This window comes from Thermobia domestica, chromosome 6 (assembly GCF_964235325.1).
Source record: "Thermobia domestica chromosome 6, izTheDome1.hap1.1, whole genome shotgun sequence".
NCBI classification, from domain to species: domain Eukaryota; kingdom Metazoa; phylum Arthropoda; class Insecta; order Zygentoma; family Lepismatidae; genus Thermobia; species Thermobia domestica.
In genome coordinates, this window is record NC_137459.1 from 42,616,940 (window position 1) to 42,689,028 (window position 72,089).

A 72,089-nucleotide genomic window follows, 5' to 3' on the forward strand; every position below is an offset into this window, starting at 1 on the left:
AACATATTCGTGACCTACAGAGCCTACCGGTTTTCTACATACCCATATCGACTCTGGTAGTCACCGGTCAAGAAAGTAGGGAGTCAACAATGCATTGGATGGTCATGCCCTTTAAACTTAAATTTTCCGATTTTTTGAAATAAATTATACTTGTTAGTTATAGAGGTAGGTGAAGAAAGAATACATTGTTAATGTATGTACTTCCGTTAATTCAGGTTATGCAACTGTACTATTTAATGTTGAAATATGAATAGTGTATCAAGTTCACTTGCTTGCATTTTGTCCTGGCTTTGGTTGTAATTCTTTTGCCTTGTTATTATTGTTTACCAACTTGTTTCATTTCAATGTAATTATATTCTATTATTATGCACTTCTTACACTTACGCAAATATGTAAAATGCACATTATAAAATAAACTGTTCAAGCAGCAATCATTTTTGTACCCTCATAAAAGCAAACAATATCTAGTAAACAATTTACCCAGAATGTTAGTTTCTTAGTAGCTCAAATTGTTTAATTCTAGAGACAAGCCAGTACGTCATAGCCTTACTTTAATTAGACGAAATTACCACACATTACGAAATTACCACACATATCTATATTCACATTTAAATATTATTTTAACATATTTTTAAGTAGCAGCTCTGCATAATACCAAACTTCCACATATTGTCACCCATATAGAGCTCCATTCTGTAACAGCCTTCGCAAAAGTTGCAGAGAGTAACCCAATACAAAACATGTAAAAATCAGCTATAACTGTTATGCCGATTATTACAAGCTAAAACGCAAGATTTGCCTTACGATGGCAAACCATTATGAAATGTGGCCCATAAACGCTTTTAATTTTTTTTGTGAGAAATTGAATGAAAACATTAGTTTTATGTTACATAGTCATACTCTGTAGGTAAGGAACACACATGGTTAATGAGAGTGATTGATGATGCGATAATTACTGCATTGAAGTTCAAGAGGAGTGGGATAACCACGAGAAAACACATTAACATAATATTGCAATGTTCTGATTAGTAGAGTGTAAATAATGCATACGGAATTTCAACCCTTCACTTTTTATTATAAAATGAATTGTCTTTTAAAAATTTTGCAAAATTCCTCTGTCTTTTATAAAAAACAATGTTTTCACTGTACAGTAAGTTTAATATTCCTCAGCACATAACGTGGCCTCAGAATAAAGGATAATTGCCTTAGCCCGCAACTGCCTCAGACATGGATCGGTAACACTCCGTAGCTCATGGTAGCCCCGGGAGTAGGTATTAGAGGATATACCTTTCGTTGAGAGCAGCCTCAGGAGTTGGTATTAGAAGGATTCTCCTAGACCATGGTGGCCTCGGAAGAAGGTTTTGGTAGTTGAGCGATCAGCATTGAGCTGGTAACTTCCTAGTCTCGTCGCCTTCTTTTATAGCAATGTTCTTGGAGGGAGGACCCATGGAGGGGTAGTCGGCTTTCTTCGTAGTGTTCCGAATCCTCTTCGTTTCTTCCTGGAGGTGTAGTCGGCTTTCTTCGTAGTGTTCCGAATCCTCTTCGTTTCTTCGTGGAGGTGTAGTATTCTGCTATTTTTTTTTGTTTATGATTGTAAAATCAAGTGTTTGTAATGAGAACATCTGGCTTGCAGTACGTGTGGGTATATGGATCCTTACAATATCGTCTACCGCAAGCTCAGATGCATAATAGGCCCTGTTGATCACACTCCGTTCTGATTGGCCACGAGACAAGACGTGCCTTAACCCCTTTTAAGCTATTTACTTCTTATATATATATATTTTCTTATTTCTACAAGTCTAGAGGCACAGCAGAACACGTTACGTATGGCTTCACACCTTTCTACGTCGAGACGTAGGGGGTAATGACGTAATAACTTTTTAAAAAAAAACTATTTTTGTTAGGTCTATTTTCATTATTTTTGGCGGGTTTAATTTGCTACCTATAAGATTAAAATTTTGTACAAACATTCAGAGTACCGATTAGTAGTTTTCAGTTTTTTTTAGATCTCTGAGTTAAAACAGGGGGGTCTACAAGGACAAAAAGGCAAAAAAAGTATTTTTAACAAAAAATCCCTTTTTCGCGATTCCCTCGCCTCAGATAAATGATGGAGATATGTGAATGGTGCCGTTTGAAAATCTATTCTATTCTGAAGAAAATGATGTACGAACCATGATCCTAGGATAATTTGGGATGTCTCAGGAAATTTTTATATTACAGTCACGTCTTTTGGAGTAATCTGGGTTATTGTAAGGCTCATTACTATTTTTTTCCGCTCTTACTATTCAAAATAGAAACTTGTAATATTTACACACATTTAGTACACTCCTTGCTATTTTCCAGTTGATTTTGAGATCTTTGTGTTAAAATAGGAGGAACCCAGAGGGGCTCAAATTTGGATTTTTTTTTTCAGAAAATCTCAATTTCCCTCCTCAGGTACATAAAAGAGAAATGTAAATAGTACCGTTTGAAAGGCTATTCTATTTAAAGAGAATGAGGTACAAACCATGATCCTAGGATAAATAGGGATAATGCTGTAGCTGCTTGACTGGAAGTCTATATGCCTTAATCACGTAGTATGACGTCATAGGGATTAATCTTCTTCTGATTTTGGCAGATGTACCATAATCCATCCTAGGGGTAAATCCACTTTACGCTAGGGGTAAATCCACTTTACGCTAGGGGTAAATCCACTGTCAGCTAATGGGAATCAACTCGTCCGTTTCGGAATCAATTCGGTATCAGCCGTTCACCTCCGGTGCTTGGGGTCCCTGGTTCGATCCCAGCTCGCGCCGTGTGGACTTTGTGGTGGACAAACACCGTGCTCGTGAGTTTTCTCGGGGTTCTCCCGTTTCCTCCCACTTTCTTCATTCCACCATTTTCACTCATCTCTCACCGTCTCCTTTAGCCTAACCGGCATAACCGTGGGACGTAAAACTTAAAGATTTCATTTCATTTTCAAACCGGAAGTGGCAGAAATCATCAGTTTCAGGTTTCAACTTTGATTATCATATAACAAACCGGTAATAGATAGCGGCAACAGGTTTCTTGGAATCGATTCGAAAATGAAATGATTTTTTTTAAATTCAACTTCTCTCGATTATGCCCTTTAAGTTAATAGAGACGATGATAAAGGCAATTGAATGCAGTGGAAGAATTGATGGAATGACAATGTGGGTGTACTCCAAGAAAACCCACGAATACGATGTTGTCCACCACTAGCTTACTTGGCCGAACCAGGTACCCCACGCACCAGACTCAAGCGCTCTACCACTGAGTCCCCTAGAAATCAATTCAGATTTTTAAGCAATTAAGGAATTTCTAAATGAAAGTGCGAACCTAAAGTTTTCCGTTTAAAGACAATACGATAACAAATATTGCAGCTCTTAACCCAAAGTTGTTAAAAACAAATCCTTTGCCTCCGGAGCGTCATTTCAGACTTTGCTTGAGGGGGGCAGGACCACCAGCAACATAAGATTTACATGTGTTTTACTAGTATATTAGTAGACAATCGGTTAAAGTATATGTATTACTCAAACTCTTGGGAGGGGCTATGGCTTCCTCCTGACCCCCAAATGACGCCCCTGCTTTGCCACATCTCTCGGGTCCGCCTTCCCGTCTCTTGTAGATGAATGAGATATACAGGAATTCGACACAGAGTGGCGAATATTAAGTAACACTGGTGTTAGTGTAATTACTGATGCATCACCAAAGGAATTTTGGCTTTCAGTAGGAAGTTTTAAGAAAAGGGAAATGGATCACAAATGTTTCCCAGACTTTCGACTTTCATGATACAACTTTTGTGCCTGCCACATTCGTTGGCTCGTGTAGAAAGTATTTTTCTTTCTTTTTTTTTCGAATTAATACAATGAAGACAAAGGAAAGAAATCGACTTAGTACGGGCACTATGGTGGGATTGTTGTATTCTAAGAAACTTATGAAGAAATACTCATGCTATGATGTCCCTATTTCGAAAACTTTGATGTAGAAGATGAATAACAAAATATACAATGATGTATTATCGGATGATGATTAAATTGCCCCATTCCTTGATGTGTATAATTTGTACAACCTATAATACGTTTGTGTATTTGTGTGTATATACAGATTCTAGTATTGTATCGATGCATAACACAAACAGCCATATAAACATAAATTCTTATATATATATATATATATATATATATATATATATATATATATATATACAAACACACATACATATATATATATATATATATATATATATATATATATATATATATATATATATATTTAAACATTGGCCTTTCAATGCTACAAAAGAAATCTTTTCACTTGTTTGGTTTCAATAGTGTCTATTAAACAGGCCTACTGTGTTGAAGAATTAAAACTGAGGTAAGTAGGCTATAAAACTCATCACAAATATTCAGTTGCCAAAGGCACCGATCTTGGAAGGACCAGGGGTCTCCGGACCCCCCAAAGCACATATGGGGCCTCCTATTGTATTTATGAATATACAATATTTGGCATAATTTGAATACAATTTGCCTTAAAATCCTCATATATATACCTTCTGCATCTGAATGGGCCCCCAAATTTACAACGAAATCGGCGCCCTTGTCAGTAGCGTGGCTAGTTTTTTTTCTTTAATAATGGGAATTACTTGTGGGGACAAGTAAAATTTTCAGGAGTCCACCCGTGTTTCACACACGTAGATTTCAAATAATAATAATAATTGAAGCTAACACACTATATATAGGCCTACACACCAGGAAGTTCCGAGATATGAATATATTATTATTTCTACCTCTATCTCCCCTTTCCACATCGAATTTCCGTGTATACAAGAATCACAACACACACAAACTGTTTATTATACCTGTACTGCGTTTTTCAATATTTTAGTTAGAAACATGACTAGTACTGAAGAACTACTAGCCTGGAAGTTTCTAAGTAGGAGCCAGATCTCCTATACCTCTGTCACTGCAGATTTTTTTTTTTTTTCTAATGCGGATTTTTACTGATATTTTCACCATATCTGCAGATATTTTTCCTTCCTGATCTGGCAACTTTGTGCTCAAAATCCCACAGAATTGAAATATCACTAATGGCCGTTGTATTTCATCTACCTCTCAAATTATAATTTTGTAGAAAGTGCTTTTTATTTTACTGCCCCGCTGAAATTCACTTTCAATGTATTATCAGCTAACAGATGTCACTCATTCTACTTTGAGATCCCATAATATCTTTTACAAGAGCATCATCTGTTACCTTTAATTTTCAACATTATTTTATAGGTGTTCTATTGTGTCCGCAGCTTAAAGCAAATGCTGGTAGGTGACGCCTGCAGCGCATTGGTTCATATAGGCTAATGTAAAATCATTAACATAGGGAAACTTTTTTTTTTTTTTTTATTGCTTACACTATTATTGTGTTCACGTAATCTGGAACAATTGTTCACAATTAATTAGAACGTAGAATTATACAAATGAAATCTCTTATAATTATTTGCTAGCTACCTGCCCGATCAAAGACTACACTTTCTATGGGTAGGTGGGTAGGTATTGAACCATAGAGATTATTGAGAATGGTCTATAGGATGGAAAGCATAAAGTTTAGGATCATAAAGAGTTGTTATCTTTATGTATTTTTATTATTTGGTTTCAGCAAAGTAAGTACCTGTGTACCACACATGTAAAATGGAACGTTGAAATATTTAGTGTCAGTTTCAGTGTACTTGTAATTAGTGCCTGTATTATGTTTGGCTGTACAACTTCTCAGTAGTACCCGTTGGGGATATAGTATACATGAAGCTGCATCAGTTCCCGAAGGAGCAGGACGCTCATACTTTTAGAGATTATTCATTGACTATGTACGTACTTACAAAGTGGGTAACAAAGCGACTTTTATTTACTTATCGACTGATACGAAAATAAAAAAGAACGTATTGCTGACAGATGACGAGAAGAGCCCTGAAACAGGGTAGCGGGGAAAGGTCAACGACACGGTCAAGTCCATTTTCGGTTTTTGAGGTGTGGTCTATACTTAGATGTCGTCTGCTACTCCGGGTAAAGTTATATGTGTGCTATTCCGTGGTGTCATTTGAAACCCCGTGCGAAAAGTGCGCGAGCCCATACCTACGTCATACTACTTCTGCTAGGGTTCATCTCGTCATCTGTCCACTGTACCTATACTTCATATCTGCATGTGTAATGCCCTTGTACTTTATCTATGACTATGTGTGTGTGTGGAGGGGGGGGGGGGAATTTAACGCATATCGCATGTCTTGTGCACATGGATACTTCTCACTACTGCAGTACGTAGAAAATTTATGGTATTTCAGAAGTGGTAATAGAACACAGAAGAAACGCAGATCAGGAGGTTCTCATGTATTCTATTACCCAATAATGTCTTGAATATTATGAAAGTAACTATACCGTAACATCAAGTTCGAAGTGGGATTACCACAGATTTGGCACATACGGTAAGACCATTGGAGGGAAGGAAAATAGAATTGTCCACATTAATTTAGATTTTCATGTTTTAAACTTGCTTCAGTATTTTTAAAGCATTGTTTATGTTCTTATTAGTTTGTAGGTAGCATTATCGGGTAGTCTGTAACTCTTTAGTTGTGTAATGAAAACGGGCTATTTGACTAAAACAATGCAAGAGTTGACAAACTATATGATCGTACAGGTCAAGTTTTAGCACATCACTCGAAATAATTGTTGACAAATTACAACTCTTTCGCTAATTTCCTTCCAATTGTTCCCCCAAAAGATTTGCGCTAGGCTATCTGACAATATCCCATTTAGCATAAATAAAATTCAATGGGGCCACAGGAAGTTATTGGTTAAAAAATTACAAGTTGTGGCTTAAGTTTAGAATTGCCCCTCCAGTCTGAAGGTGCCCTTGGACTTTGCAACATACAAAAAACAGTGCTCAAAGTATTAAAAATTTTTACATTTCACTTGACTTCAGTACTCCGTGGGCTTCACAAAAATTTAAAAGGTTTTCTTCATTATTCTTGCGCATCCGTTACATCTGTTCGCCATATTTTACAAGCACCATGGTGCTGAAACCTTCCGTGAATGCTTCCGCATCCGGCAAATAGTACTATCTTCCACATATCTTTTCTCGCATTAAACATAACTATCCTGCCGAACTTACATTCCTAAACATCAAATAAAAACTTCAAATTATCATTTCTTACCTCATTTCCCTTGTAAATTTTCCTGATTTTTATAAAAAGCGGAGGGGTAACTCTAAACTTAACCCCAATTTGTGTATTAAATACGGATACCGGATATATGGCACAAAAACGGCATTACTGCTGTATCGCCGGACCACAGGAAAATCGAAAAAAAGGGGAATATTACTAAGTTTCTCCTCCAAAATACTAAAATACTAATCTAGCACATTTGGAAGTGATTACTGCTTGAAATACAGTGTGGACATGCCATAAAAACTAGTGCATAAAACACGAACCAACTTGTGCTAGGTGGCCACTAAAAAGCACGAATGGTATCCTACCGATTTAGGGCACAAGCGCAGCAGGGAGACCCGAGCGGCAGTTAGGAGGTTCTTTCGTAGGGAGCAGGCGTGTAAGCGGCGGTGGGTATACGCCTAAAAGACGATAGTGGAAAAACACAATATATCATAAAATACATGGCTTATGTGTTGCACAGCTTTGGGAGATGAAATACTGACTTCCATCAAAGATGTACTAAATAAGTTAGACTAGATTAATTTTGGTTAGATGTTCCCCTTCTTTTCTGTAGTTTCAATTCGTTTCTGCACTTACGACAAACTGTTCGCCTGCTTAGTGGAGTATGCCTTTCACATAATTTCAACAACTGACACTCCTTATTTTTGTACGACTCGAAAAACTCAATCACAATATGTAACAATCTTGTCATTTACGCACCATTTCCACATTGCCTTTTCCATAAATAGTAACAAGTCTGGCTCTCCGCGAAATACTTTATTCCCCTTCCACAACTAATCTTCTCACCTGACTTTTACCCAGTGTTCCTGACAAACCGAAATAAATTCTCCAATTCATCTGGTAAATTTTCTAGAATTGGTCCGGCGATACAGCAGTTAACCCATGAAAGGTACAGTGCAAAAAAAAAAAAAAAACTACCTATGCTAGGTGTCACTAAAAGCATCAATGCTATCCGACCGAGTCAGGGCAGGGCGAAACTGGTGGGCACGTGCGTTAGTGCGGGGATGCGTCCGAAGGGAGTAGGCGCGTAAGCGAGGGTAGTGAATACAAGTTGGTCTTGGCAACTTTACGAGTTACAATAGCACTTGTCATGGTTTCATACTAATAATATTCCTTTCGTAAATATAAAATACAGTTTTCGTACACTGTACGGACGTACACCACCGGTGAAACATAATATCTAATAGAGCCATCTTTCATAGGACTCACTTGTTTTATTCGTCGTAAAGCACGTTTGTGCACAAGTGACCCTGCACTTGTAAATTTAAAATACAGCTGCATTACTTTGTATTTAATTCTGTCGCCTACAGAAATTTGTTCCTTATAAATGTCTATTCATGCAGAGTGTTGAATTTTACGTATAAATTTTCCAAAATGTGCTGTGCCAAAACTTAAGCAGCACCATGTATATATATTTATTTCACTAAAGTGTTTAATAGAGACTTCAAATAACATAGCGTATTCCGCTCACCAATGTCTGCCATTTGCTAGTCTTCACTCTCCCTAGCAGTCATTACGAAACAATTCTTTAATGCAAGGGGGCCAACGGAAGTGCAAAGTCAATAGCATGTTAGTTTTCGGGGCACAAGTTATTACTAAGGGGTAAAATCTCTTTCCTTCGTGCGCTGATACTTGTAACATACATGTGGAAAGTACGAGGTCCAATTCTAAGTTAGACGTTAAAACAACCTCTGAAGTATTGAGAAATAAATTTTCCCAGCGGGTAAAATTTATCACTTCATGAAAGGTATTATTTAAAAATCAACTGCATCAGGAAACAGTACCCGTCACTGCACCTTAGACGTCCTAGCCGTTTCTTACTCGATATCGCTCATGGTGTGGCTTTCTTTGATCCAGGAAACGAATCATCTCGTGAAGTTATATCTAGCAAAAGTGATATTGCTAAGGGTAGAGAACCGTTAATGCATCAGGATAATATATCTGTACAGAAACAGTGCAGTAGTCATTATATCTTGATACCCGCATTTATGACCTGTGACAGTATGGTAGGCGAAAAAATAAGAATCTAACAATGTGATAATTTCTCTTAATTAACAAATTTGCACTCATTATGTGATGGCCAGCAGGTTGTTTGCGATTTCTTTATCTTTACACTTTTTTTATCCATTATCATACACGCTGAAACTAGTTCAGCATACATAATACAGTATATATATATATATATGTATATTCACAAAAGAGTAAATCGACATACTTGCTCATCAACAGGTCTCCGGGACTATTAGCATTAGGCCGAGCCAAAACTGGAAAGGAAAGAAAAAAATTAAATAAAAGGCGCGTTCCACCACACTAAACTTCCTAGCTCCAATTTCCTGAACTAAATCATTTTGTGCTGCAGTTATAAATATCGATTTCTCTCTCTCTCTCTCTGTCTCTCGGAAACTATAAATGAGAGATGTCCGTCCATTATTATTATTATTATTATTATTATTTTAAAGCAAAGTCTTGAACATGGCAATATTCAATACTGGTGTTGTGGCTCTTAGCTGGCCACCCCCTGCTGTGTCTCTTTATCTCTATATGGAATATGAAATTAGCATACATGGGTGTGTATTCATTTAACCTTTCAATTTTGTAGGATCTTTACGTGCAAGTTCAAGCAGAAAACTTCTTAAAAGAAAATTATTCATTGAAAAAATCTATATGTTTCGTTGTTGGTAATAAATATGGTTTAGAAAACACTAGTAGCTCATCATATATTTTCATAGTGATGCCATTCGACGTTTTCGTCATTTATCGATATAACGTAATCTATATTATAAAAGAGAACGCACAAATCCTTTGTTAGCTCATCACGCTAATACGGCTGAACCAATTTCTTTTATTTTTGGGGGGTTATTAGGATTTGGACCCTAGATGGTTTTTATCATATCACTTTAATTTTTAATTACCAGTGTCTTGAGATAATTGACCATTCAAGTGTCCATACGTACAAATCCTTTGTTATTAGTTCATCATAGGTAAAAATAAACGTATTTATATGCAACCCGCATGACCGTGTCACTCGGCGGGTTAACATAAATGACAGGCGCTATAATGTTAACATTTACTGCAATTTGAAAGCGAAAAAGTAAAAATTATCTAAGTAACAAAGTTTATTGCGTTCCGGGGTGACCGCAGCGAAGCGGGGTGAACGCTGCTATCACTCGGCGGGTTAACATAAATGACAGGCGCTATAATGTTAACATTTAATGCAATTTGAAAGCGAAAAAGTAAAAATTATCTAAGTAACAAAGTTTATTGCGTTCCGGGGTGACCGCAGCGAAGCGGGGTGAACGCTGCTAGTAGTCACTAAAGGCTCAACCCATGATTTGAACCACCAACATAAAGCAGGAGAATTTATTCTATGTGCGTGTTGAACTTGCGATAATATTTCATACAATATATCTATCTTTTTTCTCACATTTGTTTTTGCTTTGTGGTGGACAGACACCGTTTCCTCCTACTTTCCTCATTGCACCATTTCACTCATTTTCACTATCATCGTCTCCTTTCGTGTACACGGCGGCCCTGGGACGTAAAACTGAAAGATTTTATTTCATTTTTACATTTGTTTTTATTCATTCAGTAGCAACTTTCCCGTTTTAATACTGTCAGCATTTCTCACAGCTCCATACTGTGCAAGTCATAAAAAAAAGCATGCCCTTACAGCATTTTAAAACTTACACTGGTAGATAATACTACCTTCCTTAGTGATAACATTTCTTAAAACATGTTATATTATAAACTATTCTACTCAGGACCTATCAGCAGTTAAATAATAATAATGTGCATTTCTCAGAGTTAAGGAAAGAATGCATGTCATTACTATTTTACAGCAAAAAAGAAATTGATCTATCTCATTTTACTTAATGGCCACCGAAAAACATGCTTCTACACACATCTGCACAGAATTCTCGGTGAAAATTTATGTATTTCGGATCCCACTTTAAACCGCAAATCCCTATCTTCTCCTCCCGGTATAGCTTCAGTGGCGAAAAAGGACGTTACATCAAATGAAAACCGCCCAAACCTAACTGTAATATGTGCAGTATGATATGTAAGGGACAATGGGTAAGTGACGTAGCTATTACTTATTGTACATAGGACAGGATTGAGAAAAAAAAAGGTAAAATAAATAAATAAATAAATAAATAAATAAATGAAACAGCCCAGCAAGGTTTTTAGGGCAAAATTGGGTTGAGTTGATTTGATTTTGTGTTTAACGTCCCGGTTAGCAGTGAGGCTATATGAGACGTGGACCTACTGATTAACGTGGAATCCGAACCACATGAGCTCGCACCGGGAATCGGACTCAGATCTCCACGCCAAGGGTGCTTACGCTAACCGCTTAGCCATTGGGCAAAATTGGATTTTATTAAATTTTGTATGCACATTTAAAGGCGTAGTTGTACTTAAAATACCATTTATTTATTCATGTTTTGTTATACACATGAATTTATGGAATTCCTTTGTCACACAAAGGGAATCTGTGAAGCCCCATTCGCATTTCTGTTCTGCCATTTACCTCTTTACAGATACCAACAGTTTGACTACGTTCAGATAAATACGACTTTATCCAATTGTATGCCACACCTCTGATGCCGTAAGAATACAATTTTGCTAGCATAATACGATGGTCTGTAGAATCAAACGCCTTAGATAAATGAACGAAAATACCAATTACATGCTTTCTTTTATTTATATCCATCACTATATCAGAAATGAATATGCTCGTAGAATAGAAATAAAATCCCATATTACATTCAGGATTCAAATACTTGAGCCAGCCGTGTTGACTGAACATTCCTTTAGTTTCTCTCAAAACACGCCAGGCAACTACTGGGATAGTACCTCAAGGCCAACATTATCCAAGTGTAGTGTTCAGTAAATAGAAATATACCTTCAGTGATTACCTGTTTTAAATGAAGAGTTTTCGATTTGTAATTTATTGACACATGGAGAAAGACTTTTTTTTTTATTTATTTGTACTAGTACAAGAACATCCACTACAAAGCCAAACGGAATGTAGTTGCTTTTTGTCTCAGATTACAATTGAACATCATTACAGCGAATTTGATCGAGCGCGGACAAAATTTGTTATGCATGATTACTAAATATATTTTTCTTTCAATGATATTCTCTTCTTGAGATCTTGTAGTGGTAAGTACAAAATCTAAGGTAATTCTGAAACTATAGGCATGTCTAAGAAACGCGATCGAAAAAGGTAATTACAAGGATGAATTAAAAAAAAAATGTTATAAGCAGCAGCATTGGAAAAACAAGTATTGTGAATGTAATATTGCTTCCCGAGAGTGGAGACAGATGGCGATAGTTGTCTGCCAGTAGTTGTGTGGGTAGGTATTGTGAGTTCGCAGACGCGTCAGAGTGAGTGAAGTGGCAAGACTTAGAAAGCTGGTTTCGCTTGGTGTTGTGATCCGCGATTCGTTTCTTGTGGGCAAAGAATGTGTCGCTACCAGTTAATCAGATCGTGGAAGTGTACGGTGAAGAAGCAATGAACAGACAACATCTGGCGAAATGGTGTCGTGTGTTTCAAGCAGGCAGAAAAGAGGTGGAAAACCGCAATAAGGCAGTGAGCGGTTTTCCAAGCTCTGCAAAAATGGATATCAACATGGCGCGCATGGAAGAAATTATTCAAAATGGTCGAAGTGTAACTGTTCATGCAAATGCGTCAGAGCTGGGGTTAAGCTATGGTACTGTGCACCATATCGTGTCAGATGTGTTGCGCTATACTAAGGTGTATGCCAGCTGGGTTATACGTACATTATCCCAGGAGCAGAAAGACACACGAATGACGTGCAGATTCACATTTCTGGAGCGATACCAGACTGACGGGCACAACTTCCTTGATCATATCATTACTGGCGACGAAACCTGGCTTCATCATTTCGTCTCAACAAGCAAACGGCTTAATATGGAGTGGAAACACACTGAACCACCAACGAGAAATAAATTTAAGATCACTCCCTTTGCCGATAAAGTTACGGCAACCATATTCTGGGATTCATACGGTGGGATCCTGATCAAGTATCTGGAGCGTGGCCATTCCGTAACTGCCGATTGTTATTGTGCAACATTGACCAGGTTACGTGAAGCTTTCTGACGAAAACGCTTTCGCATGGTGAGCGAAGGTGTCATCCTTCTGCATAACAATGCCAGGCCCCATACTGCTCGCCAAACTCAAGCACTGCCACGACAGTTCAAGTGGAAAATACGGAGCACCCCCCCCACACACACACACACTAAGTTATAGCCCGGCATTGAAGGAGCACCTCTGGAACAAGGTTCGCTTCAGACTGTGGTGTAAAAACAGCTGTTGAGAACTGGCTGAATGGGCAGGGACGTGACTTCTACCAAACCGGGTTAGAAAAGTTGGTCCTGAGTTCTGATAAATGCCTGAATCTATTTGTTGATTATGTGGGAAAGTGGTGGACACATATGCCGCTTTTTTTTTTCCGTTTGTAATTCCTCTCTCCTGTTAATACATTTTTTCCTCAGCTTTACAACTATTTTTTTATTCATCCTGGTATAATCGCATTAAGATTATCGTTTCAACCCAAGTTTTCAAGTATATTTTTGGAAGTTTTTGTTGTTTCATCATGGTTTCACCCCTCTTCCCCCTTAAAAAGCTCAGAGTAGTTTTGAATTAGAGAAAACTCCAACAACCCTGGCACAGCATCACAGGTTCGACCCCAGGACATATGGGCTTTCGGTGGACAACGTTGTCGGTGTTTTTTGTGAGCGAATTCATTTCATTTGACTTTGTCATTTATTGTTCATCTTCATATCCTTTAGGATTAAAGATTTAATTTCATTTAATGAGTTAACAAAGTGGAATTATTTATTTACATCTACTGTGACGATCCTTCTTGTTAAAAGTATGTTCCAATATTTACTGTTTATTTATGTATTTCAGGAGACAATTACCCGGACGTTCGACAACAGAAGGTGCCTAGTTAGTATGAATACCTCGTTTGCAGAAGAATTTAGTTTCCACTTGAAGAATTTATTATCCGAACTGAAAACAAAGCCTACATATCAACAGGATCAGATCTTCCATTGCTATGGATAAAAGTCAGCGCGCTCTACATTCTGAATTTCCAGCTTTTAGGATATAGAGGCAAAAATCTTTCCAGACAACTGTGGGATCTTAATACAAAGGTAAGTATGTGTTTGACGTTTTGAAAATCTTTAATACCATTTATTTCATTAGCTTTTTGTTGTCACCGTCTTGAATTTCAGATAATTCCACAAATGGTCAATTCTGATATTCTAAACAGCAGAAGCTAAGAGCCTGCAGAAGCTAAGAGAAAATGTAAAGACGGCTCCAATGGCTAATGAATATATTACATCCTTACCCTGTCACACTCGCGCGGTAGAAAGAATGGTGAAGTTGAGGACAGAAGCGGCATCAACGGTATGTGGGCAAGAAGCACGACATAGATTTGTCCTATTAACACTACAATCAAGAAAAAACATGCCAGAATGTAATACAAAAAAGAAAAGAAAAACAGTTTGAGGTAAAAGAGTAACAATATGACTTGCACTACCATATGCAACATTAGTATATACGGGTGGGCGGAACTCGAACTACAGCCACCTCCTCATGGTGAGTTCTGGGTCATTTCAATCATTAACGTTTGGAAATAAGCAAATAGCTGCAGATGTAAAACACAATCTTTCTTATCTAATTAACGATCCATATGAATCACAAACAATGCTACTTAATTTTAAAAAATGAAAAAGTAGGGACACATTTGTCCATATTTTAAGCCACAGGCGGCACCTGAATGACTTAACTCATCAAGCTGAATTTTTTTTTTCACGTAAAATATTGACCTTTTACAGAAACAAAACCAGATAGGATAACCATATTTCATAAAACTAGATATTTTACATTTTTAAAAATAATATTTATTTTTTAACAAAATTTTAAAACTTTTGGCCATTGGTGGCACCTAAAGATATTGACCAATCGACTTGCAACTTTTTATACGTTATATGGAGGCCATTTCGCAAAAAAATATCACTAAGGGTAAGCTGATTTCAAAAAAAGTGGAAATTCGATGCACCCTACTATCCATGGCTTTGGATTGATTATTAAACTCGATGCTTGAATATAGAATATTAAATTGAAATATTACGTTTTACTTAATTTTTTTTTTTTTTTTTTTTTTTTTTTTTTTTTTTTTTTTAAGAATACTTTTCAGAACAATGAAATATATCTACACCTTCATAAGTCTTAATGATTTTATTGTATGTAGCACAAATTCTCCATATAGGTGATATATGCAGTGCATTTTTACGTGCCTTCCTGCAATCGAACAGGCCACTATTTCTCTTGCTTGTTTTGAGGGTTGAAACCTGGATCATTATTTTTGCAATTATGTTTATACAGTCTAGTTTGTTGTGCAAAAATCTGTAAGAAAGGACGTCGTTCAACGTCCGTCTTTGTTCAAATGTCTGAAGTAAAGTTATCAAGTAAATTAATATGCGGTTTGTATTTTGGGAAAAGTTCTGTCCTCTTGTATGTGAGAAAACGTATGGATTTGCTTTGTATCTGTTCTACTCTTTGACTGTGTGTTTTCACAGAAGTGTTCCAAATAAGTGAGCCATTTTCAAGTTTGGATTTTACTTAAAAAAAAAAATAAATAAAATAAATAAATAAATAAAAATAAAAATAAAGCGCTTTTAAAGTGTTACCATTTGTAAATTCTTTGGTTATTCTGATAAGGATTGGTTGTTCTTGTTTCGATATGCATCCTTGGTGATATTTACCACATGATGCGAAAAGGTTAATTTGTTGTCCAATATCACACCTAGATCTTTAATTGTATTTAATTTTTCTAAGCTTGTTCCATTAATCTTATAAGTAAAGTCATACGTTTTTTCACGTCTACTGTATGTCATGCTTTTACACTTATTAATATTTATTTCAAGTCTATTGGTAGTACACCATTTTAGTATATTAGTTAGATCCTTTGCAAGAGTAGACAGTCATCTATAGATTTCCCATTTACGAATATTTTTAAATCATCTGCAAAGAGTAATTTATGAGAGTTATGGATATAAAATGGCAGATCATTAGTAAATAATAAAAGCAAAAGGGATCCAAGATTAGATCCTTGAGGGACTCCGGAATTTACACGAAAACTTTTAGTTTTATATTCTTTATACAGAATGGATTGTCTACGTTCAGGGAAGTTCAATTAAAAAAAAAATATATCATAGTGGGACTAAAATTGAAAGTGACAAGTTTCTGAATTAGTATGTCATGATCCACAGCATCAAATGCTTGATTAAAATCGGTATATTTATTAAATCTACCTGTCCATTATTATCCAAGGATGAAGTTATGAAATCTGAAATGATGGTGAGATTAGTTATCGTGAATCTCTTCTGTAGGAAGCCATGTTGATATATTGAAATTGAAGATTTAACATGATGCATAAATGACACTTTCAAGTACCTCTGTAATTGTTGGTAATATAGCTACTGGACAGTTTTCTATGCTATTTGTATTGCCGGGTTTCGAGACCAGGCATATTATTGACTCTTTCCATATGTTCGGAAAAACATTTGTCCTTATTTAGATTTTAAATAGGTATACAGCGGATATTTCAAAATATTACTACAACCCTTCATAATATAAGGTGGAATATTATGAGACCCAATTGTTTTATTTGGATTCAGTTTATTACATTCTCAATGTCCCTTGTACTAACCTTCATGATATGTAATAAGTTCTGATATTCCCCATGTAGGTATTTTTTCTCATGTGAGTCAATACTATTTTTAGTTAATGAGGAGGATTTATTGTAAATGGACTGAAAGTGTTGAGCAAAAGCTTTCGCAATTTCATCATTTTTAATCAAACTCCGTCCGTCATAGACCATAGACTCAAAAGAAAGATATCGGACTTTATTTTTAATGTAGGTTCAGAAGTAAAAAAAATGAAATGAAATCTTTGAGTTTTACGTCCCACGGTTATGCCGGTTAGGCTAAAGGAGACGGTGAATATGAGAAATGAATGAAATGGTGGAATGAAGAAAGTGGGAGGAAACGGGAGAACCCCGAGAAAACCCACGCACACGGTGTTTGTCCAGCACAAGGTTCACTTGGCGGGAGCAGGGTTTGAACCCGGGACCCCATGCACTAGAGGTGAACGCTCTACCACTGAGCCACCGCGGCCCCCAGGTTCAGAAGTGTTGTGGGTCTTCGGTTATATTATTTTCAGCATTAGAGATAAAATAAATATGCGATATTGCTATTTCACGCTTCTCAACGTAGCCTGCAGTACTCGTTATAATGATATTGGTGATTAGTCGTTCCCCTCCCCTTAATTCATTTTATGTGATGTTGCCATTTAAGTTTTACTTTTTGTATTATACTTTTAGTAAATCACTCTTTTTTGCGTCCGCCTTTTCATGGGAATGCATTTCTCAAATATATCATAGATTAGTTTATAGAATTTTTCTACTTCTTTATTTGGATCTGTATATTCGTTTTGATATTATTAGTCTGTTTTCGCTAACTCATTGTAAAGATTTTCATAATTTCCTTTCTTAAAATTAAAACCAAATACGCTTCTTTTGTTTTTTATTCTAGATGATTTAAGATGCGGAAACCTTGTACAAAGAGACGGGTGGTAAATATTTTCTTTAACTAATGGGTGTGGTTCTCTTGTTACTGTTACATTTGAAAGATTACTTATTACTAAATCTAATGTTCTCGCTAAAATATTTGTAACATTATTGAGTGATTCCATGTCATGATATGACATAAAATGATAGAGACTTTGGGATTTATAAGTTGAGTAGAAAATCAAAAGTTGTACCAGTTATTTCAGGCAAATTCATATCACCCACAAGGAGAATACTACTACCTATTGTACAGTTAATTTCGATAAAATGAAAAAAAAAAAAAAAAAAAGAAAGAAAGAAAAAAAAGAAAAAAAACATATAAGAAAGGATCTGAGTTTGGTTCAAAATACACCAACACAAATATAAAGCGGTTTGAAATTGACCATTGTTTTCACTAGAATGCCTTCTGGGATCTGGTCAGGAACAGCTACTTGACTTACTTCCAGGTTCTGAGCTGCCAGCAACACCCCTCTCCTCTCTTGTTTTACCACTTCTATTATAGTCCCTATCTTTACGATACACTAGGTATCTGTTATCAAAATACTCTGAATCAAAATAATCACAAGATAACCAGATCTCTGTTATTGCTACGATATTATAATTGTTCAACGAAATGTAATAATAATAATAATAATAATAATAATGGAACGGATGTATTCTTAAAGCGAAAATCTTGTATGTATAGTCATAAAGCTTAAGTTGTGTTTCTTCTGTATATGAAGATGTATTTACGCATTTGTAATGCGTGCTTTTTTTTCTCTCTTAAATTTTAGACCTGAAAGTAGGGTGCGTAGTATACACAGAATATTTCCGACAGCTATATGAAACTACTCATGTTTTCACTAAGCCACTACATGTAACACAAATTTCCCTACAACATTGTACAAATATAGAAGTAGTAAGAAGGTATGAATAGTACGAATATAGAAATCACAATTAGACTTTCATGTGCCTAATTTGTGTGTCCTGTGAGCAAATTCACAACAATTATTCACTTGTACGTCTTCTGCGAAAATTACCATTTTTTTTTTTTTTTTTTTTTCACTTTTAACCTAAATTAGCGTAATTGAACAATAAATAAAGTCAAAACCTAGCAAATAAAAATACATCAAGAATCTGTTTTGGACTAGCGTCGTACAACTAACACAATAAAAAACAACACGCCATTCTCAAAATTCGTTATATGCAGTTCACAATTACGAAAAGCTGTTGGAAATACTTGTAGGCACATCACTCTTCATTACCACTGCTACTGTTGCTAGAATCATAACTGGTACAGTTGATATCTTCATAAACCATATAGTATTCACTTCCACATGCACTGAAATTAAGCGTAATTTATAAACTGTATTTTCTCCCTTATATTAAGCACTATTGACGTTTAAGGGAAATGTAACAGTGAGAATATAATGAATAATTACAGTTCAGAAAACTACATCTTCAAGTGTACAAGGCAATCCGCCGGCGCGTAATAATATCAATTGTTAAATTATAAATATACATTGGGACAGAAAGAGAGGGCTCTTTTTCCAGGAATTCTAAAAACCCTGTTCACCCCTCTGGACCTTCCCCTATTAGTCTTCGCGACACGTGGTAGAGATTTATGATCCCTTCTGGCTAAAATCCAATGTTGTCTCGATTCCTTTTCCTTCTTTCGTTTTTCCTAGTTGAAATACTTTTTTAAAAAAAATTGTTGTTGTTAACTGAAAATAGGAAGGAAAGCTTTCTCCTTATTTTGCCGGACTTTTAACTACACAAGTGGATCGGAGGTACGGCAACACTGAGAGCAGTGACAGCTTACCCGCTCGCGAGGACTAACCGAGGGTTGTGGGGGTGAAAAGAAGCAGTGGTTGGGGAAAGAGTCCTTTAAAGCTGTCCCGATGTATATCACCAAAGGAAATATTGGTGAACGTGCTCTCGAACCGATTACACTCTTCCAAAATTCTTAAATTATGACTCATTTTATATAATAAGGTTCTCTTTTTTCCACCGACTCAGCCTTTCATCATTCATTTTGTGGGAACATCATATTGGTGGTATTGTTAGCTATATAGATTTTTTTTCTGTTTCCTGTAAGAGTAGAAAGCACATTGCAGAAATTTTAATTTTATGATATTTCAATAAAAGGGCGTAATGTACGTGGATGAATATGGTGATTTTTATGTTAGAGATTTTTTGAGTCAGGTTTTATACAATTTTTTGCCGTTAAATTAGTATACTGCGTCTTGTATGCCATGTATCTTTTTCCCTCCTATCTAAAACAGAATACACGCTTAAATACGGTATTGGTTTCTTTCAAACACTTCTACACTGTCGCTCAAAAGCGATCTCACGTTAATAAACTTTCATGTTTGTAACTACTTAAGGTGTTGCTTTCCTCGCCTACTGGCGATCCCGCTGTGGATGTTTAAATCTCTACTCTGCCTTCTCCAGTCCATTTAAATTTTGAAAGTGCACAAAATCACCACTAAAAACTAAAAACAGACAGTAAGTACAAACGTAAGAGAGAGGAGAGCTGAGCTACCTCGAGGCGCTCACACATCAAACTCACTACCGTATACAATAGAATAAAATAAAACAGAACAATTCTTATTGTCATTAAAAATAGAATCTTGAAATGAAATGAAATTTTTGAGTTTTACGTCCCACGGTTATGCCGGTTAGGCTAAAGGAGACGGTGATGATGAGCAATGAATGAAATGGTGGAATGAAGAAAGTGGGAGGAAACGGGAGAACCCCGAGAAAACCCACGCACACGGTGTTTGTCCACCACAAAGTTCACTTGGCGGGAGCAGGGTTTGAACCCGAGACCCCTAGCGCCAGAGGTGAACGCTCTACCACTGAGCCACCGCGGCCCCTAAAAGAATCTTGCAATAGACATTGTCAATAGTATACAAAATCAGATTATTGGTTATAATATACTCTTTTCTTCAAATTCATTAATATTATAAATAGAATCATTTACAAGAAATGCTTTATACTAGTTTTCGAAGTCGACATTACACTTCCGTCAAACAGATACTGGTAATACATTATATAGTTTCATACCAGTATATATATATATCTAACTTTTCTGGGTTGTATTTACCCTAACATGTGGGGTATTTAAAAACATCTTTACGTCCTGTATTATATGGGTGAACATTATTGCGATAACAAATACCATCCTTATTTTCTCTAACGTGCATAAGGCATCTAAAAAAGAAGGAACTGCCATGATCTGCATTTCCTTAAAGAATGATCTACATGTTACAATAACTGGAAACCTTTTATTGTTTTTACATCTTTCTTCTATCATTTGAAGACAATTTGAGCACCCGATGAATTACCCATCAGTAATATACCGTATTGTAAATGACAATGAAGAAAGCATAATATGTTGTAAGAAGCAGGGTTTCAGAAACTGTTGTCCTTAGTTTGCATATTAAAAACAATGTTCTAGATAGTCTTTTACACAGATTTTCTTACGTACATTCCAGTTTAGCTTTGGATCTCGATAGATTCCCAGAAGTTCTACAGAATGGCATGCATCTACATCAGTCACGTGATTATCAAGATAAAAATGAATGGTTTCTGTCTTAGTTTCATTGAGATAAAATTTGTTATTCTTTAACCATGTTGATGGCATTTCTAATGTTTCGTTATTTTTAACTCCCATTAAGGTCTTACCTGTATTTAGAAGTCTTGTGTCGTCAGCATATAAAACAGATTTACAAAGTAGAAAACTTGGGAAGTCATTTATATAGATAAGGAAAAGTAAAACTCCTAACACACTTCCCTGAGGTACCCCTGATGTTACATTCAAAAACTTGACCGTTCATTTGCAATACTAAGATAGGACTTCATTAATGACAACTCAGTTTCCCTAACACCGTAATAATATCATTTTGCAACCAACAAATCGTGTTACACTGAATCGATAGCTTCACACAGATCTGGCAGGGTTGCACACATATATAAATTACTTTCAAAATTGTCTAATATGTGTGTTACTATATTTTGCACATCGCTAGTCGTGGAAAACCACGGCCTGATTCCAAATTGCAAAATGTTGAACAGTATTCTTTCAAAGATAGTTTGGTAATTGATTTTTAATCCATTGATCAAAAACTTTGGATATAATTGGCACTAAGGATATAGGATGATAGTTACTGGGCTTATTAACTAATGTTTCAAGGGAAGAACTGAGACATTTGGAGTTCTGACCAATTGGTGGCGGGGGGAGAGGGAGATTATGTAAATCTGGGGCTGTTCCGGCTAAACTGGGAAATCTGGGAGCCCTATATAGTCATCCTGCAAAACCAAATGCTTCTTGAAACGGTCTTCCAAATTTTTACATCTATCCTTTGTAGAAAGTGTAACATTGGCTAGAAAAGCAGTAGTCGACAATGGGAGTGACCTCACCATCCGAAGGAAAGCAACTTCTGTCCGCGACTGCTTCATTTTTGGAAATAAGAAGCCAGATGGCATGAGTTCTGGGTAATATGGCGGATGGGAAATTAACTGGCAATAAGGCTTTACAGAACATTAAGTGTTTCCTGGACATTGTGGGCGGGATCATTATAAACTAACAGGCGGACATCTTTACTGAGTATGCCGCAGCGCTTCACCTTCAGAGCATTACGCACTTTTTGCAGCAGACTCCTGTAATATTACCCATTCCATGCTATAACCGTATGCTAGGTAAGCAGTAACTTACGCCCAGAAAACTGAAAAAAAAAAAAGTTTCTTGGCAGAAGCCTGTACATGGGGCTTGTTGGGTAGGGGTTAGTGAAAATGCTTTCACTTTATTCATAACTTTAGTCTCTGGGTGATGGTGATATACCCAACATTTGTCCACGGACACAAGACTATCATAAAAGTCGTTCCCATTGGGCACACAGACGGTCAGCACTTAAGATGCGCAATTAACTGGCGGCTGCTTTTCAAGAGGGGTGAGCACATTTGTCACTTTCACTCATTCCAGACGTCATATCTTCAAACCTCTTGTATACGGAATCAAGAATTACCTATTAGCATCTTGGGGCATGTTCATGTTTACTACGTAAGTTTCGTACATGTAACACAACTCTTTCAATATGAGGGCAAAAGTTATTGATTACATTAAATTATCAAATTTGAGACCGCGGTAGCTCAGTGGTAGAGCATTGACCTTTGATGTGTGAGGATTCCTGGTTCGATCCGAACTCGTACCAATTAGGCTTTATGCTGCATAAACACCGTGTGCATGGCTTTTCTTGTGGTTCTTCCACTTCCTTCATTCCACCGATCATTTATTTTCATAATCACAGTCTCCCTTAGCCCATAAGCATAATCGCGGGACGTAAAAGTTATTTTTAAATTACAAATTGTGAGTATGTTATTTAACTTCTCCCACTTTCGTCAAAGTGTTCCATTGGTCGACTGTCCAACTTCCGTTAGAAAACGACGCTATGTTTACATACAAATCCAGTTGATTCGATTAGCGTGGGAGGCCCGGGCTCGATCCTTGGCGGGAGCTCATGTGGTTGGGATCCCACGTTAAATTGTAAGTCCACGTCTCATATAGCCTCGCGTTATCAAACCAGTTGGCCTGACAGTGTTCTCTTTTATGCGGCGTCAAATAACAAGTATGCAATTGCAGTTTGATTGGAAATTTAACATCGTAGCTACTATCCATGCATGGGTAGTTCAAAGCCATGGGTCACCTATGTTGAGATTTTTGAAAATTCTAATTGTTTTTCACTCTTTCAATAAGGATAATATAACATACGTGGTATCTGTATTTTGTGATTTAACTAGATCTAGTTAAATTTTGCAAACTCTGTAGTGTGGAATTAATTTCATTTAATTTCATTGGAACAATTATAAGTGATTTTTTTTTTTTCTGTAGAAATTATTTAAAACACGAGAAGTCAGTTTCTCAGCAAAGATCACCTATGCGTATGGTTGAAAGATTACCGACTTTTGTGCCAGAGTAAGCGGAACTCTGTACAAAATTATATCCGTGTCTTGTCTAAAGAGCGTTCTGTGTTTGTCTAACGTCAATTCTTCCATCGTTATTAACTTGTTCGTGTCACGGTCCGCCTCTCCGTAAGTCTACAGGAAACAATCGCAGGACGTTGAAACAAAAGACTTAATTTTATTTCTAAGCAAGGCATGTGTATGGGTAGGTAGGTGACTTTCACTGGATAACATTGCACGAACTATTAAGGTGGCATAATAACTTTGTGAATGAAATTTAACCCTAGAAAGTCCGTGCTGGCATCTGCTACGTGAAGGACCAAGGGGGAAGGGTTAAATTTGCCCGCGCTGGTTTTAAGTAGCTTTTAGAGTATATTTGTTCAATTTGAGTTAACGTGCTGAATTAAATTTTAAAAAAGAAGCATTTCAAGAAATTGAACTTTTTATTTAAAAAAAGGGCAAAATACAGTGCGTAAAACTGCTTATATATTATACCAAATTTCTTATAATACCATGCAGAAAAATAGTATTATAGGTAATACTCGACAAGTTCTATAAAAGCCTAAGTGTATATATAAAGGAGAAGAATAACATTTTATAAAAGTAGTACAAGTTTTAGATATATAAAAGAAATGAAAGGAATTTTTGGGATAACAAAGATGAGTAGCACCTATGACCAAGGGAAGGTCAAATCGGCCCGCACAACATGAATTATTTATTGAAAAAAAATAAAATAAAAAAAAAAAAGAAGTATATTCCAGATGAAAAAAAAAAACGAAAATGATCCTTTCATCGTAAGGAACAATAACTAAAAAACAGAGAATCCTACCTGAATACATACTAATCCATATAAACTAAATAAATAAATAAAAAAGAAAAAAAAACTGGTGGGCAAAATTGACCACTTTTGGTTTTACTAGGGTTAATAATCCAAGCGATTACGTTGCAAGTGACAATTTGATTAAATCAAGTTATTAAATCGTATCACTGCTTTGCCTTCTTCTTTCCAACCGTAGACTACTATAGAGTTCACTTTTTTTTTTCTTTCTTTCTTTTAGTGCCTTCTGAGTTCCTATGTAGTAAGAACAAATTGGTTTGATAGGAAATGGTCGTGTATTAGCACAGACAACTTTCATGTATTTACTATTTAGCGTATAGTGTTTCGAGTTCTACATTTGGATTGTCGACTCAATACTTTTTGTTTTTCTTACTATTGCATGATATCAGCTTCTATTTCCAATAAATTTTAGCTTTGAAACATTGTTATCGTAAGTATTTGCCATCACTGGTAGACACGTTACCATAAGATTGCATGCATTGCAGCATTAACTAACCCTTTCGTATTGACATAAGAGTTAACCACTTTAATACCGTCAATTTTAATCGCCTCTTTTATACCCTATCGGTATACGTTTTGGAACGTCGTTCAGAATTTTTTTTTTTTCAGTGTCTAACTAGCATATTATTCTGACTATCCTAATATTTATGACACCTTCTTATTAGTTTTTGGTTCCATGCAGTTAATTTTCCCATTGTTCGTTGTATGTTTCGAGGGTCACCGGTCGTTTCTTGTTGCCCCTTCATAATATTTACGTTTCTGCTCCATATACTTCACACGAATCACTCGGTCTTTCTCCTGACTCGCAAACTAAGCTTTCCCTGGCTCAAAGATCACACTCAAGGCTTTTTAACAGCCATTATGTTATTACTTCATAACTGTCTCAGAATTCCAACGTTTTGCACGGATCTAATTACTGGTACTTACTTCAACATTGAAGATATCAGAGGTAATTCGTGCTCTCTCATGCATATAGCCTTGGTGGAAACTTCTAGGAACTTAAGAAGGCGTGTTACAGCTCACGAATTTAGCAAAGCAATTAACGTTTGAAACAAATTAACATTTATTTTTTATTTCTTTATTTTATTTTACTTTTTGAAAGAGGTCTTTCAGGCTGTATATTTGAATGTCTATACGCCTGCTAAAACTAAAACTGATGAAAGCTGTCAGTATAGTCAGATGGCCGCGGAATTCGAGCCCAGGACTTACTGATTGCGGGGAAACAGTGCTAAACTCATTCAATTCTCATTTAAATTTAAGATCTTTGCTAATAGTATTACCTATGGACTGAATATTAGCTACTGGTTCTACTTCCTTCCTTCCAGTTTCTATAATTATAATTGCCACAGCTCCATTTGTCGTCCTTAATTTGATTTCTCATTTAAAAAATCACAAGGATAGTATATATAGTACGTGATCTACAGAACTTACTTGATCTTGGCTCAAATTTGGCAGGGAGTAGACCTCCCTTTGCTTAATATGTATGTGAAATATTTTCTTATGTAGATCTTTAGTTCCCGAGTTATTGACTATCGAAGATGGTTTTTCACGGTCATATTTTCGAAAAGTAACTATATATAGTTAGAAAAAACGCATGGAACGGATCTGTGAAACGTTAACTTGAGATTAAAAATTCAACGAGAAAGTTCACAAATACAGGATAACTTTTTATATGTATACAGAACTCTTTTACACCATTCAGTTAAGTAACTGTCGAAAATTCTTTATGGGGTAAGAACGCCACTGTTTTAGATAGGAAAAGAAAGCGATTTGTTCCCTCGCCTATCAATATCCATATCGCGAACGCATAACGTAATATATAATAATTTACTTCAGTTTAAAAACTGATCAAAAAGTGTCTTTTTGGATCAAAAGATCCAATATGTTTCAGGTAAAAAAAAATCTTGTAGGCCTTATATCTGGAGAACTACATATAGTGTAGCCAAACACAAACTATCACTTAATTCAGTATGATATGCTTATTCCGTAAAAAGTACGAAAAGTCAAATTAGGGGCCGTTCAAAAATTTTGTGGCTCCTGATCCAAAAGTTAATTATTGACAAAGATGGCAATCTTTCGATCCATTTTGGTTTTCCTAAAATTCTTGTTAACAAATTGAACAGTTGTGAACAATTCTACACTATGAGTGTCCTGATTGGTATTGTAAAGATTTCGTGGATGTAAACGTATAAACATAAGTGTGAATTATACGCCAGATTAATCTTCTGTCTTTTTCCTCAACTTTATTTGTTTATTTATTTGCTTTCTTATTAAGTGGGTTCTGAAAGTTATTTTTCTCTTTTTTTCTTTATTTTTACAAGGAATTTGATCTGTTAATCTACAGCCTAAGTACTGCAAGAATTTTCTTCTAGAAGGATAAACAAGTTCAAGACGATGATGGATAGAAAAACGATTCACCTTTTGAAGAGTAGCTGCTAAAAAACCCGGTCGTCTGCGAAGATTTTGTTATAAATCATAGTCCGTAAATGCTCAGGGAAATATGAAAAAAACAAAAAACTGATTGTTACTTGTTAATTACCGTGTGTAACAAATATTTTTTTTCAAACATGAAAGTGTTTGAAAAATGGTAGAATTTTACCTTTTTTATTATTATTTTTTTCTTTTTAACTACCAGTCAATATAGTTACTTAAAGAACATATGCTTAAATTTATTACACTCAACTTTGTGCTCCGTGAAGTACCCTGTTTATTTACGAAACATGAACCAAATTACAATGGACGATTTCAGTAGCCTTTGTATAGGAGAAAACACCCCTAAGAGGAAACAATCTCTTGTGAAGTTGTTTTTTTTTTTATGGAAAGTGATTTATGCCATATTCTAGGGTTGTTCTTGGAACATTTATTTATAAAATAATAAGACAATAAATTGAACAATTTGAGAAACAATAAGAAATAATAATAATAATAATAATAATAATAATAACCCAAGAGTAAACTATCCATTCTGGACCTTATCATACAAAGTAATTTATGCTGTATTATAGAATTTTAATGGAATATTTATTTATGAAATAAGAACAAAATGAACAGAACAGTTTTCACAAAAATCGTAAAAAAAAAAAAAAAAAAAAAAAAAAAAAAAAAAAAAAAAAAAAAAACCTCTTTCCCGATAGTAAACTACCCCTTTTGAATTTTTTAACGTGCATTAAAAAAGACGACATAATATATTGTAGGGTTGTGAATGGAACTTATATTCATGAAATATAAATAAAATTACGAAAGTTGTCTTTGAGAAAATTGTTCGAAAAAGACTCAGCCCCAAGAGTAAATTACTCCGTGTAGATTCTGTCAGAACAACTGAGTTATGCCATATTATCAGGTTATTAATGTAGCATTTACGAAATATGAACAAAATCTCGTGAATCGTTTCTGAGAAAATCGTCTAGAAAGAACCAACCCTTAAGATTAAACTACCCCTTCTGGATTCTTCGTATTAAAATCATTTATACTTTATTATAGGGTTAGTAATAAAACATTGTTAGAGCAGTTTTAGAGAAAATCGCGAATTTTGATCTTCGCTCTTCAGTAAATTACCCTTATTTTTGAGAGTAGGAAGAAAATTCGAAAAATTCCCACGGAAGATCTTATAAAGTGGCCTTATTAGTTGAACGGTATGGTTTCTAGGTGATTGAACACATTTACATCAGGACAGACATCCAAAAATAACTTTTTCGGCATGTGGAAGACACGAAATGTGTATATTGAAATCTCGAATTCGTTTTTTTTTTTCTTTCTTTTTTTCCACTGTCACCGAACCTCCTTCTCTCCTATTGTCGCTCGAAGTGTAAAGGGGACTCAAAGAAGGATTTTACAAAATATAGTGCGTTCTAAAGAGTTAGTGGTGAGTTATTTAGTACCAACTTTAAAGTAAACCAGTTGAGAATGCTCCAAGAGCATTGCCAGAACGAACTTAAGAATGGAGAGATGGAGTGGGAAGGATAACTATGATTGTTCTTATATGTGAAAGTAAATCATTTTATCCGCACCTTCTCTTTCTCGCAAAAATTCGCAAAATATCATTTCTCTATGATTTACGGTTCCCGAGATATGGCTCTTTAAATCTCCCGAAATTCGAACTTTTTTGGCCAATATCTGAGGAAAAGTGGCCAGTTAGCCAGTGGCCACTGGTAACTATTTGGTACCAAAATGTTTACCATTCTATTAGGTATTGATGAACACCAATAACATCTCTCTATGACTTACGGTAACCCAAAATATGGCTCCCTAAATCTCCGGAAATCGGCCAGTATCTCGGGAACGATAAGGGTAACGCGAAAAATTTCATCACTTTCTTAGACAGTTTTAATGCTCTATCGAATGGAGGACTCAAAATTGAAAAAGTAGCATTTAACAAACAGACAAACATAGAGAATTCTGTAACGAACTTTTTAAGTTCGTTGAAAATGTTGGTTTTTAAATGCTACTAAGTTAATACCAAAAAACTTTAGCGAATTCTATAGACTTAAATCAAATTATCTTCTATCAGAAAACAAAACATGTAATAAATACGAGCATGTGAGAAAAGTACGCCACTATCGGGTGAAGAAAAACTGTTATTTCGAAATGTCAGATTTATTGGTGCGCATTATCTGACTTCAGGTAACGGAGTAGAGTGTAATAAATTTACCAGTTAATATATTTCGGGCACAACTATATGTAGATCTTCTGGATGAAACTAAAAAGTTAGAAACACACAGGTAAAGATTTATTTTGAGGTGTCTCAAACAGGGCCACAAAGGAATGGTCAAAAGTATTAAAATGACTGCAACTTAACATAATTTGACCGCCGTGACTAGGGTAAGGCTCTGGAAGTGCTGGTCATTGCATCTTAAATTGCAGTAATTTATTGTATTAGTTTTAGCTATCCTTTGTGTCTGTTTAAAACATTTCAATATAGTCTTTACCTTTGTCCTTTGTCCTGGTGAAAGGTTTCGAGCTGTGTTCGAAATATATTGAATCATACGTTAACTACACTCAAAAAGAAGAAAAATAAAGTATTTGTCATATTCATATGTTTTTATTTATAATTAGATTTCCCGCGCTTGACTCCTTTTAAAAACTGTGTTCGTTCCTTTGGATAGTCGAAAGCTTGGAACTATAAAAAATCAGAAATTACAGAAATCTGAAACTAGAATGAGTGGTAAGTTTAAGTTGTGCAGTACTAATGAAATTTACGTAACAATTGTGTTGAATGTTTGAATTTTAGTTATTTATTATGTGAACAAAGAACTAAGTTTGTCTTTTTCCTGGATTTGCAATGAGAAAAAAAAATATTTTGTATTTTTTTATGTTAATAAATTTTTGCAATATCTGTAATAGTGTTTTATAGTCTAATAAATTATCTTTGCTGATTTTTATGTTTAATTACACTATAGTTATATATAAGAATGAACTTTCTATTATTTGAATATTCATCGATTTCTGTATTCAAGCTTGGAACGTCAACTGGCCCTCTCCTATGTTCATTTGCCATACAGGGGCTGTTACTTGCATGTACACAGGGTGTATATTCCAGTGTACTTTTTTGAATGATAACTAGACTTCGGATTTTTGCATATTTGCATTTTTTTTCCTGATGTGATATTGATATGCTCTTTAAACAGAAATTCGTTTCAGGTGTTTTGGTGTAAAACATTGTAATGGTCAAACTTTGAGTGACGATGCTGATATTGCAAACGCGTTTATGACAAATTTTCAAGTGACACACAATAAATCGAGCTACAATCTTATTCCTATGGAGCAACACAATAATTCGGAAATCCTGGACAAATTAAACATTAACTTTATAGATATTGAAGATGTGGAGAATGCTATTAAAAAACTTAAACCACGGTCATCTTGTGGACCAGACAAAATACCACCATATATCATTAAAGGCTGCTCAGAAATACTGAAACATCCCCTGCAAGTTATTTTTAACAAGTCAATAGCTTCTTCTACATTTCCTACGAAATGGAAGATTGGTGACGTCTGTCCCATTCCCAAAACAGGCTACCCTACAGACCAAATAAAAAATTATCGACCGGTAACCCTACTATCTGCCCCATCTAAGATATTTGAAATTATTATATACGAAAAAATTTATTCACATGTACGGTCAGTAATATCTCCCTTTCAACATGGTTTCATGCCAAAGAGGTCAACTGTAACTAATCTCTCAGAACTTACGCATTTTATAGCTAATCAAGTTGATAAAAAGGAACAAGTAGATGTAATTTATACAGATTTCTCCAAGGCGTTCGACGTAATTAATCACGATATACTTCTAAGCAAACTTGTGACATTCAATTTTTCACAAAATCTTCAACAACTTATAGCATCCTATCTTTACCAACGGAAACATCGCGTTCGATACAAGAATATTTTAACTAAGGAATATGTCGTAGACTCCGGTGTGCCTCAGGGATCGAACTTAGGACCTCTGTTATTTATACTATTTGTTAACGATTTACCACCTGTAATAACATCTTCCCACAAACTTTTGTTTGCTGACGATCTAAAAATCTATCGCAGTATCTCCACGGAATTAGACGCAATTTCTTTGCAAAATGACATTAATGCTATTTCCCAATGGTGTGAATCAAATAAGTTGCTACTAAATATTAGAAAATGTAAAGTAGTGTCATACACCAGGAAAATAAACTATGTACGCAATGCGTATACTATTAATCAAACGCCAATTGAGAGAGTGGATTATGTTACTGATCTTGGAGTCACTCTGCAGTCAAACCTATCATTCGATATTCATGTCAACAGAGTAATTGGTGAGGCCTTTAGGAATCTTGGCTTTGTGATGAGATTAGGAGGTGATTTTTCTAATACTAATGCTCTCAAAACATTATACACTGCCTATGTGCGGTCTAAGGTGGAATATGCTGCGATAATATGGGGTTCTAATAGTAAGAAATATATAAATAAAATCGAAAACATTCAAAATAAATTTGTGCGCTTTTTGACATATAAAGAAACAGGTATATATCCCAAATTTGAGAACTACGAAGGTCTTCGAAACAAATATTTATTACAATCTCTTGAAAGCAGAAGTCATTTCATATTATCTTTCTTACATAAAATAATTCATGGTGCAATAGATTCAGAATATTTGTTATCAGAAATCAAAATTCGCGTCCCACATAGAGCAACGAGACCCCATAATGACATATTCCATCTTTCAGCGCAAAGGACTAATGCATTAGATGTATCGCCTATCAGAAAAATGTGTATATTGTATAATAAGACGTCACAAGAACACCCAGATATAGATGTTTTTAGTTACAAACAAAATTTTCACTCTACATAAATTTGTTGTATCCTGTATATCGTGCTATTTGTATTTTAACGTATATTTTACTTTCATATTATTATTTTATTATATGTGTATTTTAGAGTGTATTATAATTGAATTGTGTCATATTAGTATGTTATTATATATGTATTTTAAAGTGTATTAAATACACTTTACAATAAGGGAAAACTGTAATTAGGCATTTGCCTGTTGTTTTTCCGAAATAAATAAATAAATAAATAAATAAAATAGTAGAGTTTTACAGTGCATATATTTGCATATTTCGGAGGTTACTACATGTTTATTCGTTATTGCATATAAATGCTCAAAGAAACGGCCAAATTGATAATTTTTAACGTTCAACAACTTTCCTCATAAATGGAATTCCAAGTTTCTAATAGAAATAGCCTCAAGACCTTGAAATGGTTCATTGTTATCGGCTTCGAATATTTTCCAAGGTCATGTGAAAGGAGAATAAGAAAGGGTGAGTGATTCATTCTCCCGGCAATGATGCATGACTGTCACCTTTTTGGAAGAAGATATAAATAACGGTTTCAAATCACCTAGAACAAAATTTCTAAGTGACCCATCTTGGAAGTTAAAGTTGCTACTGTTGTGTGTGTTGTGTGTGTGGATTTGAAATTGTGTGGTCCTTTGGCAGTATAAAAATCTTCTAGAAGTAAATTCCTCAAACAGGGTCCATTTAGTTGTAGTGCGACATCTTCAAATTGAATTTTAACTAGCTCAGAATTTTGTCCAACGTAGAACAAATTTTGTACCATTCAAATTAATAAAGGGGGAACATTTTAAAATTTGGGCCACTTTGATGACCTGTAGTGCGAGATCTTCAAATCTGAAATTTAACTAGCTCACAATTTTGTCCAATTTTCGTTCATTTTTTCCACCAAAAAAAAAAAAAAAAAAAAAAAAAAAATGAAAATTCAAATAAACGGGAGAGGGCCATTTAAAAATTTGGCTACTTTGATCACCTGTAGTGAGAGATATTCAAATCTGAAATTTAACTACCTCAGATTTTTGTTCATTTTTTTTTTCATTTTTGTCCGCCCAAGAAAAAAATTGTAAAATCCAAGTAAAAGAGGGAGGGCTATTTAAAAATTTGGCCACTTCAATCACCTGTAGTGCGACATGTTCAAGATCTGAATTTTAAATAACTTATAATTTTGTCCTATTTTTGTACATTTTTGTACCACCAAGAAAAATTATGTACCATTGAAATAAACGAGGGAGGGCTATTTGAAATTTTGGCCATATCGATCAGTATGACATGCTCAAATATGTATTTTAAAAAGCTTAGAATTTTGTACAATCTTCGTACCACAAACAAAACATTTTGAACCATCCAAATAAACTAGGAAGGTCATTTCAAAATTTGGCTACTTCGATTACCTGTAGTGTGACATTTTCAAATTCGAATTTTAATTAGCTCAGGATTTTGTCAATTTTTGTACCACCAAGAAAAAAATTGAACGCTCAAATTAACAAAGGAGGGTCATTTCAAAAATTTGGCCACTTCATTCACCAGTAGTGTAACATCTTTAAATTCGAATTCTAACTGGCTTAGAATTTTCATTATTTTTTGTAGAGTTTTGTACCATCAAGCTACTTAAAATTCAAATTTGAAATTTCTCACTACAGGTGAACGAAGTGGCCAAATTTTTAAATGTCCTTTCCTGGTTTATTTAAATGGAACGAATTTTTTTTTCCTGGTGGTACAAAAATGTGCAAATATTCAACAAAATTCTGAGCTAATTAAAATTCGAGTTTGAAGATGTCTCACTGCAGGTGATTGAAGTGGCCAAATTTTGAAATGAACCTCCCTCGTTCATTTGGATGGTATATATCTTTTCGTTGGTGGTAAAGAATGTAAAAAAAATGGACAAAATTCTAAGCTTGTTAAAATTCGAATTTGAAGATATCGCACTAAAGGTGATCGAAATGGCCAAATTTTGAAATGGGCCTTCTTTGTTAATTTGAAGGGTACATTTTTTTTCTTGGATTGAAAAAATTGACAAAATTCTGAGCTAGTTAAAATTCTAATGTAAAGAGTCGTACGGCAGGAGATCGAAGTGGCCCAAATTTTGAAATGGCCTTCCGTCGTTTATTTAAATGTTACAAAATTTTTCTTGGATGGACAAAATTCTGAGCTAGTTAAAATTGAAATTTGAAGGTGTAGCACTACAATTAATGAACCCTCTGAAACAATGGATTGAAGTCAAGAGACGTTAACAATTCAAGGAGAAAATATACTTTGCAAAGCGTATGTTAAACAAGTAATATTTTCAAACTAAGTATGGTTGTTTTCAGAAGAGAACATTTCCATTTTGTTCGACAGCAAAAGCTTAAACTTCAGCAGCGTTCTAGTTTTTGGTCGTCTTATATTTTCATAACAACTTTAACTCTGGTAAGGAGTTCTACAAGTATGAAACAACCCAGGTGTGACCCTTTTTTGTTCACACTCCACAGAGTTCATGCCAAAGAAGCCCTTTAAAAATGTATTATGGGAAAAAGTGAACAATCCTTTTGGAAAATAAGCTCTACAATTAATTCAAATATTTGCTTTACAAAATCTAAAACTTGTCGCAGCAGTTACTTTTTGAGATAAGTATCTGAGTTTTTCCTTTAAGGAGTTTATAAAATTATTTAAATGTAAGCTTGTGATTTTTTGATATGCACCTCAGTCTCTCGAAACGTAACTTTCCTAATAAGACTTTTGTTATGTTTTCGATAACTTTATCTTCTTCCCATTCATGCTCCATGTCTCGCTCAAATCAGTTTATTCCATTTAAACTATCAATATTATACATTGTAAATTATTGAAGGCAGTAAAAATTGCCTTCAACAGGCCCCTTATTAAACGGAAATATTTCATGATCCCATGAATTTAAAGATAAAAAAGTGTTAAATTCTCTTGATTAGTCGGAACCTGTGTTGCGAACAACGGATATTAAAGTGTACTGTTTAACGGAAATTTTCAAGTTCCGGAATGCAGCGTTTACAAAAATTTTAGACTTTCTGTGAGAGGTTAGGTATATGAACTACGTTGCCTGTTAACATCTTCGCTTACTTGCTACCCTACATATTTAACCTTTAGTCCACCACCACATTTAGTTTGAATCTATGTATTTTTGTTCTATTTACGAAATTTTTATATTTTACTGTTTGTAAGCCTATTGTAATTGGGGTTTATGCCCTGTAATAGGTGCAAAATAAAATAAATAAATATAAGGCCCTAGATTCTGTGCAACTTTTTGAACGAAGTGCAATTTATATAGTAATTTCCAAACCAATAACTATTTCTCTAGCTGGTCTAGAGACATGGAACAAGGAGCATAATATACACAACAGATCAAAAGGGAGCCAAAAGTAGAAGGAGGAGCGCTGAAAAGGGCATAGCATCTACCTTTTGTCTTGGCCTTTGAAGCCATATGTAGTTTTTTTTTTTTTTTTTTTTTTTTTTTTGTTCACTAACTTTTATGTGTATTAATTCGTCGCATAAATAAATACTGTAATTGAATACGGTAGGCCTATGTACAACATTTTATTTTATCTCACTATGTCCATTATTATTTTTTTTTTCATAGATCTATCTCCATTAACTTTAAAACCTTAAGGAAAATTTTTACGAGTCATGTTTAATTTCGCTAGCTAGGTTTTACTATATGTTTATGCCAGAAACGTTTATTTACTTCTATGAGTATATTTATTCTTTTTTCATATATACTTGGCGCATTCAATCCTTTTTATTTGTGTATATATATGGTGTAGATGTATTTTAATTTCACAAACAGCTGTTTGAACCCGAAAAAACTGAATGTATTCAAGAAGCCGTGGATACTTGCAGAGCTGAAAACATTAAAAGCGAACTTGCGTTTATCAATACTCATTTCAGTTCAATTTCAAAGATCATAACGAGATGAGAGGAGCGATGATTAGGACTTTTTAGTACACTTGAGCTGTTTGATTCAATAACAAAACAGGCTCCGCCCAGACCAATTGGACAAACATATTTTTCGAAAAGCACAGTCAATAGACGCAAAAAATCCTGACATAAAATTCTTGTCTAATGCAAATAAAGTGTTCCTGAGAACAACGACACAAGAATTAGAGATTTATCGGCAAGTAACATTGCTTCTTTGAAATACTGTCCCTTAACGACCCGTGACACGAAAGGAACATTTTCGATGTGCAGTAATGTTTTGACTGACAAATGCAGGCTTTTGCCAGAAAATACCGAAAACTACATAGTTGTCTATTGTAGCATGAATGCATCATAGTTGTACACCAAGTATATGTAGTTCAAGTAATACAACTTTTCTCTCTAAAGATAATAAAATTTCTCATTTAACTCTAACTTTTGATTGGTGCACATTTACCCTTTTTAGTGTATATTTCCATATTTTCAGTGCATATTTTCGTGATTTTAGCGCATTTTTGCATGCATATTTTGCCGTTTTTAGTGCATATGGATCCGAAGTCTAATGACAACATACTTGTGCTTTCATTAGAATGAGTGCTTCATTCTCTTAAGAATGAGTATCATTTTAATTAAGAAGTTTGGTATCGAATGTTTGTATCATTTTAATAGTGATATTTATGATCCTTGTGCTAGAATTTCAACAAAATTTTTACTCTCTAATACGATTTTTTCGATAGTCGCTGGTGGTTTACCTTGTACCCATTTCTTTGCTTTCTATGTATAATATTTGATCCAAATGATAGTTCTTTTAGCATAGTTCTGTAATGTGATGTAAATGGCATATTAGTGACATGTAATGTCTCTGGATTCAGATCATCTGGTCCTTGTATATTTCATGATCCACACGGTAGCTCCATAGAAAAAGGACTAAAGACCGGAATTGAGACTTTCTAAAATAAACACATAATTCAAAAAATTACGAATGGTAGCAATTGGGATGTTGGTAGAGCTAAAGATGGTAGAGCTGAGGATAGCAACTTAAGAATAGTCTCACCTAGGTTGTTGTTCCATGATCCTCCCTCTGGCTGGAGTTGAAGAACGTCGTTGTCGAAGTCCAAAAGTGTCGAAGAGCTAGACGTGTCTTTCGAAAGTGCTGTCGATCAAATGGCCATCATCGAAGCAGAATGACTATGGGCAGTATGACCAAGAAATGACCAGCATCTGACCAAATGCGAAATGGCCAAGATTATGCTCTCTCAATTGATTTTGATCTGACTGTCTCTGTGACGCCGTAGACATAGAGACAGAAGAAACACTCTGTGGACATACGTTACACAGAGGTGGTCAATTATGTCAAATCGAAGCAGACAAAGTCCTTAGTCCATCCATCAGCTGACCCAACACAAAACGGCCAGGCTTAGGAATCAAGCGGCTAGCGTTCCTAGATGTCGCATTTCAGAACCCAGGAAGAAGGACTCATGGACGTCAAAGTTCTTTACGGCGACCAATACTTCCTTGTTTCTGCAAGGAGTGGCAGGTAAACGATCGGAGAGGACATTGTCTGGATGTTGACATATGACTGCGAGAGACCAGTAAGATACAAATTCATTGAGATAGCACCTGATCTTATCACAATTATACTTAAAAGCAGCACGTGTGAGACTTTGTAGACATTATGAAGCAAAGCGGAAGATGAAGATAGGGGTGAAAGGTTAGAGAAACTCCTACTACTACATTTTACTATATATATATATATATATATATAAACTATAAATACAAGGATTTTCTTGTAAGCAGCAAGCAATGAATAGGAAACAAACTTATTTTCTAGGTGTTAAAATGTAGCTGTCAGCTAGTGACGTCAAGGCGAATGTCGTTGATGTTGACCATCCAGGCGATTGAACTCGAATTCGGAGATGCATGAAACTACTTGGCTCTCGGTGCTAGACAACTGCTTCCCCAAAAGTTAATAAAGATGAGCGGGTTCCAAAATCACATCCTGTAACACAAATGTGGTAGATGGGATTAGAATTTAGCGTCCCTATCAGCACCAAGGTTATATAAGACGTGGACCTACAGTTTAACATGGGATCCGAACCACATGAGCTTCCACCAGGAATTGGTTATACCAAGTATGTTTGTGTTTATCGAGGGTATATAGCATTTGTGTTGGATAACATTTTTTTTCTGGACGTAATTCCATTAATTTTTGAGGCATACATAAAGGATCCTAAATAAGTTATCTTTTATCAGACAAATGAATATATACAGATAGAATGTTCTAATATCTGTACCTTTTAATCAACAATACTTTATTCTTGATCAAATACTAAGTGTGAAAAATAATGAAGGCAATGTTTTATAAAATTCTTCTCAATGTCGCATTGCATAGATATTATTAAATAATGTAAATAATATGTTTCCTTGTACGGCAAATTGTCTAGTTAACGGAATCATAGTTTATCCAGAAAGTAGTAGGACTGAATTAAAAAAAAAAAGTTATTCACAATTTTGACACATGAACTTAGTAGTTTTCAAAATATGCCCTTCTGCATCAACACAGCGTTTCCAGCAACTCTGCCAATCACTGAAGGCCTCCTGGAACTCAGAAACTGGAATGCTCTTCAGCTCCCTCGTTACCGCCTCTTGAATGGCCTGGACTGAGCCATGGTGCCGTTCTTTCATGACCCTTTTCAGTCAAGGAAAGAGAAGAAAGTCTGCAGAAGCGAGTTCTGGGCTGTAGGGTAGCTGGAAAAGTTGTGTGATGCCATGTTTGATGAGGAAGTCCATGACAGCAAAGGCGATATGGTTCGGCGCATTGTCATGATGAAGCTCCCATGATCCAGCGAGTGTGGACGGATTCGGGCGTCTTGTTTTCTGAGTCTTTGAAGTTCTTCCACATAGAATGCAGCATTCCCAGTCTGACCAGGTGGTATAAGCTCTCTGTGAACCACTCCTTTGTAGTCAATATAGATGATCAACATTAATTTCATTTTCGCCTTGTTCAATTTGTGCAACTCAAAAACACTTGATCGACCCATGGCATCACTCCCATAAGCAGTATTGATCGTGTCATGGGTCTCACTCGCAGTTTCACCCAGTTTGACGCAAAACTTCACCGCGTAACACTGTTCTAACAAACGATTCATTAATTCATTCTGGAAATGACAAGGCACGTTGAAAGGAGTTCACCTTAACTCGATCTACACTCCGTAAAGGCTTGGAGACGACTGGCGACAGGTGCGCTGGTAGCTACGACCCCCCACCACCCAACCAGCGCAGTAAGATCCCCATCCTTCACCACTTTTGGAGGCAAAAATTAGTACTACTATTTCCCGGACAAACCCTGTGTTTTGTACAGTAATTTCGATAATCGAGGGTCGCCATACTGATGGTTTATGATGAAAGTCTCGATATTATTTTATGCTAATAAATTATCCAGCCATTGATTTGGAATAACCTGTGAACTGTTTCTTATTGTCCTGCGGTTGTCTGATACTCATAACTATCTGAAAAATTTCCTATTGGAATTGGCAGTGTTTGCGGAAGATCTGTGAACAAGTACTTCTTCTATTTGTAATTGATTGCGTTTTTCTAACAGTTGTGTAGGTATTGAATCCTGTCTTCTTTATTTCTGATGGTGCTAGTATTTTGCAGACACACTCCTGCTGTGGCTTCGTCTGAAATTTCGTAATCACTTGGGACTACACCAGGGGCCAAAATTTCAAAGTCAGACGCATTTGCCAATCCAAAATTGATGGTCGGCAGTATATCTCACGTACAAATTATGAGAGGTCCCCACGGCCTTTGGTTTGACAAAGAAATAGATTATATCAGGGCATAAACTTTCAAAACCAGACAATTAGATTCAGGATCAATTTTGTATTGGAAAATTTATATACATGTAAGCCATTCCTACTGAAAAAGGGTCGCCATCTCCAAATTTCTAGTCGCCAATGGCGACCGAAAAATTTTGTGCCATGGACTACACAGATAACGGATTTTCCACTACCATTAACGAAGGTGTGTCATCTTCCGAAATTGTTTCCCTACGTCGTTTACTAGTTGCATTAATTTCCTCCTAGTCGTCTGAGCTGTAATGTCCTCTTCTAGCGATTGTTAAATGTCTATGGACTCTGCTACTACTAACTGTAGACTTGGAGAAAGAAGCGGAAAGCTCTTACGTTCTGGTGAATATTCTTCTTATGCCAAATCTGTCGGTTATGTTAATTGGAGTACTTGTCTTGCTTGTAGATTCCACAATGTTGGTGCACTCAATGTTGTCGCTGAAACGCGGTCTCTTCATTATGTGTGGCATTCGTTCAGCTGTTGTGTTTCTATCAATTCATTCACTTGTATAATTTCTGCTTGAATTTGCATCAAAATAACGATTAATGTTTCTATTTCTCGTGCTATCGTCGGATACTGTCCTGCTGGTATGGATAGTAGTTGTATGGTGCTATAGATGTTTCGAGAGACTATTGAATGAAAACGAAAACATCCTATTATGAAATACTTGTTCATTTTGATGACAGAGCTGTTAGTATTAATCATTGTAGTACGGAACAGTGGAAAGTTGAAATTTGGTATAATTGTAGCTTTTTGGGACTAACCCACAGAAAAATTGCCAAAACTGAATATTTTTAATTTTTAGGGAGTCTAAAGGGGTGGATGAAATTCTCCATTTTATCTAGACTTTTTCTTGGACATATAATCTCGTGTTTTACGTACTTGAAATTGGAATAAAAATCTCCAATTGGTATGCTTGTACAATTTGTCAGAATTACCTAAGTAGATCACCAAAAATTACAAAAAATCCAACTTTAGTGGATTTTTATGGGGAACTGGAAAATCTTTCCCATATTATTTATATGGGACATCTTCTACACCTCAAAATTATTGGGCACTTCCTGTAGGCCTACAATGATTAAGTTTAGCATGATTGTAGCCTTTCGGGACTAACCCACAGGAAAATTGCCAAAACTGAACATGTTTGATTTTAGGGGATCTAAAGCGGGATGAAGTTATTCCCCATGTTATTTAAATGGGCTTTAAAAGAAAAACTATAATCTCATGTTTTAGGTTCTTGAAATAAAAAAAAAAAAAAAAAAAAAAAAATCGGTATGTGTGTATGATTTCGTTAGTAAGCAAAAATAAAATTCTTCAACTTTAGAGTGGTCTTCTGGAGAACTGAAAAATCTTATCTTCCCCATGTTATTTATATTGCAACTTACAAAATTATTGAACAATTCCTGTAGGGCTACAATGATTCAAAGGCTGCTGTAAAAATAAATTGCGAGTAAGTAGAATATTAAAAGCAATGAGATGAGAGGACGCAGGTGAAGCAAACATGGAGATCTAGGGATGTTGCTCCCAGCTGATCCATATCTAGTCAGCTAAGGCTAGTCCATATCTAGGACGCAATATCAAGTGGTTCTGTTTAGAAATGTTGGTATTCTAATATCTTATGTATATCTAACAGAGCTGCCGGTTTATGTATCATTAATGTATATAGTTTTTGTGTTAACTTTATACGTTGTGCAACAATTACTGACAATAGTTCTAAATACTACACCATCTAAGAATTTTGTCGTAGGTTTTGACTTTAACACTTTCAGCCCCATGTGTATCTTTTTGATACACAGTGAGGGTTTACTGATGGACCACGTGTATCAAATAGATACACATTGGCTGACAGTGTTCATAGCAAACTGTAGTCTGGTCCCGGGGTGAAATTTACTCAAACAGGGTTGGGGCTGAAAGTGTTAAGAATGGTACAGCTAGCTGTGTTCATAATTATAACAATGAACCAGGTAAGACAATATTTTTTTATTTTAAAAAAAAAGTTAAGATATAACTAACATTCACAGTTATTCATTTACGTATTCTGTATCGATTTTAGAGTATATATTCTTTTATAAAATTACATCGTAAAATATCTTCTTAATATATCGCTCTACTGAGTAATCACCACTCATATTTTTATTCAGGTGCAATACTGTTTATAATTACGTAACTGCCTATAAAATTTCTCTTTTAGTAACCATTTGCAAGAAATGGGCTAGGAATGTCACCAAAGTGGACCACACATGAATTATCTTCTTAAGCTCTCGCGCAAACTCCATGTCACATGTTTCACAAACCACCTTAACCTGCAGGAAGACAAAGAGAATTGTTGTTAGTCTTTAGCTTAGATCTGCAATAAAGAAACGTGATTGAAACGTAAGGGAAGCACAGCGGTTCATGATAGAAGGTTCACCTCTGTTGTGAGTGGTTTTTTGTCCAATCTAAGGCCACGTAAGTTTGTGGTGGACAATCTTTTGTCTGAGTTTTCTCGATATTTTCTTTCTCATATTTTTATCCCATCAATAGAGTACGAAATCCTGATAGTGGGAATTAAACCTGCACCTAATATTTTTGGAAGAAATTTTTTTCTACTAATTTACTGGGAGGTGAAAAATTGGACACTATTATCTGAAGTTTTAAAATTAATTACGTTCGTTCATATGTAATTAATGGGTGAATTACTGGCTACATAGTAAATGCAAGAGTAAAATGTTAGATGTTCAAATATGTAAATCCTATATGTCGAAACTTTCCTGTACGAAATTTTTACTCTTTCCCCCACCCCACTTCAACTTTTACGATTTCGCTTCCTGTTCATCAATTCTTCCATAAGAATTCACTTTCGATTACAGTCAGTGTCATTTAATCAATAAGATATAAGCATGGGATATGGAACTAAAGACTTTTTAAATTTCATTGATTGAAATATAAGATGGGCCAAAAGTAGTGGAACTGTTTAAAGATAATTACTTGTCAATGCTGGAAGAATAATTTCTAACTGAAGTTTCCGATTGACATAGGAACTGACAATCGCTCCACTTCCGCTATAGCACGCATCTGATTAGATGTTTTCCATCTTATTCCCTTATTCTCTCATAGGATTCCCAATCCAACACTCGCTGGACCTTTTGGTATGGTTCTCCACAAAGAACCCAGTTTACAAAACTATACTTTTTTTTTAATTTGATCTGTCTGAAATTGAGGTGAGAATCGTTCTAAATAATTGTTAAAATATTGTAGAATTTGGAGAAACTAACCTCGTTCAGAATAATATACTCAAAGATCATATTGTTCGTACTTCACAACTGTCTCAGAATTCCAACGTTTTGTACGGATCTAATTACTGGTACTCACTTCAACATTGAAGATATCCGAGGTAATCCATGCTCCTTTATGCACTATATCCTTGATAAAAACTCCTAGTGATGAGAGAAGGTTTGTTAACTCGGCGATTCCTCCAGGACGGTCGCTCACAGTCAGAGCATGTTAACTATCTCAGGGCACATAGTGTTCTGGTCTCTTCAAAATAGCTGAAAAGTGACCAAAAGCAGATGGAAAAGTGACCAAAATCTTATCAAAAATAAGTTTAAACCTTGCTGCCAAACTTGGGCATAAATCGAATTTTAAAATTTTTCTCCAGCAACCAAAATAGGGCCAGCTGGATCATAGCTGAAATACGTAATGTCTTAACATTTTAAGATTAAAAATTCTTTACTTGTGTTTAGAGTTACTTGTCTTTAGAGGTTCATTATTAATTACATACTTTGCACGGTTTAGTATTTCAACTTTGATCTGGATGTGGTAAGATCAAATTTCGATATTTTCATTATGTCCAATAGTATAAAATTAAAGTAATGCAATTAATACATAGCATATAGTTTATCATTAACTGGTAATAAAATTTTGCCTTGTGCAATTGGTTTGTTACACATTTTGTCTTGGTACCACATGATTGGAAAACATCGGTATAGCTTCTACTAACATTCCGCATACAATGAAAAGTAAACTGTAAACAGGTAATATATGTCACTCTCCTTTAACACAATAAGACCAAAGGAAATAATGGGAATTATGTTTATACCCTTATTATGAACTTTAAAATAGATTACAAATGTTAACTAAAAATGTAGTTGCATACAAAATGAAATAAAAAGTAGTAACAAGAACGTACGCTGAAAGATTTTCTTATTTTCACATAAACTTAGACTTTCTTCATTAAAAAAAGTGAATTATTAAGGATTTTTTCTTATCCATCGTTTTCTGCAAGTCATCGTTCTGTTTCTGTTCATCTTGCAAATCTTTCCTTACTTTCTTCAACCCCTCTAAAATACCCTGCGCAAAGTGCACTTCAGTCATGTCCTTTTTCTTCACAGCTGTTTTCAGACGTTCAGAAGCCGAAACAAGAAAATTCATCTCTGCTTTTCTTTTCATATCCTCCTCCTCTTCTTTTTTTCTGTTGCTGGATTGATTCCATGTCCTTAATGCTCCTTTTTTTCCTTTGTTAATTTCTCCATCACCTCTTCGCTGCTTGTTGTTTTGTTTCATCTTTCTTCTTTACTTCTTCTTTTTGGGCTTCCTCCTTTCTTAGATTTTCTAAGTATGCTTTGTAGTTACGGTAAGCAGAGCATTGAGGAGTTCAAGAACTCTTTCACGTGATATTTCAAGTGTAAGCCACCTTGAACTCAAATGTTTGATAAATCTATGTTCAGGTAGTCCTAACTTACTGACAATCTTAGTGGAATCTTCCCACATGCATAGCCAACCCTTGAAAAAGTAGTACATAACGATGACAAAAATACTTTGGGCTTACGAACACACCAACCACCCAATGTGCTCTAGAAAGAATAAAGGTTGAAGTGAGAATAATGCTGACTTGGTTCACATGTGGCAGCACAGCTGTAGATGACGGCAAGTACTGAAGTTTTCAGGATAATAATAAGTAACAAGTTTCTGTCTTTTTCCAGTTATTTTTATATTTTTCTTAGAAAACTGCCAATGCAAAACATAAATCACACGAAAAAATGATTTTACCCCCGAAAAAAGTAACTTATGTGACAAACTTGAAAAAAGAAGTAACTTTTAGTGACCAACTTGAGAAAATGTAACTTCTAGTTTAAAAAAGTGACTCGCTATGAGCCCTGCAATCTTCCATCAGCAGCCAACCTGCTTTCAAAGCATCATCCGAGAATCGTGGTGTCGATTTTCCCACCGGACAGATATATTAGAACACTAGTCTGACAAGGACATTATTTAATTGATTTTCAGTTTTGTTAAATAATAGTACATTATTTATTTATTCTTCAAAATCGCAAATTTTCACGAGAAACATGATTCTTATCATGCAGTAGTGCTGTAGTAACAAGTTTCCTGTGTAGTACCAAATAGTGTTGAAGTAGCACCAAGGTCCAGAGCGGTGTATGGGGAGTAATTACAATATAACTCACTAAGAAAGAAAAAAAAAAACATAGTGGAGCAAATATTGGACTGGAGTAATCAGGAAAATTGAAGTGCAAGTGGACCAAGACACACATGGAAGATAATAAAAGAAGAGGAACGGAAACGTGAGAAGCTGAAAGGAAACCAACAAAATGTGAGAACAATCGGATGAGATGCGCTTTGTAGATAACCAATCTTCACAAGAAAGATAGGAATTAAGTAAGTCAATTTATGTTTCCTGAAATATTAATATTACCATAAATATTTGCTTAAAGAAATTAATTTTGCTTCACATTGTAAAATTACGATGAAATTCCAAACTATGAGAATATAAGACTATAACGGAAGTTGCAGATCTACCGGCCTTTTTTTTCTTTTGTGTGCATGTGTTTGGGGACCGCGCCAAGGTTGGACGACGACAAGTCTGGACACTTTTTGTGTCCAGGCTTGTCGTTGTCCAACCTTGTCGTCAGCGACCCAAAATGAGATATGTCAAAGCATCTCGAGGTCGATCCCGACAAGCCTGGACACCTTCAGGAATGTGTCCAGGCTTGTCGTTGGCCAACCAACCTTGTCGTCAGCGACCCAAAATGAGATGTGTCCAGGCTTGTCGGGATCGACCACGACAAGCTTGGACACCCCAGGAATGTGTCCAGGCTTGTCGTCGTCCAACCTTGTCGTCAACGACCCAAAATGAGACGTGTCCAGGCTTGTCGGGATCGACCGCGACAAACCTGGACACTTGAGTAATGTGTCCAGGCTTGTCGTCAACGACCCAATTTGAAATGTCTGTTCCAACAAACACTACCAGTTAAGGCGTTTCCAGTTCATACATACATGCCCTTCAATATAGAGTTGCATCGCTCGCATCTATATCGCTATTGGCTGATTCTCGCCTGTCAGCTACTGCCTCTACTAGAGGATTTTCGAATTATTTTAAATTTATTTATCTTTTATTAAAATAGATTATTATTATTTACAAAATTTTCGTTTTACTTAAATAATTTACCTAAATAATTATTAAATGGGATGTGTGTCCTTGTACGTAAAATTTTCGCCGAACTGAGCTGGCGCCGATACGGTGTCGTCGAAACGTAGAGGTTCCAAAGCCTGATGGCTTGAATAGGTTTGAACCCTGGGATGTGTGCCCTTGTACATAAAATTTTCGCCGAACTGAGCTGGCGCAGATACGTTGTCGTCGAAACGTAGCGGCCCCAAAGCCTGATGGCTTGAATAGGTTTGAACCGTTATGTCTGTGGTACTTCTTACGATTTTTATGAATATCACGGTGGTATAAAATAACACTGCAGTATAATCAGAGAGAACAGTTGCCCTTGTACATTGATAACACTAACTGCCCTTGTACACCCGCACAAGTGAACAAACAGTTGTATTTGTCAGATCTACGTGCTTTGAATGCACCAAATCGGCCCATTGGAATGTGTCCAGGCTTGTCGTTGGCCAATCTTGTCGTCAGCGACCCAAAATTAGATGTGTCCAGGTTTGTCGGGATCGACCACGACAAGCTTGGACACCCCAGGAATGTGTCCAGGCTTGTCGTCGTCCAACCTTGTAGTCAACGACCCAAAATGATATGTATCCAGGCTTGACGGGATCGACCACGACATGCTTGGACACCTCAGTAATTCGTTCGAGTCTGGCGCAAGAGGATAAATTGAGAAGTGTCTAAGCTTGTCGTCGTCCAACCTTGTTGTTATCCAACCTTGTCGGGAGCGACCAAAATTAAGTGTCCAGGCTTGTCGTCGTCCAACCTTGTCTGCGTCCCATGTGTGTGTGTCTGAGGAAACATTAGTCGGATTCCCAAAACTCATCACTAGATGGCTTTCAAATGACGCTATTGTCGTCTTAATATGCGAGATCTGAAGGGTGAACTTTAAGTCGACCACTATGGATTTTTCAACTTTTTATAGAAGTATTGCAGAATCAGTATAACGGATTTTGATAATAGTGAAGGTAAATCAGTTTCACCATAATCACAAAGATACGATCTTACTTGTTTCAATACAGGAATAAAGGGGGAAATGTAAGCTTGGGCCGAACATAGATAATTTACCGCCCCGTGCAATGCCATCATTCCTTCCCCCACACTCTACCGTCTCCTCCACAAAGAGCAAATCTAAATAACACGATTTTAAGTATCCTACCCTATTATGAACAACGAAGGGAGCAAAAGAAAATCGCACTCAGAAAGGCCTAAACACTACAAATTCAATGTCGCTGTGTCTGTTTTTTCTTTGAATAATAATCAATTATGTTACTGAAAGATAAAGGAAACACACCAGCAGAGGAAAGACGATCTTTTTGTAGAATATCGAGCTTCAATCTTAATATATCAGTTTGCAATACCAGTGCAACTAGCTTTTTTAATCTCTATTTCTTGAGTTTCCTTCTACATCTGTTAAAAATTTATTAAAAATTACTCCTTTCTACCTTCAATGATAAGAAACTTGTTTGTGACAAAGATAAGATTATTTTTCAAATCAAAACTGTGATAACTAAATGGAACAGGTGTTCGTTATTGTTCGAGAATTGAGTTCTTGTATTTGACAACAATAAAACAATTCATGCTGGTATTTGTTTGACCTTTGCTTTAGCACTGCCCATGTGACCTTAAACTAATGCGACCTAAACATGATTTATGAATGTAGTATTCAAATAGAAGGTCAGCTTAGTAAATTTAACAAACACCATCATGAGGTCTGTTACCAACAAGAAGTATTTATTTTAAATAATATAGTTGTGACAGATTTTGCTCCCTTGCACATATGGGACAGCCAGCCTTGATGGAAGCTATCCTTGGAACTCTAAATGCATTGCATTATTATTTCATACCGTTTTTGTTCTATACCTATCTTTTGTAAATCATTATCTCTGATAGTTGTTACTGCTATACCTGTCGATAGACAGATCAACAGAAAGGGTGGTTCTGAAAGACTTTCCATACTTTGCAAATCATATTTCGAAGTCTTAAACCACTTTAATTCAAAAATTGATTAGTTACGAGATTCTAACTAATTTCGTATTATCAGATCTATACCTGATCAGTAAATCTAGAAATTTTTTTTTTTTGTCTATTCCATCTTCTCTGAATTAGTAAGTCGAATATCAGGTATTCATAGGTATATTGAAAATCCATTTTCAACTATGATGAATCTAGTTCTACAGGGTGGTCCGGAAGTGGAACCCCTAATTGGTATTTTCTGATGGTTTTAGGTTTTACCCACATTTGTTTGGTAACATTGCTGGTAAATGGTATCTAAGACACTATTGTAATACAGCAGGATGGAGCACCAGCGCACTTCGAGTTTCACGTACGCAATTACCTGAATCAGACGTTTCCTTCCGCTGGACTGGAAGAGATTGTGCATCTTCACCAGCTTCCTTTGCCTGGCATCCAAGAAGTCCCGATCTGACGACACCAGACATTTCATAAAGCAACAATTAAGAAACACTCGATATCACACAACGCACTAATTACGAGCAGCTGTTGAACACGCCTTCACCTTCGTGACTCTGGAGTATCTCCGTAAACATCTGTGAGAACTTGGCGCAGAATTCAGCTGTGTTACGACATGGATGGTGATCATACCGATGTTTATGACTCTTAAGACTTCAAGGTAACTGTGTACAGACACTCTACCATAACTAACACTATACTGTTGAAACTAAATGGGGGAAGGTACGCCCACTTCCGGACCAGCCTGTACGCTAGGAATATCCCCTGTTCCTTTGTTCGTCTAGTAGACTTCCGCCTTAGTGGTTGCGAATACAAAAAGATACTCCGTGTGAACATACTAGAATCGCGCATCAACTACTATCGTGATGTGCCTCTTTGTATTTTTACACAATCCTTTCAATTAAATTTATTTTTTGTTTTTCAACATTTATAAAATCATATTTTCTTAGAGTTGATAATTCATAAACCACAATACCAGACTTGCTAGGAAAAAGCATTACCTTTTCCTCTTAATTTCGTATAGTTATCCTGCCAAGATTGTTGCTAAAGCTGCTACCTCGGTTCCTTCCATAACATATTTTTCGTGTTCTACGCGCTGAAGAATAGCAATGGCAGACTCTTCTTCTTTCACGACTACCTGAAAACACGAGGAAAACTAATGTCTTATGAATTAGGTTCACACATTTCATATCTATATTTAAAAAAATTCCTTCCTCTTATGACCAAGACGTGTGCTCTTAATGCACAAGAACCCCGGTTCGATTCCTGATGGGAAAGTATTGAACGCACTACAGTGATTCAGATCTAGGGTTGCTACCTTTTGATAAGCTTAAAGCGGGACACACCTATTGAACATGTGCAGATCTCCAGTTCCTGAAGCCCAATTCTGTACAGGGAACAATTTATTAAGCACAATATTGTAGGAAGAAGTGAATTTATTCATGAATAAAAATTGCAATGAACTTAAACGAAAAAACACACGGAACACAAAGCTCCTAGCATTAGCTTGGAGGTTAATGGAACAGAAGTTACGAACCACTGAACTGGTCAAAGAGTAACATCATTGATGGTGGTTTCACTGCCGCCAACATAGGAAATTTTAGCGATAGAATCAGAAGGAAGTCCGCGGGAGGGAGGGAGATCCGTAGGGAACAAGCGCATCAGCTACGAATGGTAGGAGCATAAATGAGGATAGTGGAAAAAACACTTTATACCTACAGCGCACTTGTATACAGGGTTCCTACTGATCTGGAGAAATCTATTTCCCTGAATTTCATGACAGGTGTCGGATGAAGTTCGTATATAAATAAGGAATAAATAACGGTGAATATTTACATATGAGAACATTTGTACTATAGAGACAAATAGTAATCGATTGCTAATAGGTACATTCCACTTACCATCCACAAAAATCCGAGCAACGTTCCATACTGTGATCACTAGTGGTTGGCTAAGCTGAAATTGATGTACAATTAGTGTTAGTCAAAATATATTTTATAAAATCTACCTGGCTTTCTCTGATTTCCAGTCTTTTTCCCCGAGTTTCCCTGACGTCCACCATTTTTCCTGAGTTTTCCCTGACCAGTAGGAACCCTGGTATGGGTTATAGCACTTGTCATGGTAACTGTATAATTGTGACTATAAATTACACGTTCCATACATTGTGTAAAAACACTGTCACCTGGCAATTAATGTTACACGGTCGTCTTTCATATGCATTCACTAATTTTAACTGTAAAATAACCAATTTTGGATGATCTATTATAAACCTGCACCAATTTAAAGATGTGCAACTTTATTTTAGGGAGCAACAAGCAAGACTTCTAATAATGCTTCACCAAGTGCCTTCGGCGCCCTAACTGCTTGAGTTACTCGCCTGCCTTCGCTACGTCGGACTACTACACATCAGGATGGGTCATGAAACAAATCCTCTGATGCAAGGGTATGTAGTATAAATGGAAAGTTAATCGTAGAACACGAGGTTTTAAGATGTAAAGTAACTATTTTTACAAACATTTTATTTCTACATTTATCATATATAGCCATTTTGAACCCTACCGCTACAAATAAAATACGTCAGTTGAGTACCAGGTTATTATGCATTAGTATACATTTTTCCGCTAAAAATATGCACAACTGTAGTAGCAGTTAAACATCGCACCCACGTATAACGGTAATGGCATATTAAACTGTGCATATCTTCTGCAATGGGAGGGTCCCTAGTTCGATCCCCGGCAAAGTTCGTTCATAGTGGAGAACACCGTGTCCGTGGGTTTTCTCTGGGTACTACAGTTTCCTCCCACATTCTTATTCCAACAATTTTTCCTTCATCATTCACTTGCATTAAATATAGTCTCTCTTAGCCTACAGAGCGTAATTGTGAGACATTAAACCGAACAAAAAATCATTTTATTCTCTTTCGTAAAGGGAACGAGAAATATTGGGATAGTTTTAGGAACTGGGAGCCAAAATCAAGTAAAATCATCATGTTTACAGGAGAAATGAGTCGATGTTACGTAAGGATAATTAGTGAGTACTAACCTAACCTAGCCTAAATTATCAAGAACAGAAAATATAGGTAGAAAGTACGAATTTTAAGCAAAGAATTCTGGTCCCACCAAATTCAACAATCCTTACCTAACCTAACCTAAACTAACTTAAACTGACCTAACCTAATCTAAACCATGAAAAAAATACAGAAAATATAGCAAGAAACCACGAAATATAAGCAAAATATTCTGGCCCCCCAAATCCAAAAATATGCCTAAATATTTAATAAAAGAATACTAGTTTTTGAGGAATTGTTTCTATTTTTTAAAAACTTAACCACACTTTTTAAAATGCATTTATAATTATTATTTTGGCCATATATCTTCATATCTAAGTTTATCTTTCAAGAAGATAATGAATTTGTAGTCATATGTTGGCCGATATATTGTTAATCTGCGCACGTTTGTCGCAGCAATAAACTTGGACTTTCATTGTATATATATAAATATTGTACACAATTATCTACCGTACTGCTTTGATCGTCAGAGTTTCTACCAGTTTTATCTGCCCATTATGCGACCATTGTTTCATTTTTATAGAGATATGTAAGTCTACCGGTCATCGCTTTTTACTCGAAATCAAATCTCCGTAAGTAGAAGAATTTCATGGATGTTTGGTGGCTGGGTGTTGTGGCGAACACCTGTAATCCAGCGTGCGTGGAGGCCGGGAATCGGGTATGGTAGGATCTCCTCAGGTTCCCTTGGGACGATAAGGTGCGCATAGAGTCCGGAGTGTCATGAGGTGCTGCATGACGTCCCTGCCCCCCTGTTAATTAATTAATTAATTAATTAACCTACATGATAGGCAGGGATAACTTGACTCCACCTATGCAAACCACTACCACCAACCGATTTCTTTTCCCCACGGACAAGGTCGAAGGTTCAAACCCTGCTAGGACATGCATTTTTTTTTTTATTTTGAAATTTGTTCAATTTAAGTTTTACATAAAAGAAGTAGCTAAGTTTATTTATTTATTTATTTTTAAATAGTATAATTTAGTTTAAATCTGAAATTAAATATTTCTCCTTTTTGTGTTGCATCTAGTTGCATACAATTAAAGCCATATTTATGTTTAAGTGCATGCAATAAAAAAAAGTAATTGTAAACAATATGAAACTGCATATTATTTATTTTTGGTCAGTACTTATATGTGCTTAAACACGTATAACTATTGAACCCAGTACTCAGTTTGTCTTCTCCTACGCACAGAATTCTATGTACGCCTATATTTGTCAGTAATTATTTATATAGGCGCCATCTAATAGCATTTGCTGTAAGCTACATAAACAACATGATAAACCATTGTTGCTAATTTCTGACAACAGGTGATATGGTAGGTGAAATATATATATATAACAAAAATAGAACACACCGTGTTGAAGGATTCTTATAACACATACGACACAGGCGCCACATAAGAACATTTGCTGTAAGCTACTGAAGTAACGAAAATTAAACAGAAATGAAGTAATATCTTGAAGACAATTACAGCAGAGGATAGGTTATTTTTCATTGATAACAAACCAAAATCTCAACAGTATGAATTAAAGAGAGACATTTGCTTGACAGTTCGGAGATCTTTTGAGTATATTCTTTTGAAAATTTGCCACAATTCCATTTATATCCATATACATGAAAATGAATGTAACTATTTTTTTTTTTTCGGTAACCACTCTTAGACCTCTTACTGATAAGACGACTTTTGGTATATAAGTGCACCGTGGCATAACTTAAATGCTTAGCACATTTCTCTCAAGGGGGGTTGAGGAGGTTGACATGTAAAAATATGTTTCTTTGACTTCTAATTCTGCCTAGACATCACCAATTGTGATGATTTTTTATATATATATATATATGAGTGAATCTTGGACTAACTCAGCTTTCCATTACATTTTAGGCATTGTGAGGGCGCATACGTGTAAAAATAATCGGAAAGGATCGATAATAGTGTCACACTCGTATCCATGGTTTTCGGGATCGCTCAGATTGATAGTGAGCAATGCCCTTTAAATCAAATTTCGTTCTGGATCGGCCTTGGGTATGAGGGGAAGGGATGAAATATATAATGATTGAAAAGGACTTATATTAGTATCCAGTCTGTAGTTTCTGGGGTTGCTGTGATGAATAGTGACATTCCCTTCTATGGGAGGTGAGAAGGATTAGTGGAAGGGTGGACGTTACGGATTATTATCAGTACATTTTCATTGAAATATGTATTCTAATGGTGGAGAAAGGGTTCAAATATTCTTCATCGACCTATTCTCTCAGTGCGAGGAATGTACATTTCAGCTATTCTATATTGCAATAATGCAAAATACGTTGTATGTATCATAACAGAAAATTAACTGGTCTCTTTGATACAAATTTCTGGACCTATCTTGAACTGGGTTTTTATCCTGTCATTTTCATTAAAATTCCTTTTCTTAGAAGGGTGGAGGATAAACATTTTTCAGGAAATAAGTTAAACCAGGAAGGTCTCATGCTTGGGATATGTAACTTGGTATATAAACTGATAATTACGCACAGGATGATAATCTTGGTATAACCCTTACCGCATTTTTAAAAATTCTAATTTGCAACGCTTTGTACTCTTAAAGAAGACTAATAATAATAATAATAATAATAATAATAATAATAATAATAATAATAATAATAATAATAATAATAATAATAATAATAATAATAATAATAATGGAAACAACACTCAAGACCTAGCAATTAATTCCCGTCAGAAAAACACACTTTGAATTATTTTTACATTTCTCCGGCCACATTATGTATTGGTTTTTGCAAAATTTGCGGATCGCAACGCAAAAAATTCGACAAGCAATTAGGGGTCGTCCACGGTATTCGGACAAATTCCCCTCGGGCGAAATCTCCCCCCAAGGACACCAGATAGTATATAATCCCCCCATGAAGAAATGGGTCTAGGGCAAAGTCTCCCTCGACAAATTTCCCCCGGAGAGGTAACATTTTATGAAGCCTCTTTCACTTCCTCAAGGGACAGAGTTGTCATCAACATTTTAGAACCAATAGCATGTTAATATTTTTAGTCATAAAGTACACTGTTAAAAATAATTTCTTAAATTTGAGAAATCATTTCTTATCTGTGCACCGAGACAATATTTTCTTAGAAATGAGTTTTGGCAATTCTCATTCATAAGGAAAGTAACCGTATATTTTCTCGTTTCGCTTTATACAACCTCATCTACTTTTCTTCATTTCTCATCAATGAGAGTTTCAAACTCTTGTTTCTAAGAAAAGATATTCTCGGTGCACACATAAGAAACGGTTTCTCAAATTTAAGAAACTATTTTTAACAGTGTAAACTTTTAATGATGTGCAGGTGAGGCACAATGAACTTCTAATGAGACACATTTCTCATTAGGCACAATGAACTTCTAGTAGGCACATTTAGCAAACTTGCAAAAAAGAAAAAGAAAGAACTGCAAGATTAGTCTTACCTAGCTAATTAAAAATGCACTTTTCTTTGAAATATGCAATGGAAAAACTCTTGCTTGTTATTAGTTAACAGTAACCAATAATATTCAAGAATTAGTTTAGCACTTTATATAAAAGATGGGAATCAGTGTTTCTTCCAGACCTGTTTTTGGAGGGCACTCAGGGGCGTCGTTAAGGGGAGATAAAGGGGGAGCTCCCCCCAAAGTTACAAATTTATTGACAAGTTGGCAAATTAAAATATATAGTTGGCAATTTGAAGAATGCCGTTTTGTTCAATTGACTTATTCGGTTTAACATTTTCTTAGGTACCCAGTTGCTGCAAATTATTATCAGTTCTCCTATAGACTTGGCACAAGTTTTGTGTAGTTTCCAATCTTGAAATAAATTGATATATTCGTTTAAAGTTTCTTTACTTGTTGCAAGTGATTACACTTTACTTTTGTTCATTTGATATTCGTAAACATATTGAAGAATCTTTAATGAAAAATAAGGAATTTTACCACTGACAAAAGCAGAATAGAGTTGGCATGCAAAGACAGACAGAAGAGGCGTTTCGGTGGCAAGTAGAGCATTGGACGCAAAAGCATTTGATACAGGAGCGTATACGTACAAGGCAACAGGTAGTGACTGTCAGAATTGATATTAATAAAACAAGAACAAGACAGTGACTGGTTAGTACTAAGCCTGTCATACGTCCCGTTAAAAACGGGACAGTCCCGATTTTCGACCCGAGAATCCGGCGTCCCAATAAATTTAGTCGGGACAGGCAAACCATATTTTAATTCCATCCCATTTCTGCTATCAATATAAGCTTATTCGAAAAGTAATGAAGTGGCTGGGATAATGTGAATGAACAATAAAGTGTAGCATGTAACAGTTTTGAGCAAGTTACACAATACCCTGTCCGACTTGATAGCGAGCGAAATTTGCAACACTGCTTTTTCCATTGTACCTGGTGGAAACTTGGACACTCCAACATAAAAAAAAGTAAGATTTCTTTTAGTGTTTCTACATGTACAAGCACAGGAAAGATGAGTGACTTTTCCATCAGACATTAAATAAAGTAACAAGAATTATAATATTTTTGAGAGACTATGTACACAGAATTGTGCTTGGTCCAGGTCTTAGAAATATGTAAATCTGATCCTAACAATTATACACGACACAAGGAGAAAAATCAACTTTTCATCAGATTAAACTGACAAACGTAATTTTGGCAAATACTACCATGTAAATAAATATTGCTAAACGCGCGAAGAATATTGAATGTAGATTGTATCACTGATTTAAACCGTTTGCATTTTGTTTTTCTGTAAAGCATTTTTATAAGACTAAGTTTTTAAGGCAATTTTTTTGTAATTGGATTGTAAACATCTTCAGTCCGTAAAGTTAATTGCAGGGAACGACGAGAGAGAAGTAGCTGCAGCTTTTGGAACTTCCGCCTATTATATTGTTGAAAAAAATAAATGTCGTCTAGGCTAAAGGAGACGGTGATGATGAAAAATGAATGAAATGGTGGAATGAAGAAAGTGGGAGGAAACGGGATAACCCCGAGAAACCCACGCACACGGTGTTTCTCCACTACAAAGCTTACTTGAAGTGAGCTGGGATCGAACCAAGGACCCCATGCACCAGAAGTGAACGCTATACCACTGAGCCCCCGCGGCCTATTGTACTGTTATTCATAACCAGAGGTACAGTTTATTGGATTGTGTTGGAAAGTTTTGGGGGGAAGGGGATCTAAGGTGTCCCGTATTCCCATGAAGAAAACATGGCAGGTTTATTAGTATAAACTTTTTACTATGTATAGTACGTAAATTTGACAAATTTAAGAGTTTTTTCCTAATAGTAAAATGTCAAAGGGAAGTAGATTTTGATACCAGAGTGAATATACTTTGTATTGTGTCACCGTATATGCTTTGTGTGTGAATAAACCTTTCGCTTTGAAACGAAAGGTGATCATATTAATATAGAGGACAAGAATAGCTTATTTCAGTTCTGTTTTGCAGTAAGATTTTCTATTTACAGGGCTTTTCGAGTAGAGAGAACTGAACAAAAGTGTGTTTTGGGAATGGTTATCATCAGTGTCTTGCATAACGGGGGCGATAGCCACGGGCGTCGCATAAAGGGGGCGCAAAATTGAGGAGAAAAATTAAAAAAAGAGATGAAAGAAAAAGAGAGAAAGGAAAAATTACTTGGAATATTACTAGTATGTACTTAAATCCTCTTTCTGCTTTATTAAGTGGTCCTATAATGTTACTCATGTAAGGAAAATATATGTGCACATATATAAAATAGAAGGAAAAAAGTAATAAAAGGTGTTCAAAATCAAGGTAAAGCAGAGTTTATTTTTGAAAATTTTCTTACGCTTCGCGCCAACCATGGTGGCGCTTCGCGGATGATATGTCACCCTAACTCATATGTACGAGGGTGCCGTCGTACACTCTCGCCCCGGGTGCTGATTTTCCATGACACAGGGGGGCACAGTAGGTTTCTGGAAATGTTGTTCGATGGACGAAAGCTACAATCGATGAGTCAACTCATTCTGTCGCTTCCGCTATGAACCTAAGTGCATGATTCCAAAAGTCACATTTTGGTGGGCCAAACAATACGTCTGCTGGGTGAAAGCATAGACCGGTGTGAGTTTCACTTCATTTTCATACAATTGTGTTGACTTTCCTACTTTATTTTTAATCACGCAGTTGCTTCTTTTGGAAAGTAAAACAAAAATTGCAATTCTTCCTTTCTTTATAGTATTTATAAGTCAAAGCATTACGTAACCATTGTATGTTACTTATGTAGCTCATGAGAGAGCAAGCGAGGCACGTGCCCCGGGCTTGTGGTTGGAGGGGCGCCTAAAAGGGAGGTTATATATTAGTATTTTTCTTGCCGGTATTTAATACTTTTCAACAGAGTGCGAAATTATGAAATCGAAGTGGGAGGAGACTGGAGGACAAAAGAGAAAAAAACTCTGCACATTTCTGACGAGGATTGACTGTTGCAGATTACTTAAACTAGCCATAAGTTGTCAAATTAACAGTTGTGCATCGTGGGAGATGATAATGATTCTGAGTTGAGGTGTGAAATTTTACTCGAAACCGAGGGTTGTTTGTATTCGTATCTCAGATGGGGCACAGAATGGGAATATATGAAAATAAGGTTGCTGTAAAGTTTTCCGCAGGGTTTGTAAAAGTGAGACTAAGATTTTCGAAAAACTTGGTATTTTTTTTTTTTTTTTTACCAAGACTTGGCATTTTTTAAATCAAGACTTGGCAATTTCTTCTTATAATTCGCAATCTTATAATGCTCGCTACGCCGCTGAGGGCACTGTCCCCTCCCTCCGGAGCTCTGTGAGTGTCTCCCCGGAAGAAATCAAAATAATACGCCTACAATATAATAATAAATAGAAAAGTACCAGCAGTGCCCCGGAACTTTTTTCTGAAAGAACGACTGATGGGAATGGTGTACAGAGTGTACCATTTCAGCGCGTTTGTGTATGTATTTGCGCGTGTATGTGAGCGTGAAAGTTTGTCCTGATATAGTGGAGGTGATTCCTTCTAACAAAAATGGAAAGAAGCTTCTGTTCAATGGGTTTATATATACTAAACAAAAAAATCTGGCACACGGTAATATTCGCTGGACTTGTATTCGAAAGAAAATGGAAAATTGTTTAGGAGCAATAACATCGGACAGTGCGGTGATTAAGGTTTTAAAATCTAATGAACATAACCATTTGGGAGTCGGTACGATGGTTGTGGTAAGTCCGTGTATATTTCTATGTTGTTTATCTGTAAACAGATAATATCTGGGAAAAAGTGGTATTTGGAGTGAAAGTTGGAAGTTGGTTGGAAGTCAATTCCAATTGTATATGCCTTACTTGAAAGGAAGAGTCACGATACTTACGTCGAGCTCTTTCAAGAATTATAAAGTTATTGTTATTCAAAAAACATTTATCTTGTACCAAAGAGAGGATAGTGGATTTTGAGATACCAGCTATGACAACAGTGAAAGGGGTATTTGGAGATGCTATGGAAATACAAGGGTGTTTTTTTTTTTTTCGCTTGTGCCAATCAACGTGGCGGAGAGTGCAAAATTTGAGACTTGTAAATAGCTATACAGTAGATGGTAAGTTCAGATCGTTTGTCGGTGAAATTGATTCTCTCGCTTTTCTGCCCGAAAAAGATGTTCCTCATGGTATTGAATACTTACAGGAAATCGTACCAGAGGAGCAGAAGAGCTCTTAGGTTACTTCAATTCAACCTATGTGACGAGTTCCTTCAAGCAAGCACCCACAGAGGTTGGATTTAGGCTGCGACGAGTTCAGCCAAAGTTTCCACCAACTGTATGGAACGTGCATAAACAGACCTTGGAGGGTGATAGTCGTACTAAAATCTGTAAGGGCTGGAATAATAAGTTTAAAAAACTAGCGCGACACTCGCAGCCAGTGTTTATAGATTAGTTGACGCTTTGCAGTGTGTCACTGCTTCTGCCTTGGTGGTTTATCACCAATACCGCTTTGGTAGAATGCGTGAAAAGAAACAACGCAAGTACCAGAGATGTTTGAAAAGATTGTATGAAAAATACCAAGGAGGAGAAGTGTCTCTAGAGCACTTTCTTAGAAATGTCAGTCAAATTGTAAGAAATTGTCGACGATCGCAATGGGGTAAGATTAAACTTAAGAGATGATCCTATTATAATTAATGTAGTGATTGGTTGTAGTATACTTAATATATCTGTGTTGATTTTTATATTATTTTATTAGTGTACTTCTGCTTTTTAAATTAGATGTATATTTTCTCCTTTTTTTTTTTTTACCACATTGTATACTTTTTTGTTCGGTCATTTTCAGTAACTGTATGATGGCACTTCACATTAAGGTAGTTTGAAAAGCACGCTTGAGTATTTGTTTGACTTGCTCTGAATACTAGGTCAGCATGTTTTATGAATTTTTCTGTGTGCGAATTCATTTTCTTCGGAGGCGAAAAAGCATAAGTAATAAGGAAAGTATTTTTCTAGAATGATAGAAGAGATATAATGGTAATTGATGTGCAATGTCAACCTTATTGTTATTACTTCATTATTATACTTTATTATTATTACTATTATTATTATTATTATTATTATTATTATTATTATTATTATTATTATTATTATTATTATTATTATTATTCATTAATAATACTTTTACAAGGGAATTTTGTACTAGATTCGTCGTCCACATATTACATAACGCATGTTTTCTTGCTGTAATTTTTATTTTTATTCTCTGGTATGTATGCAATCTTTTTAACAAATTATTTTATTCAGTTCTTTTCTTTTTCTATAAATAAATGAATATTTCTATTGTTTTGGGAAATTGTAAACATATAGCCTATATAATTTGAATTATGCAGAAGGGATTCGAAGACGCTACTAAACACCAGCATGACTCGTGACGAGCACTTCGTGTATTACAATACAATAAAGTCCCGTCTTGTGGTTATCACAGCTAAACATGCATTTACGGCATACCCTTTTCTGGAGTTAGTTGTTAGGGATCGTAACCACCGCTTGAAAATAAACTCGCGTTCCCCTCTATTCTATCGCTATTTCTGAGAATATTAATTAAAACCTTAGATTTGAATCATTACCCCACTCTGTTCCTCTAAGGGGTTTCACATGTAAAACAGAAGGAACTCTTTTTCGTGAAATAATATTTTCCGCCACGGAACGATCCACCATTTGGAGCCAAATAAGATATTAAAAACCTAATTCGTCTGATATTCATCTGACTGATTTTTTTTTAAATTCGAGTATATTTGGTGAAATCATTCTTATTCAGATTCTTTAGGACAAGAAAAATTGAAAAACGAGTAAACTGAAGTCCGAAGTCCAAAGAAGATGCTCGAAAGCTTGTTCTCAAAGATATCTCTGCTCCTTCGCGTGTGTTGCCACTTCGAATCTGTGGTCGACGAGGAAGATAATTTCTTTGCATCGTCGACATTGGCAATCTGGCAAACTTAACACAAAGCAGCCTGGATTCCCCAAACTGAGGTCGATGTTAGTTATTTAGATCCAGTTTCACCTGCGTTTTCTGGTAAGATTTTCTCCTTGCCAGTGTTCGGTGATCCAAAAGGATCTGTGCGATCTCTTTGGGAAAACGACAATATTCAATTTCGAAGAATTAAAACTAATTAATTAAACAACCTTATGGGGTTAAACTATTATTACGGTACTATATATCACATTGACTTGATACCTAGTCTTTCGTTCTAAGCGGCGCTATCAGCTGAAGGAATAGCGTAGACGGCTGCATAATTCTCTTGCTTAGCAACAGCTGAACCGTTATGGGCTCAACGCGTGAGGGTGAACCTTAGTTCGCATCTTTGCCACGGATTAAGACATTTTGGAAGCACTATACCATTTTCTAATACTTTGATTTGTTGGCGAAAAACATTAGAAATATATTCAGATTACAAGCATTTTTGAATAAAAAGTTCTACCATTAAAAATAGCTTTTATTGTAATAATTCGCAAAATAAGCAAAATAAATGAAGAAACAAAAATCAAAGAGTGTTATGTAACAAAGGGGAGAGGGGTTCCGTCTTGCGTTAAAACGTGTGACGAGGGATGGGGGTAAAATTGGTTAAAAATAGCTTACATAATATGTGGACGGTCCTTTATGGCCACTATGACGATTATGGCGGACTAAAATTCCAATTTTGTGCTGTGTTGAGACAAAGCACTACAGAAAGAGACCCCTACTGTTCCTGTCATACTCCCTTATAGATTCTCGGAATTTCTTCTTTGTCCTGCTGATGACCGCAGCTAACTGCTTGAAATATGTTGACATATAGTGGATACTTGCAATCGGAAACCAGTAGAAGTAACAGCTTTGTTTTCTTCACACAAATTTTAGTTGTTAAATGTTACTTTTGGGCTTAGTAATTACTTTTAAAATTATTTACTGATTGTCTATTGTACACTGTATTTGGATAATGCCTCTCTTTACTAATTTTACATAGAATAATCACTTTAACATTTTTGCTCTCGATTTCTTCTTACACACAACAACCTTTAATGACTTCCTTCAGTCATACTTTTTTCTCTATTTTTCCTGCGTATTTTTTCTTTGTTAATGCACAATTAAGTTTACGGGGTCAAGGTAGTTCGAAACTAAAAGACTATCTCTACAGCAAAGGGTTGTTAGTTCGATTTGTCATGTGGGTGGAACCAGTGGCGAATCCAAAGGGATTTCGAGGTTTAACCCTACTTGAGCGAGATGATATGGAAAATAAGCATTTAGGATGAGGGAAGATCATCCGATATTTCTGGAGTTTCGTCTGTTATAGAGGAGTGGACAAGATAAAATGGACAGAGAAAATAACGAACGAAGATGCTCTAAAACAGATAGGAGAGAAGATAACGCTTTTAGCCAGCATGCTTCGAATGGATTGGACACAACCTGCGAAGAAATTATCTTCTTCATACCTCCATAGAAGGAAAGATGGAAGGAAAACGAGTAGTAATAAGAACACATCTGATCGATGATTTGAAAATTAGAAGAAAATATTGGGAGTTAAAAGAAGAAAGTGAAGATCAAGAAACATGGAAGAAACATTTCCATACCCAAACCTAAAATTAAAAAGAAAAGAAAAGAAAAGAAACCATCTCATTAGTCCCAGGACCTGCAAAAAGTCAGAACACTGAATAAAAATATTGCCTAAAGAACTAGTATTTTACTAGCAACTTGATACGGAGATTAACTGATCCATCCGAAAGTATTCGAAGTGGAGAGAAAGAAAGCATACGAGTAGCATCGATGATTTGAGAGCCAAATGTACAGGGCGTATGTTATGGTTTGGGTTTCGACTTTAGGCTAAACTCAAGAGCAAATTCTGACCTATATCAAGGTTATCCAAATAAGCTTACTTTTGTGACATTTGTAAGATACATTTAAAGGTTACCATCAGTGATTTCAGGAAGAGACAAGGGAGATTTTTTCCCCAAGGCAGATCTGCAATCATAATCAATGTGGTTTAACAGTGTTTCCACAGTACTACCTTAACCCTTCATATATTTATATATTTATAGTTCTCCGGGAAATCTGAAATATACAATGGAGTGTATACATAGATGGGAGTTGTCTATCATGTTTGCGTATTCAGAATTACGTCTAACAGAGTACATATTTCACCACCTTGGTATGCACACCGCCAGGAAAGGCAAGTGATATTTTATGGTAGACCAATTTAACGGCTTCTCAGGAAAAAATTGTATGATCTTTATTCCATGATCAATACTCTAAACGATTTAGTTGTGCCTCAGTAACTAACCTAATTGTTGTATATCGACATTTAAGCCTGTCTCGACTCGTCTCGAGAAAATGACTCGAAAATGTTTCTATCTCTTCTCGACTCGAATTCTCGAAGATGACTCGAAATTAGAGTCGACACAAATATGCGAATTAAATATACGCACATATCAGCCAGAACATTATGATTACCTATCTAATTGTGAATATGTCCATTTTTGGCACGGATAACAAGGGCGACGCGCCTTGGAATGACACAATGATCCTTGGTAGGTCGCTGGAGAGAGTTGGCACCTCAGTGCACACACAGGTCACCTATATTCCCGGGAATGGGGCGATGTGCTATGACGTCACGTTCAATTACATCCCAGATGTGTTCGATTCGGTTCAGATCCGGCGAGTTCGGGGGGCCACTACATTACTTGGAACTCGCCCCTGTGTCCTCGATCCACTCCATCACACTCCTAGCCTTGCGACATGATGTATTATATTGTGGAAAAATGCCATTACTGTTGGGAAACATGGACGTCATGAACGGTGTACGTAGTCTGCAAGCAATGTACGATACGCCTCAGCCGTCATGGTACCTTGCTCGAGCTCCACTAGACACATGGATGTTCACGTGAACGTTCCCCAGAGCATAATTAAGCCGCGTCAGCTTATCTACGTCCCGCAGTACAAGTGTCAAGAAGCTGTTTCCTTGGAACACGACGGATTCGCACCCCCCACCCTCATCGTCATGATGAAGAAGGTATCGGGATTCATCAGACAATACAAAGCTCTGCCACTACCCCAAGGCCCAGCGGCGATGGTCACGTCTTCATTTCAGTCGTAGTTGCCGATATCGTGGTGTTAACGTTCGCAATTATTAGTTTTAATTAACTGAATTGAGCTGAAAATTAAATCTTGATCTCGAAAGATTAATTATTAAGTTTATGCATTCTGTACCTTTGTACAGTAATAAATGCAGGAAAAGGTTTCAATTCTGTTTCTGAGTAAATACTTTCTTCAAAATAAATTTTTTTTTAAAAAATAGAAAGATTTTCGAGATATTCGAGTCGAGTCGAGATTTCTGCGAGTCATATTGACCCGACTCGTGTCTCGACTCGAAAATTCCAGTCGAGAAATACGTTTTGTCTCGACTCGTTACGAATTTTACAAACTGTCTCGACTCGATTTCGAGTTGAGTTGAGTCGAGTCGAGATTCGAGACATGTCTCGACTCGTGCGCATTCCTGTAGTCCACTAAAATGTAGACAATCGGTGAAATTAAACCACAATATTTGACCATCAGATTTTAGTTTAAAATCCTCGAATTCAAATTTAAACCTTATTCTTCACGGTGTATCACGAGAGATCGAATCGGAATCGCTTCGCACCTAATAATACTATTGTTCATATAATTAGCGCCGCCTAGTAGCAAATGTATGAATTAATCTCATTTATATTAATAACTAGGGTGAGCCAATTCATTCAACTGTGGCTCACCCCAACAAATGCCTCATTTTGTCTAATATATATATGAACTAATTTATAGTAAACATGGTTTTAAATTTGTAATTTTGTGGAAATATTGGTTGTGAAATGTATTGAGAAGAGAAAAAATATTAAATTTGAAACTTAATATTATCTTATAAATACTGTAGACTTCCATAATAGTGTCTTATAGAAAGATCAGAATAAAGAGTGAAGCGTCAGTAGGCCAAGGCCTATATTATTGTATGAATTCAATGTTTGAAAATGGCGTGAAAGCAATTCATTTCAACTTGATTTAGTAAAAGACTATGCGAAAAGTATAATTCCGCTATCATTTTTTTTAAAGTTATTAGGTGATTGTGTCCTAAATTATGAAGTATACTACGTATATAATTATCCAAGCCTGTAGTATGCAATGGTAAGACACCTAGTGTCCATTCGTCGAATTAATTTTTTGATGCACACTAAAATTGTCATTTCGAGTGTCCTAGGTGCAGATTAAGAATGGCGAAGCATAAAAGTAATAACTCCTACACGTATTGTGTTATCCTCAAATTTAGCTCTAATAACCTAAAGGGTAACAATTAATAGCTGACTTCCCATTTTTGCTAGGTATCCTCACGCAACGTTATGCATCATTATACAACTGGAGGCGAGTAGCATTGAGGGTTAGGGAGCTGAAGCCACTGTTGCAGGCACTATTAACGACCAGTGCAAGTGTAAAAAGGAATTTCGTAGTACATTAAAATGAAGGCATACATATAATGAGAGGCTTATGGTACCGAAAAGATCATTATTTAGAGTGAATATATTTTAAAACACGTTGGGAAGCTAATAATGTATAAGGAGTAAATGGAGATTATTTTTTTATGTACTTCCCTTTTTAAAATTTCCAAAAAGTATGCCTATATCGGTACCAAAAATATATATTTAAAGTATAAATATTGCAGGAAAAGAATTAGTAGAGCTGAACAATAAGGAAACCAGAGTTGTAAGAGTTCCATCTATTATCACTGTGAAAGATCAATTCCGTTTATGTTTAGCAGAAGGAGTCCAGCAATTATTTGTAAAAAATGTTACAGTTTCAGTAATTTCTGTTCACATTAGGTTAGTTTAAGTTTGGTTAGTGTATGTTAATGTAGGGGTCCAGCAAAATTTTCCAAAATATTTTAGAATTTCGATTATTTGTACTTATATAAGGTTACTTCAGGTTAGCTTAGGTAAGGTTAGGTTAGATTTGGTGACGTTATGTTTGGTCTAAGTAATTGGATCATTCATTACTCCTGTAAATTTTGTTTTTTTAGTGCTTCTGGACCCCTTCTGCTAAACATAACCCATCAATTCACATTGATCATATATATGCTGGACAGATACCTCAAATTAAAGCAATGAGGTAGAAAAACAAAGATTACCACTTTACAATCTTCCTTAAAAGAAACCTATATGCAGACTTCAATACCGTACATATACTTCACAATCATATCCAAAGCCACAACAAGTGAAATTCCCGACTTTGCTTCTGGCGCCCTAACTGTTGGTACTCTCCTGCATGCAAACCTTCGGGCTCCCAATATTCCCATTGATGTATGAAAGAAATCGCCTAATATAAATGAAAAATCTATGTATACCTAACATAAGCGAAAAATCACTAATACAATTTTATAGCAATAGAATACGATTTTACTCTAAACATGATAAGACACCCAATGTTCTCACATGGAGAATACATCTATGGAAAATATTTGAATCCCCTTTTCGCTTAGGATATGCATTCCAATGAACGTGTAAAAAAAATTAAATGAAATCGTTCATTTTTGCATCCAACGATTGTCATTTAGGCTAAGGGAGACGGATGATTTAAGACAAGCGAATGATGATGGAAGAATTTGTGGAATTACAATGTAGGAGGAAATGGGAATACCCCGAGAATATCCACGAGCACGATATTGTCCATCACAAAGTCACTTGGCCGGGGATCGAACCACGGACCCTACGCACTAAAAGAAAGGGCTCTACGACTCAGCCACCGTGTCCCCAATGAACGTATAATAAAAGTCCTCAAATCCTACCTCCTCAGAATATCATTTGACATACATTTTGAAAGGTTCTATCTTTTCGAAGAATCTCTTTAATCAAAGTAACATGAAAAAAAAAGGCTCAGGGTGAGGTTGGTAGTAACTAAATTTTGAAGTAATTTCTAACGGGTCAGCCATTTTCCCGACCCCAAAAATTATGCATCCAACACTAATCTCGGTCATTTCGGACACTTCACTTCTCATCTCTTCTCAGATTCCTGTCAATTGGGGCTGAACTTCGATTTAAATGGTATGTGGAGTGTTCCTTTGCAACGTAAATAAATAAATAAATAAAATCCGACAATAATACAAGCTGTTCCCGATTATTTTTACATGTCATCTTCTTCCCATCTCCTACTTCTTTGAGTGTCTTACTCCAACAGTTTTTTTTTTTTTTTTTTAGGTTGTAAGTTATACAATCTTATTTGCACAACTTGCATATGAGCCAAATTTCGTTGAAATTGATCCTGGTATTATGCTGGGACATGCAAACACATGTATCCATTTATCAGGTTCTGTAAAAGTATTGAGCCTTTGGAAATAAGTCTTGGGAATACATTTATTTTAATTTAAAAATATCATTATAAAGGCGCATATGTTCCATTTTGTTCGATGACCGTCCATTTTTCAGGCAACGCTATAATCCCGTCGCTATAGAACTTGTACGTTTCCTGATCAAAAAATTATTTATACGTGGTCTTCACAGGATTCTTAACACCATTGACAAAGATCTACAGAAAACAAGATAAATTATAGTTTGATGGTGCTAGGTTTAGGGTATACGGTGGAAGCATAAAACTATCTCAGCCAAGTTCTCCTCATTTCTAAGAGGTCATTAAATATGTGTGCGGTTTGGCGTTGTCAGATGAAATGCCCATCGTGACTTAAATTGGGCTTAAATATTATCGGAAGTATCACCAATCAGCACAGTGATCCTAAAAATATGAATAATACACTAATCTAGTAATTTTAAACATTTTAGTTTTCATCCTTTGTCAAACCTTGAAATTAAGATCTCATGGTAATGCTCTCGCGTAGATAGGACTGAACTTGAATTTAAACAGAAACGGGAGTGTCACTCAGCAACTCCGAAAAATATGGATTCCAATACCAATATCTGTCTTCTGTGTATTATTTTTACACGTTTTCCTTTCTCACGTCCTTCCTAGGGGAACAATGGAGTTTTACTTCACTGAGGCTAAGCTTAGACTTTAATGCCATCGGAAATGTCATTACCTAGGTATTTATCTCAGGGACACAAATATCAGTCTCTTTCGATTATATTTTATCTGCCATCGTCTTGTCATCTCCTTAGAGGTACTAACAAGGGCTGAAAATGGACTTCAATGGTATCGGGTGTATCACTTTCCATCCCAGTGACACCGAGAGTTTTTTTTTTTTTTTACTATTTTTACTCGTCCTTTCCCACTCCCTTTCCAAGGGAACAAGGGTTATTATTCCCAGAGTATATTTTCGAGATAGATATTAATGTGTGTGCCAAGTTTGTTGTAATTGGTCCAGGGGTTCCAGAATCAGCCTGAATACACTCATCCATTCATCCATTTGTATATGAGCTAAATAAATGCAATTAAAATATAAAACTATAAAACTAGTAGTTACATATAGAACCAACAGGCATACAAAAAATTAAATTAAGGGGACACGCGATTTTATTTGATAAGATTGTTGCTGTGTTTTTAGGAATTTTTAATTGTTAATAATTAGCAAGTTTCCTTGAAAGCATTGACTTTCCATAATTATTAATTACATAACCCATTACGTTAATTTTACACTAACTTCCGCAACTATAGATAATTCTAATTGCATAGTAGTGTAAATTGGCAATATTAATTTTAATCTTGTAATTATGAAGTTAATTTTCATTTAGACGCGTTATATTATATTGTTTTTTGAATTGTACTCAATTAGGTTTATAACTACAGGTTTCCTGAATCTTTAGGGTTCCAAGCTTTCGACTGTCCCCTGGTAACCTTGGTCACGGAGGTTAAAAACAGGAAGAAAAAGAATAGAAACATCAAGGAAAGAAGGAAACAGAGTTACCAAGGGAAAGAGATTTGTTGTCCAAAAAACACGTTGTCAAGTGCGTCAGCGAACTGCAGATGATGTTGAACCAAACTAAAATATGGCGAAGTCAATTTGTGTGCCTTTCATTTTTTTTTTTTTGTTGGAAGGTTGCCAACTCATGTTATTTTTATTGTCATGCTAATTCTGTGAAAATGTTTTAATAACCGCTTCCAATTCGCCTCTCAACCTCCCTTGTCTAGATTTAACTTTTTTTTAAAAATAAATAAAGTTTCAAAAACAATCTCTTTTCTTTATTTCTAGCTCCAAATAAAATTTTTGTATCTTCTATCCTGTGTAGTGTTTCTTTTAAATGTGTGGGGGCGCGGTGGCTCTGTGGTAGAGCGTTCACCTCTGGTGCTTGGGGTCCCGGGTTCGATCCCAGCCTCCGCCAAGTGAACTTTGTGGTGGACAAACACCGTGCTCGTGGGTTTTCTCGGGGTTCTCCCGTTTCCTCCCACCTTCTTCATTCCACCATTTCACTCATCTCTCATAATCACCGTCTCCTTTAGCCTAACCGGCATAACCGTGGGACGTAAAACTCAAAGATTTCATTTCATTTTGTTTTAAATGTTTCGATAAAACTGACACCGGATTTTCCACTTTTGAATCTCTAATGTGTTATTTTACTCGGACTTCTAAATTTCTTTTCGTTTTGCCTATATAACTCCCTTGGCAACTGCATTTTATTTCGTAAGTGCCCGATTTTTCATAGGAATCCGCTTAATAAATCTTAAATTGGGTGATGTTATTTTCTAAAGTTTTAGGAGGTTCTAAGGTCGTACGTAAACCGTATTTTGTATGATTCTATTTAATGCAGTTGTCAATCTAGAGAAAAGAGGAAATCCTATCCATTTTTTATCCTTTCTATCGGTTTCAGGTTTATCGAAACTTAAATTCCTTTTAACCCGATTATACTAATTATTTAATACTGGAGCTGGACACCAGTTCAGACTACGCAGTTTAGTCAGGTATTCAATCTCTGTCTGTAAATCTGTTTTTAAGGGAGTAAGACGTATGCCACGCAAAAAGAATTTTTTTTCAAATATTTGCTTAGGTAGCTACTGAATACGCCGATTTATAATGAATGTACTCTGTTCCTCCTGTTGGCTTGTGGTGAAGACTGTTGATTAATTTATTGTTATACCTTCTTATATTAAGGTCTAGGTATGTAAGACTGCCGTCTTTTTCTTTCTCAACCATGAATCTCAAATTCTTATGAATATTATTTAATTCTTGTAATAAGTACTTCAGCTGTGAATCATCCTTGTACAAGAAAAGTACATCGTCAACATATATATAATATCAAACCGTACCAAGTTTCCGTGCTTTCAAAATTCTACTTTCAACCATATGAAGTACTAGATTAACTAACAATGGTGATAAGGTGTTTCCCATAGCCAAACTTTCAACTTGATGATATATATAACCTTCAAATGAGAAAGTATTGTATTTAAAGCAATATTCAAGAAGATAAAGAATTTCCTTCATTTCTGGAGTATTAAGGTCTTTTCTGTACCAGATGTTAGTAACTGATTCAAAACTAATTGCAAAGGAATGAGCCGATACATTTCAACTACATCAATTGATACCATTTTGATATTATTTGCATTAACTGAATTACATATTTTTTTTTGTTCACTTCGAAACTGCTTTTTACGCAATAAGAAAGGCGAATATTCAATCAATTAAAATAATTCAGAAGCCATTTGGCCAATTTACACAGGATGGCGTTGAACTTCTGCCTTAAATATTTGTGGCAGGACGTATATAATAAATAATCCGGAATCAAATGTTTTAAAAGTTGTCCTTGTTGAATCGTCTAAAACTAGAGATCTGGAAATGGTCTTGTTGGTATGAGCCATGACTTTTTGCAAGGGATTAGACTCCAACCTAACAAAAGCATTTCTTTGTTAGATGGTTTAGTATAAGCATTTTGTGTAAGAATATCATATCATGCAATGTTCTTCTTTGTTTCAGGATTATAGTTTCAAACTTCTTATTTAATGAATAACAATTTTCAGTTCTTGGTAATTTGTTTGGATAGCCGACATGTTGTAAACGTGAGAATATTTTGCTGATATTTTAAAAATAGTAGTCATTAGCCTATGTTTGCTTAAAATGCAATAGGCAAACATATTCGCTATAAGAGTGATCGCCAAACCGTCGATCGCGTTAACGCTCTGCTTGGATAACCTTGAAATGTAAGTTTATTGACAATAAACAAATGTACGATCTTTTTTTTTTTAAGTTGTTAGTTCTTTGGTTTGTAGCTCACAGTAGGATTTTAAAACGGTACGGTAGGTCAGAAGTTTCATAAGTTTGGCGACCACTGCTCTATAACAGAACAATTCCAGATAAGAAATTCCGAGAGCAGATATCAGTAACTTGCAGTGGCGTACGCAGGGTTTTCAGGGTTTAAACGATCCTGCACCAAGGTATTATGAAAAAAAAAATGTACATTAAAGTGTACGAGTATAGATAAAAATCACGCTTGTCTTCTAAAGATGAAACATCGAGTGCTTGAATACTCCAATAATGAAATTCTACATACGCCACTGGCAACTGATATTTAGTGCTTTAGATATTTCTAAACATGACGGTAAAGCAATAGATTGATTTACTGCGAGGTTTTCGGAAATGTTCTTCATTTGTTTCATTTACTCTCCGCATACTGACTCATCACACTTTGGTAATAACCGCTTTTCAGAAATATCACTAAAGGTAAGAAATTTTGTATTTTGAAAACAGCAGGCTGTCATTTATAACTAATACTAGCTTACTACAGTATTTTTGAAGGAAATAGGTTAATTATTGTTTTCTTAGTATAAGATATGGTTTGAACAATGTTGAGTGATGATAGTTCATACTAGATAGGTAAGGCAGAGTTCTCAATTCACATTTGCTACAACAAACTTGGAAACAGGGCTGAGTTCCAGTGAAAGTTTGCGGAAATGAATCAGTTTTCGTAATTTCCGAGTGGATGTAATTCTTTCTTTTGCAGAGGCGTAACTGGGCAATTTAAGCCCGCGTCTCAGATAGTTCTTAATATTACTCTGTACTATATTGTATTACGTACATGTAAGTCTAAAGCAATGGTTCCTATCCTGGTGGGGCACATCAATGGGGAAACGGGGTCGTGAAGAGCAAGGAAGCACCAGCTACTGACAGAAATAAACTGTGAAATTATGAAATCACCACTTGTAGTTGCCATTTGAAATTTACCTTTTCATTTTTGTAATGGCCAGTTACAAATTAATCATATTGCTCTTCAGTAGTATGCAATGCAAAATCTTGCAGTGAATAATGCTAAGTTGATGAGAATGTGATTATTATTATTATTATTATTATTCGAGGAATAGAAGTATTCCGGGTTTACAAATTGGCACCAAGTGAACAAGGTTGGGGATCTCTGTTCTAAAGTATACAGAAACAAGTTAATTATAATTTACAATACAGATAGTAATAACTCCCTATTCTATTATTATTATTAT

At 35.7% G+C, this 72,089-nt stretch overlaps 1 protein-coding gene and 1 long non-coding RNA gene across 2 annotated transcripts in view; one reads left to right on the top strand and one right to left on the bottom strand.

The window, feature by feature from the left end:
- Nucleotides 1-424, top strand: part of LOC145687964 (uncharacterized) — a 14,522-nt gene extending 14,098 nt beyond the window's left edge. Inside the window, exon 2 of the mRNA XM_081761574.1 lies at nucleotides 1-424. This exon is cut by the window's left edge and continues 2,760 nt beyond it. The gene's annotated coding sequence lies outside the window, so the exon portion shown is untranslated.
- A 41,084-nt stretch (nucleotides 425-41,508) lies between these two features.
- On the bottom strand, nucleotides 41,509-50,450 carry LOC145687966 (uncharacterized). The gene is made up of 4 exons (XR_014131822.1): nucleotides 50,059-50,450; nucleotides 49,159-49,295; nucleotides 43,099-43,274; nucleotides 41,509-42,050 (listed from the first exon to the last, which is right to left on the bottom strand). It is a non-coding gene; the product is annotated as an uncharacterized LOC145687966 (long non-coding RNA).
- Nucleotides 50,451-72,089: the final 21,639 nt, after the last annotated feature.